Source organism: Tasmannia lanceolata, unplaced genomic scaffold (genome assembly GCF_043159265.1).
Source record: "Tasmannia lanceolata isolate RefF3 unplaced genomic scaffold, GAP_Taslan_0.1 ptg000079l, whole genome shotgun sequence".
Taxonomy (NCBI): domain Eukaryota; kingdom Viridiplantae; phylum Streptophyta; class Magnoliopsida; order Canellales; family Winteraceae; genus Tasmannia; species Tasmannia lanceolata.
In genome coordinates, this window is record NW_027518756.1 from 480246 (window position 1) to 552334 (window position 72089).

Below are 72089 nucleotides of genomic sequence, written 5' to 3' on the forward strand. Positions count from 1 at the left end.
AACAACTGACTTCCAGACGAAGGTCTGCACGTTTTGCTCCGTGATCTGGGCTAGAGGTTCAGCCTCCACCAACTTGGTAAAATAGTCAATAGCCACCACGACGAACTCACGTCTTCGGAGGCTGGTGGAAAAGGGCCCAAGATGTCCATCCCCCATACTGCGAAAGGGAGTGGACTGATGATCGGGGCCATGGATACAGCCGGTTGATGGATGGTGGGAGAGAACTTTTGGCATCTCTTGTACCTTTTGACCAGGTCCAGAGCGTCTTGCCTTAAGGTTGTCCAGTACAGGCCTCTCAGTAGTACTTTGATGGCCAGGGCCTTGCCCCCAGGTGTTCTCCGCAAATTTATCCGTGCGTCTCTTGCAGAGTGTATGCGGCGTTGCTTGGCCGGAGGCATTTTAGGTATGGAAGGGTGTACGACCTTTTGTACAGGCTCTCACCATCTGGGGAAGATCGGGCTGCTCTCTGTATCACTTTGCGGGCTTCCTTCTTTGCTTCGGGAAGCTTCCCGTTACGCAGGTACTCAATGATTTCGTCCATCCAGCACGGCTCGTGCTCGACCTGCATTACTTCTACTGCCTCATTTTCGATACTGTATTTCTTCAAAAATTCAATACATATACTCCCAAGAGTGGTGTAACCGGATGCTGCCAGCTTAGACATCACATCCGCTTTTGCATTTTCCATTATAGGGATTCTGATGACCTCGAAGTTTTTAAAATTGCTGGTCAACTGGCGGACCTTGGAGAGATACTTAATCATGCGCTTATCGCGGGCCTCAGACTCATTGGATCTGGTTTGCGACCAGCTGGGAGTCGCAATACGCCTTCAGCCTTTGGGCGCTGGTCTGGACTGCTAGGTTCATTTCGGCGATGAGAGCCTCATATTCTACCTCATTGTTGGACGCACGGAATCCGAACCTTAGCGCGTAATCCAGAACAAAGTTATCGGTTAAACCGGCTCCACAACCAACCTTGTTTGAAGATCCGTCCACATATACTTCCCGGAGCGGTTTGTCGGACGATGGATTCTGTTCTGCCGGTATAGGGATGTCTTCTGTTCTTACTGGTTCAGTCTCAGCTTCTGTTCGTTCCCCAGTTATAGTTACCTTCTCTACAACTGGGGTTTGGACAATTTCAGACTTGATGCTTTGCTGGTGGACGGTGCACTCGGCCGCGAAGTCTGCCAGCACTTGGGCTTTTATCACCAGCCTAGGCAGGTACTGAATATCAAATTTGCTCAGCTCCACGGCCCATCTCACAAGTCGCCCTGAGTTGTCTGGTCTGTGGAGAACCTGTCTGAGCGGCTGATCGGTTAGGTCTTTATTGTGTGAGTTTGAAAATACGGCCTTAGTTTTCTGGCTGCCATGATCAGAGCGTATGCCAATTTCTCAACCCGCTGGTACCTGATCTCAGCATCGTGTAGAACCTTGCTGACATAGTAGATCAGTTTCTGCTGGTTGTGCTCTTCTCGGATTAGCACAGCTGCCAGTGCCATGGGGCTTACGGATAGGTACAAAAGCAGCTCCTCGCCCAGCTCTGTCTTTGTCAATAGCGGTGGAGAGGACAAGTACTGCTTCAACTCCTCAAATACGACTTGACACTCCTGTGTCCAGGGTGCTGTTTTGATTCCTTTGACAGCGTTGAAGAAAGGTAGGCATCTCTCTGCAGATTTTGAGATGAAGCGCCCCAGTGCGGCCACCATCCCGGTTAGCCGCTGTACTTCTCTAATGGTCTTTGGTGGAGTGAGCTCCACCACGGCCTTGATCTTTTCCGAATTGGCTTCTATCCCTCTTCGGTTTACCATAAATCCCAAGAATTTTCCCGAGCTGACACCGAATGTTCACTTGTTGGGGTTGAGCTTCATGTTATGCTCCCTTAGGACTTGGAATGTCTCTTTCAGGTTGGAGACATGATCTTGTGCGCTCTGGCTTTTGACCAACATGTCACTATATAGACCTCCTCCATGTTGCGGCCGCTTTGTTTTTCGAAGAGCTTGTTTACGAGCCTCTGATATGTTGCCCCGGCATTCTTTAGGCCGAAAGGCATGACACGGTAACAATATGTCCCCTGATCTGTTATGAAGGAAGTCTTTGGTATATCCGACTCATACATTCTGATCGTCTCGGAGAAGGCATCCATGAAGCTCAGCTGTTCGTGACCTGCGGTGGCATCTATCAGCTGGTCGATTTTTTGGAGCGGGTAGCTGTCCATGGGACAAGCTTTGTTCAGATCGGTGAAATCAACGCAAATCCTCCGCTTCCCAATTGGCTTTCTTTACCAGGACCACGTTCGCCAGTCAGTCCGGATATTGGATTTCTCGAATGAAGTCAGCCCTCAAGAGCCTCTCCACTTCTTCCTTGATCGCCTGCTGCCTTTCCAGGGCAAAATGTCTCCTTTTTTGTTTCACCGGCCTGCAGGTGGGATCGACAGCAAGTCTGTGCGTGCTGACCTCCGGATCTATGCCGAGCATATCTGGGGGAGCCCATGCGAAGACGTCTGCATTGTCTTAAAGAAACTGGGTGAGGTTCTGCCGGGTGCTACTGTCCAGAGAGGAGCCGATTTGGATGACCTTCTCGCCATCGTCTTCAAACAGAGGAATGGGGATGAGGTCTTCAGCAGATTCATTCACTTGGGCTTCATCTCTTAGATCAAGTAGCTCAATCGGCAGCGATTCCGATGCATTTTTTCCTCTGAGTGCCATGAAATAGCACTCCCTGGATTGAGGTTGATCTCCTCTGACTTCTCCCATACCATTTGGAGTTATGAACTTCATTTTCTGATGATAAGCGGAGGCAACAGCACGGATGAGATTCTAGCCGGGTCGTCCTAAGATAGCGTTGTAGACTGATGTGACCCTCACTACCAGGAAGTTGACCATCGCGAAGGCTTGACAGGGCGGCTCCCCGACGAGGACTGGGAGTTCAATCTGTCCTTCTACTTTCACGATCTCTCCCGAGAAACCGAACAGATCGGAGTTCGCCGGCCTCAAGCGGTCGTCTCCTATCATTATTTGCTTAAAAGCATGATAGTACAAGATGTCGGCCGAACTCTCATTATCGACAAGGATTTTCTTTAACTCCCAGTTCGCAACGAGAATGGTTAGGACCAGGGCGTTGTCATGAGGTAGTATCAAGTTGTCGAGATCTGCATCTGAGAAGGAGATCTCATTCTCTGTCTTCATCTTTTTGCTGCAAGTGTGCACGGCATTGACTCGGCGTGTGTAGGCCTTTCGAGCAGCAGATGATGTACCCCCGGCGGCCGGTCCGCCCATAATTGTGTTGATGACCCCATTAGGCTGAGATCGGCGCATCTCCAGCTGTGGGCTTGCTGGTGGGGGAGATTGATTCCGCACAGGGGCGGCTGTGACAGTCGAGGGCTCTGGCCCTGAAGGCTCTTCTCCCTGTGTTCTTTCCTGTGGCCGTCATCTTTGACATACTTTTTCAAGTATCCCCGATTGATCTACAACTCGATTTCTTCCTTGAGCTGCCAGCACTCGTCTGTGTCGTGCCCGTGGTCCCTGTGGAACCGACACTACTTCGACTTGTCTCTCTTGTTTCATTTGGAGATCATCCTGGTCGGCCACCTCACGAATTCTTCTCCTTTGATCGCAGCCAGTATGTGTCTTCGGGAGGTGTTGAGAGGGGTATAGTTCTCTTCCCTCCTCTGGGGGGGACCTTTCTCTTCTGGAGGCCTTATCATCCCTACGCTGCGTGGTAGAGTTCTTTTCTTCAGAGGCCCTCCTTCGGTTTGAATCTAAGGCTGCCAGAGTCTCCTCCATGGCTATGTACTCCTCGGCTCCAGCCATCAGATCCGCCAGTGAGTGCGGGTTTTGGCGAGCTACTGATCGGCGGAAATCATTGGATTTGGCGCCTGCGAGGAGTGCATTCATGGCGGCTGAAGGATCCAAATTTGGCACTTGGAGGGCCTCCCTATTGAAACGACTGACGAATGTTTTCAGAGGTTCATTATCCTCCTGCCGCAAGGCCATTAGGGATACTGTTGTTTTTCTTGGCCTCCGGCTGCTCATGAAATGACGGACCAGATTGTCCCCGAAGTCCTCAAAGTTGCTGATGGAGTTCAGTTTGATCCATGAGTACCAGTCCCGGGCTGCACCGGTCAGTGTGGTCGGGAACGCTCTGTAGAGGAACCCGTCAGAGGTGCCGTGAAGGAGCATCATAGTCCTGAACGTCTACAGGGTTGGTGGTTCCGTCATATTGCGGAACGGTCGGCATTTTGAACCCTCTGGGCGCTGGCGCGTTCATAACATTGTCGGTGAACGGTGGTCTGCTTGAGAACGTCTTTGCAGTAGGCCGGCCTTGATCCTTTGCCAGCTCTTCTATACAATGGTCTATCTCTTCTATCCTCCGTAGCATTGGATCATCCCTCTGGTCTGCTCGGCCCACTGATCTGTTTCTCTCCGCAGAGGGACTCGCTGTGGGGCCGGAGTGACTCTCCGAGCTTTTTCGACAATGTCTGGGCTTCTCTCGTGGTGCACGGTCCTCCTGGGCTCGGTGCCTTTACACTGAGCGAGAATGTGACCTGCGACGATAGTGAGGTTCCGTATGGGCATGCCTGGTCTTGGAATGATGAACTCTCCTTGTAGAGTGGTGGGTCCAGTCTCTACTAGGATGTGCCGGCTCCCCCCTGTGGGCACTCGACCTTTCTTGTACAGGTCGCGGAGCCTCTGGGGGATGCTGGGGAGGCGCTTGGATTAGATTTTGGTATTGACCAACAAGAGTAGTCATCTGTTGAAAGAGAGCTTGGACTTGTTCGGGAGTAGGAGCAGGGTTCAGGTGTTCCGAATAGGCCGGGCTCTGTTCCGCTATTGCTGAAGGAGCCATTATCTGTGAGGCCACTCATTCGCTTCGAGTCTTGCGAGGCGCTTCAGCTCGGGTTGTCCAAGCAGTTGGTACCCGGGCACTCCTCCGTCCTGCCATTTTATAAAGGGGAGTTGAACAGCTTTTAGTTCGGGGTCCCACGGATAACGCCAATCTGTTAGGCCTAAAATTGGTAACAGATACGGCAGTGACGTAAGTGCTGATCTGGCGCGCCCAAGGAACTGAACTGAAGGAACTAAGCCCTGCACAAGAGCGCACGAGGTCAGAAGACCAACCCGGAGCTGTTGCTCCGGACGGGCCCTTCGACACTCAAGTCAGTATGAGCAGAAGTGCAGAGCCAAAACTTTAAAGGTGGTAGCTTAGAAGTTATTATCCTTTGCTTTGAGCCTTGAGAGGCCATTTATAGAGGGAGACCTGGGGTGGTTGGATTACCTACCCCAGGACAGGTGTCGGCCCTTTTGTGGGTTTAGGTTCACCTGCTCTCTGGTAATTACCTGATTACCCCTGGGCAGATGCTGGATTTGTGGTGGGCCCTTTTGGGGCCACGTGTCGACAACTAATTAGTTGTTTTCATACCCCATCAGGAAATACCTCAATAGCTAGGTCCTTGTTTGGTCGAAGCTTGGACTCTTCGTATGGAATTTGAGTTTTGGTAATGAAATTTTAACTTTTAGGATCTTAAAACATCAAGAAGCAGCATGTGCATAAGATGAAGTAGAAATGTTGTTAAGGGAGGTGGAATACTTTTTCCCATAATAAAGTGATTCTTATGACGCATCATGCAACAATTGACAGTCACAGGCCAAGACAAATATATGGCCAGACAATATATTATATTAATAGTTAGAAAAGTTTCCTTTTTTTTATAACCTAACACTATTAAGTATTGTAAGCCCAATGGTTTCCACCTTGGCATTCTCATCTTATTTTGATGATTCCAATACACAAGTGATTAATGATCACTAATGTGTTTGATTGTCTAAGTTGTAGATCACATTGGTGCTAAGACAACATTGCTTGGATTGAGGCCAAGAAACACTCTTTGGACTACATCATGAAGGCCAAAGACAACGAAGTCCAAGACAAAATGAAGACTTGAAGAATCCATTGAAGATCAAGTTATATTAGATTGTATTAAGATCCAATCCTAGTTTAGGATTTTGAAAGGCATAATTAAGGAAATAAACACACACCCTAAATTTATATGTGATTGTCTTTGTGGTGTTCCAACACCTTGGAACCCTCATAGAAATCCCAACTTGGTGTTAAGTTGGAAGCCCAAAAACATGAAGTGAAAAACTGCTCTTCATAGGCTTCTCGGAACTCCGAGAGAAATTCTCGGAACTCCGATAATTCTCGGAACTCCGAGAATTCTCGGAACTCCGAGAATTCTCGGAACTCCGAGAAATATTCTCGGAACTCCGAGAAATGGTCCAGTAGACTTTTTTTCATCTTCTGTTTGTATTCCCGGAACTCCGAGAACACTGTAACGGTCATATTTTGAGCCAGTGGGAATTTTGCTAGAATTACCACAATGCCATTGAACGGTCATATTTTGGTTTTTCTATAAATATGGGCATTCTAATCTTCCAAACTATCAATCCTAACACTTTAAAAACCTTCTTGAACATCCATAGAGTGAATCAAACTTGTTTATGCCTCTCATCATCTAAAGATTAGGATTTGGATCATAGGCTCAATTTGTACATCTTCTACCATCTTGTAAACCCTTGTGAGGGATTGTTTTTGTTCTTTCTTTCTTTTCAAGAGCTTGTATTGGGCGAGTGTTCGGAGAAGCGTAGCCCACTCTCCGTGGTGAAGATCGCCACCAAGGTTAAAGGCGGTTGGAATTTGTAATCGGCACCGATCTTCGCCGAAGTTAAGAAGATCACATAGTGAAGCCATCAACGGGTTTGGTTGGTGGAGTGGAGTAGGCCTCACGTCTGGAGGACCGAACCACTTTAAATCTCGGGTGCAATCTCTCTTACTCTTGCTCTTTATTTTTGCATTTGCACTTTAGATTTAACTTGCGTACTTGAATTTAATTGTTGATCTCTTAATTTCTAAAATTGGGTTTGAGTTTTCAAAAGAATTAAAACTTGTTATCAACCTAATTTCGTACTCCTCATAAGTTGCCGTACTCGGGACCACCCTTGGATTTTCACTTGGTATCAGAGCAAAGGCTCTTAAAAGATTTTCTTTTCTATAAATCTTTGGAAAATTTTTCTTTATAAAATTTCAACAAGGGAAAGATCATAAGATCTTTGGCAACTTTCTAATTGTGAAATGGCGGATAGAAATGGAACCGGACTTCCGGAGGGCCATTCCACAACTAGACCTCCCTTCTTTAATGGGTCCAACTATGGACATTGGAAGACAAGGATGCGCATCTATCTTCTTTCGATAGATGTGGAACTTTGGCATATTGTTGAAAATGGATACATTTTGCCTTCCACACCATTTGAAGAATGGAATACGGTAGAAAAAAGGCATGCAAATTTAAATTACAAAGCTATAAATTCTTTGTTTTGCCCCTTATCTACGGAGGAGTTTAATAGAGTTGCTCTTTTTTATTCCTCCAAGATTATTTGGGATACACTTGCCGTTACCCATGAGGGAACATCACAAGTCAAGGATTCCAAAATAAACTTGTTAAAGAGCAAATATGAAATGTTTAGAATGGATCAAAACGAAAGCATTTCCGAAATGTATACCCGTTTTTCTAAAATTTCTAATGAATTAGCAAATCTTGGTAAATCTTATCCTACTGATGAGCTTATGAGTAAGTTGCTTAGGTCTCTTCCTCCACATTGGAATCCAAAGGTAACCGCCATACAAGAATCAAAGAATCTCAAGACGCTAACCATGGAGGAGCTTGTAGGATCTGTCATCACCCATGAGATGCTCCTCACTAGCCGACAAGAGGAGAAGAAGCCGAAAGAGAAAAAGAAAGAGAGTCGTTCTCTAGCTCTAAAAGCCTTCAAAGCAAACTCATCATCCTCTAGCGAGGCGGATAGCGATGAAGAAGAAGCTTTGAGAAAATTTAAAAGCCTATGGAGAAAGAAGCATAAAAAGGAGAAAACGAAGAAGAAAGAAGAAAGTGAAGTAGAAGGAGGAATAAGGTGCTACAATTGCAAGAAGACCGGACACAAAAGACCGGATTGTCCTCTTCTCAAGACATCTTCCTCTAAATACAAGGGAAAGAAGGATTGGAAGAAACATAAAGCTCTTGCCACCGGATGGGATGCTACTAGCACCTCGGGAAAGAGTTCAAGCGAAGGGGAAGAAAAGAAAGACGATCTTTGCTTCATGGCACTCACCCATGAAGACGAGGTAAACTCTAATCCTTCATGTTATTTATCTAGTAGTGATAGTGAAAAAATTTCATATGATGAATTGTGCTCAACCTTGCACTCTCAAATTTCTAAAAATAAAGTTCAAAAGAAATCCATTTCAAAATTAGAAAATGAACTTAATTTTTTGACAAAATGAATTTTCTTCCAAATCTCAAGCACAATTTGAAAATTTTAAACTTGAGATTAAAACCCTTAAGGGTTGTTTGGATGAGAAAACTTGCCAAATTCAAAATATGGCAAGCTCTTCCAAATCTTATAAAGATGAATTTAATGATTCCTTAAATCAAATAACACATCTTCAAAATGAAAATGAAAGATTAAGACTATGTCTCCATGGTTTCCTAAATGGTGATAAAATTATTGACATAATCTTGAGGAAGACTAGTCAAAGACCTAAACATGCATATGATAGGACTAGCTTGTCTAACCCTCATGTTAGATGCCATTTTTGTGGAATAAATGGTCATTACCAATTCCAATGTGCATCTAAGATTAGGGATTATGGTGGAACCAAGAAATCTTGGGTTCCTAAAGCCCCCATATGATCATCTTCATATGTGCTTAGATTAGGGGTTTTTGCTTAAAATTGAATATCCTTTTATAGTTATCCCCTCTTGTATTGAAATTGTTTTTTCAATAGGGGGAGTTCTAGGTTTGTCTTTTTCCTTAAAAAAAAAGGGGGGAGCTTTTAAATTGAATATTTCATCCCTTTGTTTCTCTTTTACCCCAATCTTTTTTATTGATGCCAAAGGGGGAGAGAATTCTAGTGTAAGGAAAATATGATTGCTTTTATTGGAAAATCTCTTGTGCTTGTCATCATAAAAAAGGGGGAGATTGTAAGCCCAATGGTTTCCACCTTGGCATTCCCATCTTATTTTGATGATTCCAATACACAAGTGATTAATGATCACTAATGTGTTTGATTGTCTAAGTTGTAGATCACATTGGTGCTAAGACAACATTGCTTGGATTGAGGCCAAGAAACACTCATTGGACCACATCATGAAGGCCAAAGACAACGAAGTCCAAGACAAAATGAAGACTTGAAGAATCCATTGAAGATCAAGTTATATTAGATTGTATTAAGATCCAATCCCAGTTTAGGATTTTGAAAGGCATAATTAAGGAAATAAACACACACCCTAAATTTATATGTGATTGTCTTTGTGGTGTTCCAACACCTTGGAACCCTCATAGAAATCCCAACTTGGTGTTAAGTTGGAAGCCGAAAAACATGAAGTGAAAAACTGCTCTTCATAGGCTTCTCGGAACTCCGAGAGAAATTCTCGGAACTCCGAGAAATGGTCCAGTAGACTTTTTTTTCATCTTCTGTTTGTATTTCCGGAACTCCGAGATTTTTTCTCGGAACTCCGAGAACACTGTAACGGTCCTATTTTGAGCCGTTGGGAATTTTGCTGGAATTACCACAATGCCATTGAACGGTCATATTTTGGTTTTCCTATATATATGGACATTCTAATCTTCCAAACTATCAATCCTAACACTTTCAAAACATTCTTGAACATCCATAGAGTGAATCAAACTTGTTTATGCCTCTCATCATCTAAAGATTAGGATTTGGATCATAGGCTCAATTTGTACATCTTCTACCATCTTGTAAACCCTTGTGAGGGATTGTTTTTGTTCTTTCTTTCTTTTCAAGAGCTTGTATTGGGCGAGTGTTCGGAGAAGCATAGCCCACTCTCCGTGGTGAAGATCGCCACCAAGGTTAAAGGCGGTTGGAATTTGTAATCGGCACCGATCTTCGCCGAAGTTAAGAAGATAACATAGTGAAGCCATCAACGGGTTTGGTTGGTGGAGTGGAGTAGGCCTCACGTCTGGAGGACCGAACCACTTTAAATCTCGGGTGCAATCTCTCTTCCTCTTGCTCTATATTTTGCATTTGCACTTTAGATTTAACTTGCGTACTTGAATTTAATTGTTGATCTCTTAATTTCTAAAATTGGGTTTGAGTTTTCAAAAGAATTAAAACTTGTTATCAACCTAATTTCGCACTCCTCATAAGTTGCCGTACTCGGGACCACCCTTGGATTTTCAAGTATTAAGGGGATAAATAATGCCATCAAGCGTTTCCAATTTCCCACGCAATCACCCTTAGAATTCTTCAGAATTTTTTCCAACCACTTGCTAGACTTTGTTTCTCAAAGCATCTCCTAACTCCAGCATGTTTTCTCTATGCACATCCCATTTTTCACAAAATATTATTTTTTAGTTGGATATTTCCGTTCATTTACGCAACTTGAAATTAGTTGTGCAAACCATAGATATATTCTAAATGAGAGAAATGGTGAAAATTGTTTATACCAATGTACACATTGATATTTAAGAAAAAAATATCAAGTCTTATTTTGATAATCGCACGCGTTGCTTTATGGGATTTGCTAGGGACCATCACAGAAGGCATTTCACAGATGAGCTATTGCATGTGAGAGCAGCCACCTCAGACGAATTAAATGAATAAGACAAATTCTAAGCTTGTGTGGCTGATCTCACATGCAACAGCCCATCCACGAAATGCCTTTTGCCATGGTCCCTAGCAAATATGTTTTTATTTTTCTCGATGTAAAATGCCATTTAACCCCTGTGATCGCGTAGCCACACTAGTAATAGATAGATAGATATGCAAACAATTTTTATAAGTATAAAAAGAAGCCATTATTTTTTAAACGATCTGCCAAATAAATTTAGGATTGAGAAGTATGTGTGGGACAATTCTCTCCCTCATCCACTCCCTCTACCGCTCTCTCACCACCTGGTGAAGTAGTAGTCCATGAAGACAAATTTCATGGCATCCAAACATGGCCCAAGGGACTGTTGGAAGGAAACTAGCAATTAAAACTATTGGAAGCAAGTTGTTAACCAAGAATACCCATGCAATTAAATAAGATGGATTCACAAAGATACCTTGCCCTATAAAGTTTCAGTTCCAAATCGAAGAGCCAAAACCCATTTCTAGTGATTGATAAGCGCCAAATTACAGACAACAAAACCTAGAAAAGACCAATACACGTATCACCTAACGACCAAAAAACATACTTCTTCTATCCAAATTGATCAAAAAAAGAGAGAGATGAGAAATCAATATGTTATGAAAGATGATATCTCCTATGCTTGGACGTTGCAAATTGGCAAAGATGAAATATGGCCAAGCATGCTACTAACCTATTCATTACAGAGATAAGAGGGAGATGATGAACAGCGAGGAGCCGCCTCCTCGCAAAGTCCCTAATGTTGGTTCTCCTTCTGATCCACTAAACTCTGATGAGTTTCCGTCACTTCCCAGACTCGCCGGAGCCACCTACAGGGTTCCACCGCCTCCGGTGGCCAAAGTGGCAACCCTTGCGGGAAGGAACTATGCTTCTGCGGCTTCCAAAAATCTGTTTCTCCCCAAAATTTCTCTGGGTGTCAAAGCTCCATCCAAGACTGCTTCAGGTGAGCCTGCTCTCTTCCTCACAGAAAATGAGATTCAACAAGGAGCAGAACCATTCAGACTGGCCTTGGTTGCTAAATGTTCCTATGGAAGGCCTTCTTTATATGTGGTGAAAGAAGCTCTGAAGTTGAAGCTTCACCTTGCCGAAGATCCCATGATTACTGTTTTGGATAAAAGACACCTTCTCATTCGATTTGGTAATGAGAGGGATTTCTTAGCTGTTTGGTTGGAGGATAATTTTAAAGTTTAGGGTTTCCTCTTCCGGTTCCTAAGATGGTCCCCTGATTTTGTCCCTGGTCTAGAACCTCCTATTGCGGCGGTGTGGATCACTCTTCCCGGCCTCCCTCTTTTCTACTTCAATGAAGACTATCTCTTCTCTGTTGGAAGTCTGGTGGGGCGGGTGCTGAAGATCGACGCTCCGACCATTCAAGGTACTAGAACCGAGGTTGCAAGGCTCTGTATCGAGGTGGATATTAGAGAAAAATTTCATGAGAGGGTGTGGTTAAGTATGCCAGGGGGCAAAGGAAAATGGCAAAAGGTGATTTTCAAAAAATTACCAAAATATTGTTTTTCATGTGGTAAGTTTGGTCACCTTGGGGCTGACTGCAAAGCCAAAACTCTTTTGGTTCATGGAAAACAGCATGGAGGGTCCATTGGTGAGGGCCTGGCTGACGGGAAGCCAGAATCATCCATTGAAACCGGGATCGACAGATCATTGGGGGAAGGGCTTTCAGTGAAGGCTCCCTCCCAAGCGACCAAAGTTTGGGTCGATGCTGCTTTTCCTAAAGGCAAAAGAAGGAGTTCGGGCCCGGTTCCAGAAAGACTTCCAGGTTTGGTTCCTCTGCAGCCTCCAGCTTCAGATGATGATTGCTCTCAATTGTCCGTCGTCTCCTAACTGAAAGAGAGGAAGAGGAAATGCAGCTTGAATTGATGGCTGACCATCTGTCCTTCATTATCTCCAACAAGGAAAGGGGTATGATGGAGCGATCTAAGGATGCTTCTTCGGTATCCAATTCCGATCTTGCACAGGTCCCTCCATTATCTCCCATCGTCGCACAGCCGGCTGCAAGCCTTGTTGAATTAATACCTGTTGATGCAATCGAAGACTCACCCCAGCTTTTAGCCATTTCGGGTGTTGATCCAAATATTGAATCTGAGACATTAACGGACTTAGTCTTGGATCCGATTTCATCTCTGCTAGATGTCCAAGTAGATTCTGTGGATCTAGCTGATCTTTCGGGCTCCTTGTTGCTGCACAGAGTTTCGATTGAGGGTGGCATTAGTCCACCTAGCCGAGCATTGGAGAAGGTCACCTCGGTTCCTCCTCTAGTGTTTGAAGGTCTACTGGCCTCTCCTCCCCATAATGTTGCCTCTCTGGTGGAAATCCATATCTCAGATAAGAGTTCACTATCTGCAAGGAAATTGAAATCTAAAAGTCCCCGACAAAAAGTGGTATCTTTTGGCCAAGTAGAAATCAACTACCCCAGGCCAGCTCATGATCAAAGGACCAATTCAGTGCAGTCGCTAGAAGGAAAAAATAGTGGAAATGTCTTACCTCGGAGGGTTGCCCTGTTGGAGGCCAACTCCCAAATGTTCTCAGATAAGGGCAGAGAAGAGAATCTCAGCAATTCCTTGTTGTTGGACAAAGGTGCTGCTGGCAATTTAATTGGTGACCTTGAAATTGTCCCTAAGAAAACTACTGCTAAAGCTAAAGGCAAGGGGAAAAAATCAACTGGTATTAATACCCGGTCAGAGAAAGTTTTGGGTTTCCAATCTTCTTGATGAATGGGATAATATGGAATATTAGAGGGGTGAGATGCAGGACCACTCGAATGAGGCTGAACAGTATTAGAAAAATGTACAATCCTAACTTTATAGTTCTATTGGAACCTATGATAAGTGAGTCTGAAATCAGTGAAGTGGCTTTGATGTTGAATCTAAGCAATCATATGACTAACCTAGATGGAAAATCTAGGATCTGGCTTCTATGGAATAACTCCCTTCAACTAGAGTTTATCTCTTCTTCCTCTCAACCTCTAACTGTTGAGGCTCGTCATTCGATGTCTGGAAAGGAAGCTTTCTTGACCTTCGTATATGCAAGCTGTTCGTTGATAGAAAGAAGGAATCTATGGAAGTATCTCTGCGACTGTAGTAAGGATTTTCATAAAGCTTGGCTAGTAGGGGGAGACTTCAACGCTGTTCTGAGTGTGACCGAAAAGCTTGGAAGGATTCCCCCCAGTAGCTCTTCCACATCTGACTTCCAGGATGCCGTGGATGGGGCAGGTTTGATTGACGTGGGGTTTTTTGGCAGCAGATTTACGTGGTGCAATAATCAAAGTGGTATCTCAAGTGTTCGGGCGAGATTGGATCGAGTCTTAGTAAACTCGATCTGGATGGGTGATTTTCTCTCCACCAAAGTCACTCATCTCTCCCGCTCTTGCTCGGACCATTGTCCTCTCCTTCTGAGTTTTGAATCTTTTCAGGCTCCATCAATAAAACCTTTCAAGTTTCAAAGTATGTGGAGTAGACACAACCAGTTTCAGCAGGTTGTCTTGGATGCCTGGAAGCTCCCTGTGTTTGGCAACCCTCTTGAAGCTTTTGCAAATAAACTCAAGACCACAAAACATTGTCTGAAAGCGTGGAACCTTGTAACTTTTGGAAATGTTTTTCAGAATGTGAAGATAGAGGAGGATGAAGTCATTCAAGCGGAAGCCGTTCACCTATCTGATCCTAGCCAACCCAATGCTGATCTTCTTGAAGCTGCCAATAATAAGTTGAATGAAGCTATTCTACGGGAGGAGATTTTCTTAAGACAAAAATCCAGAGAAAAGTGGCTAAAGGAGGGGGACAAAAACTCAAAGTTTTTTCACGCCTCTCTTCAAAACCAAAGGAAGTATGGGTTGATCAAGAAGATTAAGCAAGGATCCACTTGGGTAGAAGACCCAAAAGTTATAAGGAATCTGGCCGCTGAATTTTTCCAAAAATCTCTTACAGAAGAAGGGGTGGAAGAAGATGTTGAACTGTTGGAGGTAATTCCCAACTTGGTTTCGGTTGAGGATAATATTGCCCTTGTCGCCATCCCATCCGAAGATGAGGTCAAAGATGCTATCTGGGATAGCCCTTCGGAAAGTGCCCCGGGTCCAGATGGCTTCGATAGGGTGTTCTATATTTCATGTTGGGGCATTATTAAGGAGGATCTGGTTGCAGCGACCGTTACATTCTTCAAAGGAGGTAAACTCTCAAGAAAATATTCTTCTACCTTCATTTCTCTTATTCCCAAAGTTGAACAGCCCAAGGACTTCTCTGATTTTAGGCCTATTAGCTTGTGTAACTTTTGCTATAAAGTCTTTGCTAAAATTATTGTAACAAGACTTGCAAAAGCCTTGCCTAATCTTATTTCTCCTGAGCAAGGAGCTTTTGTGAAAGGCAGATGTATAACTGACAACATAGTCATTGCCCAAGAGATGATGGCTGGCCTGGGAAGAAAAGTCAGAGGTGGAAATGTCATGCTCAAAATCGATATGGCCAAAGCATATGATCGATTAAACTGGGGCTTCCTCCAAGTCGTTTTATCCAGATTTGGCTTTTCAGAAAGATGGAGGAACCTCATAAAGGAAGCTACCGAAGGGGTGTGGTTTTCAGTGGTTTGCAACGGTGAACCTTATGGGTACTTCAAATCGACAAGAGGTCTGAGACAAGGGGACCCTCTTTCTCCATGCCTCTTTATTTTAGCCGAGGAAGTTCTAAGCAGAGGGATCACTAGGCTATTCCAAGAAGGAAAAGCTTCCTATTTCATGAGAGGACGATCCTGTATTCCGATTACTCACTGTCTTTATGCCGACGATACAGTCATTTTCTCTAATGGGTGCAAGAGTAGTATAAGTCAGATTATGAGGTTTCTTGGGAGATACGAGAAGGCTTCTGGGCAACAAATTAACAAAGGTAAGAGTTGTTTCTCAGTTGACGAGAAAATGTCATCAAGCAGAAAGAATATAATCAAAGTCAATACAGGTTTTCTACTCAAATCCTTCCCAATTCAGTATCTTGGGGTACCATTGTTCTCGGGTAGGATGAAAATTTCCTATTTCGACTTGATGGTTGAGAAAGTGAGGCGTAAGATTGAAGGGTGGAAGGGAAAATTCTTAACTTCAGGAGGGAAACTTGTTCTAATAAATCATGTTCTGGGAAGTATTCCAATTTATACCCTTTCGGCCCTAAGTCCCCCAAAGAGGGTAATTCAGAGAATAGAGAGTCTAATAGCTAATTTTTGGTGGGGAAGCTCCGAATTTGGACTTAAAACTCATTGGGTGGGGTGGAAGCGGATTTGCAAACCTAAGGACGAAGGAGGGCTGGGGTCTAAATCTATGGTGGATCTCAACAAGGCCTTTCGTATGAAGACCCTACACAAGCTTCATCTTAGGAATTCTCTTTGCAGTGAGTTTCTAATATCCTGTTATGGTCGTGGTCAACATCTCAATATTGTGGAAAGTAATGCCAGTAGCTCTAGACTATGGAAAGAAATCTTGGAAGTGAGGGAAATTTGGAAGGAGCATGCTAGATGGGTCGTTGGGAAGGGTTCAATTGGATTTTGGACTGACCTTTGGCTAGGAAAAAGACCATTGGTTGATTTCGTCGATGATCATGCTGATATAAATATCAATGCTAGCATAGCATCTCTTCAATGCCCAGAAAGAGGATGGAACCTAGAAATTATTCTGAGACATCTCCCAAATCAGTGGGAAGTTGTTTTTGCGAATTTAAAGCTTCCCATTTCAGGCAGTGCTGACCTATTGATATGGAGCAGAACTGACTCCGGCCTTTTTACCATTAAAACGGCTTGGGAAGAATGCCGTATAAAATCGGAGAAGGTGGCCTGGTCTGCAGGGTTGTGGGATTCAATTCCGGCAAGGATCACAAGCTTTGGATGGAAGGTTTTTCAAAACGCAGTGCCAGTTGATGTACGTATCAAGGATCGAGGAATTCAGTTGGCTTCCAAGTGTGTTTGCTGCCTCCGAAGTAAAGAAGAATCGTCGGATCACCTATTCGTTTATGGTGAGCTTGCTAAAGCGATTTGGTCTGTTTTTGCCAGAATATGGGGGATAGAGCTCATTCCTTTACAGCCTCTTAAAAGCAGGATGAAGGTTTGGTATGAATGGGGAAAGAAAAAGAAATCCTTAGCTGGAATTCTCATGGGCAGCACCCCTCTCTTTATTGCATGGGAAATTTGGAAAGAAAGGTGTGCTAGGAGGATGGAAGGGCGTTTTAACTCAATCCGCTGGGTTCAGTCTAAGATAGTAGAGTATTTAAGAATATTGAGCGCTTCTATAGAGATTCCTCGAGCTCCGACTATGGAGGAAATTCTAGCGCTAGATCTGTTGAAAATCCAGAATCTGGCCCCAAAGCCCCAAAAAGACTCTTGGGTTTGGTGGAAAAGGCCAGAAAAAGGCTTCTTGAAGTTAAACATTGACGGGGCTGCCAAAGGAAATCCGGGTGAGGCTGGAGGGGGTGGGGTTCTTAGGGATGAGAAGGCTTCAGTGATTTTCGCATTCTCCTCCTACTATGGTTCAACTTCGAACATGGTTGCCGAAGCAAGAGCTTTACTAGATGGGCTCCGTTTATGTTTGGCTTTCAAGGTACGTAACCTCATCATCGAATCTGATAGCAAGGTTCTTGTGGATTTTACCCGCAAGAAAGACTCGTGCCTGTGGTCGATCACCTACTTTTGGAAGGAAATCCTTGCTCATATTGACTATATGCGTCCGGATGTCCTTCATCAGTTCAGAGAAGGCAATTCAGTTGCCGATGCGTTGGCGAACGCTGCTTGTGCTTCCAAAGATTTTTCCTTATTTGGCTCTTGGTCAGAAATGCCTTGCAAAGCTCAAGGAGCCGCTCGCTACGATGCTTTGGGTCTTCCCAATATTCGGTCCGCAAAGCTATAAGGTGGAGTGTGGGTAGGATCTGCTCTTGTTAGATCTAAGTAATTAGGGTCTGTCCCCTTCTCTCTGTAGAGGCATGGTTTATGTCCCCCTTTTTCTTATTCAATATATTAAGAAGGTGCTTTCTGGAAAAAAAAAAAAAATAAAAATAAAAAAAAAAAAAAAAAAAAAAAAAAACCTATTCATTTACCAGAAACGTGTAAAATAGAGTGGGATCATCTAAAGAAGGGAGTGTCGAAATCAATTCCTTTGATGTCTATACATATGGTCTCTGCCATGATCACTTTACCCCATAACCAAAGATTGTCTGAAACTTCAGAGTTAGAAGCAGAGAGAAGTAAATGAAAAGATGCCCACAACAAATTAGATAGAGGGAAAAAGAAGAAAAGAAATCCCATGGGTAGAGATAATGAACCAATAGAAATGTAGGCAAGCAATCCAGCAAAAACATGAAGTCAGTCTCAATAAATTTGGAAGGCAAAAGCGATTTATAAAAACATAACAGTGATGACAAATTCACACCCCCTATAGGATGATTCACACCCCTTGGAAAGTGAAGTGTGGCAGACTTCAACGCTTTTTGATGTGTAAAAGGGGTGCGAATCACTGACAGGGGGCGCGAATTTATCATCTCCGAAACAAAAATACAGAAGATATTTTTGAAATAAAAATAGAAATACAGAAGTCCTAAAGTGCGAAACAGTTAGAAGTATCAATAGATTAGTGAAAGAAGCACTCTCATTCAACTCTCTTGCACTTGCAGTGACTCATGAAAATTAAAAATAATGTTACATTTTGCAGATTTTTTTTAATGGTAATTTGCAGATTCATGCATCCGATTTATGGTGTTTCAGCATTATATTTTGAATTCAAATTGAGTTGCTTATCCAATTCCCAACATGCATGAAAGTAGCATATCCTATCGAGAATAAGCAGAAATAGGATGGGTTCATTTTTCTATCGTTGTCATCTTTTATCCGAAATCCTGATACTGGAAGTTTTCTTTTACTGTTGACCTGAAAATGGGTGTGGCAATTACATACCCCAAGGACGTAAACACATGAAATTCAGTACGATTACTTGAACCCCTGCTGGTGTAATGTTTGAAGATAGCTTATTTTTGCTGCAATTTAAATCCAAGTTTAGAATCTTATCCAATTTGTTCTCCTTACTAATGACTAAGTTGTTCCTGACAAAATTAAATAGACAATACCAATGAAATGGGGAAAAAAACTGAAGGAAAAAATAGTGGACAGTTGAGAGATTCCAGCTCCTATCTGCATAATGGAAAATGGCTATTTTCTATCATCAAAGAGGGATACATGTATGGGATTTTATTCAGAAAACATGAAAAACCTCAGCATAATACAACAAATAAAATGGAACAAATTAAAATATAACAAAAAATCATAATAAAAAACAAATAGAAACTTTAGAAGCAGTTATTCGCAAGCATTCAGACCTGAAACTTTTAGACAAAATTGTTGCGGGTCGCCCATGTGCCTGAGAAATATAACAGCACCTGTGAGCGCCTATGCAAATTGAGTGTTAGGATCACCAGAGGAGTACATGTCAGTAAATAAAATACAAAAGTGACAATCATTTCTTCAACCAAGCGAATTTGGAGAACCCAAAACGCACCAATAGAAGGAGGTCAACCAGAAAAATGGTTAAACACTTGAATTGCGAATCACCAATTCAAGAGCAAAAGAGAAGAAACCATCAACAATAGAATGCAAACAGAGACAACTCACAATTCAAGGTTTTTTGGTGTCTCAGCATATCCTAATCTTCTTGCTGAAATAAAAACTTAAATATTTTACATGTTGTAGAGTACTTCCATAATCAGATCCTTCACAAATCTCTGCTGTGTTGACCGTTTGAAGGGTTAGGATGATCCCATGGAGCTGATTTTTTGGGCACACCCTATCTATATGAGGGCCTATCAAATGAATGCTTTGGATCATCCAAATAATGTGACACCCCTATGTTTGTGAGCTCTGCTCAGATAAGCTTATCTGAGCAGCTGCTCACAAACCATTTCCTCTAATTCAAAAGAATATTGAGAAACATCATAAAATTAAGCACACAAAAATGGTAGAAAAAATTATTTCTGAAGCCCAAAGTGGTTGGGGCACTGCTGCACTGGGTAAGGTAAACGCTTCATTGTACCTATACTCACTAATGTTTATGGCAATAAAATCAAGCTCCTCCCTTTAGCAACTCCAAGTATCCCAAGACTTGTAACTTCTTTGTGACTCTCATAGAAAAACACATAAACATGAAGGGACCAAGTTAAATTCATTAGAAAATTACCTAAATTTTGTGGTATTAGAAGAACATCTTAATTGAACCAATTATACATGAAGAATGTTTCAATAAATCAAATCTTTTGAGAGTTTAATAGAAAAACCATAAAGGAACGTATGTAAACATTTTGTGAAATGGCATGAGTCTGAAACACCAAAATATATACAAATCACTACCATGCGAGTTTTTTTACCTATTGGAAACTTATAAAAAAAAAACAGAAATCAATTTAGAAAATGTGAAAAAAAAAATCTGGAAAAACTGTAAAAACATACACAAAATGAAAAAAGTTGCTTATAACAACCACCAAATAGATTTAAATGAAAATAAAATGCGTGCAAATATTTATAAATACAGAATCCAATTGAACTAACCAATCTCCATTTAGTGGGAAACGAATGGTTAATAAAAATGTGAGGAATAGGCCCACCCATAGGGCATTAGCATCGTGCTGACCCTGTTAGGATAGCATCTGTATTTAAAAGAAATGTATCCCAAAGCTTCCCAAGGAGGACTATCCAATCACATTAGCATCGTGCTGACCCTGTTAGGATAGCATCTGTATTTAAAAGAAATGTATAGCAAAGCTTCCCAAGGAGGACTATCCAATCAAAATTCTGTCAGGATACATGTTGCTAAATTCTTCCAAAAGGATTTGATAATCATAAAAAGGATTTAGCAACATGTTTCCTATCCAGAAGAAGTAACAGCTACACAAAATAAAATACACCAATAAGAAATCCACATTCTTAGTTTATCAAAATATAAAACCCAAAAAGTTTAGCTAGACAAGTATTACAAAAAATCTTTCATTACCGCATCAAAAATCAACCCTTTACTGAATGGATTGTTGGGCTTGCAAAATGTCATTTTCATTTTTTTTTTTCAAAAAAGTTTACTAAGTGGAGGTTTTACTTTTAGTGCTTCACAGATGAGATTGGCCTGATCACTGACCAATTTGAGCTGCTTTGTATACACTTGCATATTCATCATATCAAATTCCTTCCACTGATCCTCCCACTCTTTGAGCTTTGAATCCTCGATCAAATTCAACCCTTGTTTAATCTGACTCTCATCCAAACGTGACATATCCATAATCTTAGTGAGACGTAAGTAGAGATATTCACGAGGCATGATGGCTATGGAAGGACTGCTCTTGCTCGGCATAGACACATCCTTTTTTGGCCTTAGAAGAGGAGCAATATTCTCTCGAGAAACATTACCTTGCCCATTATCATCTTTCTCGGCCCCCCATATAATTTTCCATAGCTTATAAACCTTTTGATCATGGGGTGTTGCAAAGAATGGGTCTTCCCCCTTATTTGCATCTCTCAACGTCTCATACTTGGTGTTGGTCTTGCGAATCTTATCATATAACTTCCTCTGGGTAAATTCAAATGGAATAGATTTCTTCATGAATTGATAAAAAGCCTCGATGTTACCTGACAATGGATGTTTTGAGCCATTCTCAGTGAATTTGATAATGCCTTCCAAGATGGCAATCTCATCTTCATAGCTCCAAAAACGTTTAGACTTCACAGTTTTGGACTTCTTCATCTTTTCTACCTTGTCAGCATTTTCCTTTGAAGCTTTGGTATCTTCCTTGTCATCCTCTTGGTCTGAAGCTTTGGTATCTTCCTTGTTTGGTTGGGACTGCTTATGCTTGGGTGTGGAATGCAACTTTTTTTTCTCCCCCTTGGAATGCTTTTGGGGGTCAGCAGGACGTTTTAATGGAGTTAATTTTGGATTTGGTGAGTTGGAATCAAGCTTCTGTGTTTGTTGTTTGTTGGGTTCCATTGGGAGTTCAGTTTCAAAAGGAGAGGTAGTGGTAGGTGGGGGCGACTTTTCAGAGGAAGATGAAGACTTAGAGGTAGACATGTTGCTTGGTCTGGTTCAGGAAAGGAAAAGGCAATGGAGAATTTGTTGAAAATGAAAGGGAGATATAAGAACCTATTCTCTGTTTTTTAACCCCAATAGAACCTCTTCCATGAAACCCCAAACTAAAGGTTGAAAGAACCCCAGAGTCTTCTTCTTCCTTGAGCTCTTCCTTACCAAAACCCTAAAGTTTCCAAACCCTTATCTCTTTGCTTCTCTCTCCTTTTTTATGCAAACCCTAATCTAGAGTGAGGAAGAGGAGAAATCCAGTGCTGGTGGTAGAGGTAGGAGGTGGCTATTGGTGGTTGGGGTGAATTTGGAAAGAAGGCTGATGGAGCTAGGGCATAATGTCTGAGATGGTAGTGTTGATGAAGCTCGGATTTAATGGAGTTGAAGGGGGGTCGAGGATCGGATTCGGCGGGTGGCCCGAGGGTGGAACCCCACACCCTCTCTGCAATTTCGCTTCCTCTCTTCCTATTCCTGTTGGGGAAAAATTTAAGAAGCCCCATTTTTTGCATTCGATCCCTTTTATGGAGAGCTGGGTCAATTTTTTTTTTGAACGACTTTCTACTTTTTTTTTTTTTTTGTTCGGTAATTTCGGGTTAGGCAGACCCCCACCAGCTATTAGGGGTGGCCAGAACCGAACTGGAACCGAAGAATCGAACCGGAACCGAACTGTAAAAAAATATTTTTGGTCCGGTTCGGTTCCACTGATGAAGAACCGAACTTATTCGGTTTGGTTCCGGGTCTAATGTTCTCGGTTCGGTTCCGAAACCGAAGAACCGAACTTTGAATATATATATATAATATTTTTATATTTCTATTATACATATACTTAATAATATAAATTACTTATAATATTAATAAGTAATAGTTAATACTATTCTTATAATAAGAAAGTAACTTATATTATAACTTTAATTAAAAGTTTTTATAAATTATAATTAATAATTAATAATTAGCAATTAGAACCGAAGAACCGGACTGGACCGAACCGATTATGTTCGGTCCGGTTCGGTTCGGTCCTACTGTGCACTATGGTTCGGTTCGGTTCTTACAGTTCATGGAACCGAGAACCGAGAACCGAAAAAAAAGGAACCGAGAACCGAGAACCGAACCGGTTGGCCACCCCTACCAGCTATATTAAAAAGGAAAAAAGATAATTTACAATCTAGGATAAATCATTCGCGATACATCATCAGAAACAATTTTTGCAAGTTCCTCTGGAACCAATTCAAGAGTAATTGAGTCTCCTTTACAGATACAGGTGGGTTTGGATAAGAAGTCAGCTGCTCTATTGCCTTCACGCCAAATGTGGGTCAGCTTCCAGCACTCAAAAGAGTTGAGCATGGATCTAATTGATTCGAGCGTTGAGATTTTCCGCCATGGGCACGGCCAAAGCAGGTTTATGGCCATAACAACGATGAGCGAATCAAATTCTATCCACAGCCTCTTAACTTGGTGCTTCGCGGCTAATTTGATTCCATGATGGATGGCTTCAATTTCTAATTCTTGGATAGGGTGAGGATTGCAGTTAATAGAGAAGAGAGAAAGGATTGTACCCTTGTGGTCTCAGAGAAGGCCTCCAATCGAGGTGGTATCACTAGCCAGGGAGGCGTCCGGATTCAACTTGATCTCATAGGCAGCAGGAGGTTCCCAATGATAGAATTTTGGTTCGGTGGCTTTGCTGAACAAGGGAAGATTAAAGGAGTTGGAAATTCTTTGGTTTTCTTCAGAGTCTTCATCTTCCAGCTTGAGGGCCAAATACGAGATCTCGTTGCACTGATAATTCTACTTAGAAGGAACCTTTTATGGGTTTTTTTTTTTTGAAATAGTCTCGAGTTCCTTTCCTGCCAGATCAAGTAGATTGAAGCACTGAGAAGAGTTCGGACAAGGGTGTAGGTCTGCCCTTTTTTCTTGAATTTGCTCCTAATCCAGTTTTCCTCATCAGATAGGGATTTTTTTTGCTTTCTTCTATCTGAGATGCGACGGAGAATCAATCGCCATATCCATGCCGAGTAAGAGCAGTTGAAGAAGATGTGGTTGACACTTTCGGAGGCAGAATTGCAGAGAAGGCATGAGCGATCATGGTTGGGGCCGAGGAAGTGAAGGTTATCTCTGGTACTCATTTTGTCCTGAAGAGCTTACCAAGCTGTGATACTGAACTTCGGAGTGTGACCGGCGAACCAAACTGATGATACCCAAGGAGGTTTAGGATTAGGAGATCTAACGGCGTTCCAAGCACTACATAGCCTGAAATTCCCATCAGATTCCGGCTTCCAAATCGGGTTAGAATTAGCAGCTTTTGTGTAAAGACCTGTATTGATGATCTGCTTAAGCTCTTGAAGATGAGGAAGCACTTGAATCAAATCCCACCCACCCTGAAATTTAGCCTTAGCAATAGAAGCTTTCTGGGGAATGAAGGATGTCATAATGGAAGACTGGGCAGAGAGGCGACCATTTGGATGCCAAGGATCTGTCCAAAAATGCAGAGGGGTCTGAGTTCCGACAATAAAGCAGACATGCTTGCTGGCCATGTCACGAGATTTTATAATGCTTCTAGCTGCCCAGGATGGGGATGCAGGCATGGGGAGAGTCCATAAACTTCTTCCTCTGTTGTATTTCCGATCAAACCAGGTAACCCAGAGAGAGTTTCTCTTGGTAAGGATGTGCCAAAGTTGTTTGATCTGGGCGGCCGGATTCAAATCTGATACCTTTCTGATCCCGAGGCCTCATCAGATTTGGGGCTACAGATTGTGTTCCAAGACACTGGGTGATGAGATTTCTCAAGATTTGAGCCTGCCCAGATAAAGTTTCGAAGGATTTTCTCAATATTATTGAGAGATGCTTTGGGGATATGAAACGCTGCAGACCAATAAATTTGATAAGTGCTAAGAACGGATTTAACCAAATCCACTCTACCAGCTCTAAAAAGGTGATGGTTTGACCACGAAGAGATCCTTTGTTTGATCTTGTCCATGATAGGTTGGCAATCTCTAGAGGTGGGCCTTGAAGTGATTAGGGGAAGACCCAAGTATTTTATTGGGAGCTTTCCTTCTTCGATCTTAAGAATGTTGCAAATAGCTCTCTTGCTACTGCTTTGGATGCCTGCAAAGAAGACCTCACTTTTGGTAGGATTAAATTCAAGGCCCGAGCAAATCTTGAATGACTCTAAGCATTTTAGGATCCCTGTAGCTGAAGTGATGTTAGGCTCGGCATAGATTATAAGGGATAAGGGATAAGGGATCACCCTGCCTGAGGGGGGATAAGGGATCACCCTGCAGGGGGGATAAGGGATCACCCTGCCTGAGGCCATTTGAAGACCAAAAGAATCCACGGGGAGACCCATTGACTAGGACAGAAAAAGAGGGAGTAGAAATGCATTCATGCACCCACCGGCACCAAATTTCTGGGAAGCCTATTTTTTGCATGAAGAAAATTAGGGTGGATCTGTTGACACTATCAAAAGCTTTTTTGAGGTCTAATTTAATACACATTGCTTTTTTGGGTTTTTTCTGTGGAAATTATGACATAAATCATGAGCTAGGAGAATGTTATCATGGATACTCCTACCTTTAATGAATGCTAACTCGAAAGGGCTAATGAGGCTATCCATAATGGGTTTAAGTCTATTTGCCAGGAGTTTAGTGATGACTTTGTACAAGAAATTGCAGAGATCTATGGGCCTGTATTTCTCTGGGGAGCTAGCATCAGGGGTTTTGGGCAAGAGAGCTAGAAAGGTGGCATTTAGTTGAGGTAAGATTTTACCTCTTTGGAAGAAGAATTGGATTGCTTTAACAATGTCAGGCCCAATTAAGTACCAGAATGCTTGGAAGAAGCACCCATTGAATCCACCAGGGCCTGGAGACTTGTTCCCATCGGAGCTTTTGATGACATCCCAGATTTCGTCAGCAGAAAATTTCCTGGTAAGCCACTGAGAGTCAGCTTCCGAAAGAGATCTGGTAGGTTCGGGAATGCTGTTGGGATGGACTGGCTGGGATGATTCCTCCTTGTTGAGAAGAGAAGAGAAGAACTCAACCATAGTTTCTGCTATCTCGTCGGGATTAGTTGAAATGGACCCTTCAGTAGTAACAGTGCCTTGTATGCAGTTTTGGTTTTTTCGGGCTTTCATGGCCGCATGGAAGAAAGCAGTGTTCGAGTCCCCAAGGTTCAGCCACTGGGATCGAGATTTCTGCCGGTAGAAAGCCTCCTCCTTTCTAGCCGTCCTAATGTATTCATCTTTGATCCAGACTTCTTCATCTCTCAACGCCTGATCCGTAAGGGAAGTTGCAATCTTTTCTTGAGTAGATTCAAGGAGCAGTCTCAACCGAGGAGCTTCAATGTCTATTCTGCCAAAAACCTCACGATTCCAGATTTTTAGACTATCTTTCACTTCTTTGAGCTTTTTGACTACAATGAATAGAGGCGATCCATCGATCTCTATGTTCCATGCTCTCTCCACGACTTCAAACACAGAGAGGTCTTCAAGCCACATGGAGAAGAATTTGAAAGGAGGTTTAGGGATTTGAGGGGATTGGTTTAACTGGATTGTAATAGGGGTGTGATCGGATAGCCCAGGGTGAAGGTAAGAGGTGAAGGAGGAGGGGTATTGGTAAAGCCATTCTTCGCTAACAAGGACTCTATCTAGCCTTCTAAACTTCCAATTATTCTCATTCGATTGGTTATTCCAAGAAAGAGTTTGCCCAAAGGATCGAAGATCAGAGACGGAGCATTCATCAATCCAGGAGTTGAAGTCTTCCATATCACGAGCCGAGGGACCAGTTCCCCCCAAGAATTCAGAGGCGAATCTTATGATATTGAAGTCTCCCATAATGATCCATGGGAGGGAGACACTTCTAGCAATGAGAGATAGATGATTCCACATAACTCTCCTTTCGGTTCCTCTGTTTAGAGCATAGACAGAGGTAACTAGGAGGGTGATATTGGTTTGAAGAAATCTGACCTCACAGTGCATAAACTGATTTGCTTCCTGGAGGATTCTTACCTACACCAAATTTGGGTTCCAAATGATCCATATTCTGCCTCTATCAAAGCTGTTATAATTAGTTGAAATATTCCAACCACTGCACATTTCTGTCATGTATTCAGGGATTTTGTGGATAGGAGCATGAGTTTCAAGGATGCTGAGAAATGGGAGATTTTCTTTACGGATAATATCTCTTATGTCCTTTCTCTTATTTTTGGTACCAAGCCCTCTTATGTTCCAGGTCCCAAGCTTAATCATGAGGATTTTGCAGAGGGGAGTTTTGGGTTGATCTTGTGTGATCAGCATGGGGGGAGGAAGGGAGATCAGAGGATTCGGGGAGGGTGTCCTTCAGATCAAAATCAGAAGGTGGGAGGGAATTTTCGATTGGTTCAGTTAAGGGGCCAGGGGAAGAAAGAAGGTCAGAGGAGTTGGGAATACTGGGACCATCTAGACCCAAGGACCTGTTATTCCCGAGGATTGCACAGGGGCCAGAGGTGGTACTAACATCTTCATCCTCTGAAATGAAATCAGAATTTTTTTCTTCAGTGTCAACTGAATTGAGGATGTCGAATGGGTTCTGGGTTGTTACAATGGAGAGATTAGACTCATTTCTTGGTGGGGATTGGGGTTTAGGGGAAGAGGCAGGAGTAGAAGAATCCTGGATAAGATCAGGATCAGAGGAAGGGGCAGAGGGAGCTTTAGGAGGCTCTTTTCGAGAAATGGGTCTCCATTCTTGGGCAGGTTTGGGATTGAACTTTGCTGAAGCAGGGCATTTATCGGTTGAGTGGTTGAAAATCTTGCAGAGATTGCAAGACTGAGGTTTCCATTCGTATTCAAATAACTGGGTTGCGACCCCAAAGGGAGAATGAATTTCTATAGAATCTGGTAGAGGGTCCCCAGCTTCGATTTCTACGCAAATCCTTGCAAAATTTAACCTGGTTTCATCCGCTGTTTTGGAATCCATGTAGAGGGGATTTCCTATCACGGGTAAAATGATATCATTAAATATATGAGCTATCTCATTAACCATTGAAGGTAATCAATGATGTTACATCCCAGGTCAAGGTTAAGGAAAATATATATATTTTTAGAATCTAAATCACCGTCACATAATGTAGAAAAACTAAACAAGATGGTGAATAAGACACAGGGCGTCACCCTTAGCTCATAAAATAAAAGTGCAAAATTTTACTCAATGAAATTTTATGATTCAAATTATTCAAAACAGACTTTAAGATAAAAAATTCCCATATAGTTCCTATCCGGGAGTCACACTATGAAAGTACCAAATATTTCTAGAAGATAGATATACAAAACAGTAAAAAATTAACTAGATTTGAAGTACCAACTTGTCATAATTTAAAACTAGGGTTATTGAGCTCCAATTGTCTTGAAACTGGATTCATTTGTAAGATAATGAAGTCTGCTTTCTAGAGATATAAATATATTCTCTATACAAAACAACGTGAGGGCCAATCAGAATCCAATTGTCAGAATGATCCTATGGAGTTGATTTTTTGGGCACACTCAATCTATGTGAGGGCCAATCAAATGAATGGTTTGGATCAAACAAAACAATGTGATCCCCATTGTATTTTAAGGTAATGTGTAGATAACTTATCTACACTAGTGTGTAGAAAATGTTCTCTCTCTATATATATATATATATTTATATATATGTGTGTGTATATTATAATATAGCAGGATGGGGGTTTCACTGTTCACGCCCACGTGGACAGTCCCCCATCTGGCTTTCGATCTACGTGGTACCCTCATTCCCAGGACGAAAAAAAATTTGTAAAACACAAAAGGATCCCTTAAATCTCTCTCTCTCTCTCTCTCTCTCTCTCTCTCTCTCATTTCCGCAGAGTTTTTATTAACTGGGCAACTTCCTCTAGCAATCTCCATATCTTTAGAAACACATAATTACAATTTCCTAATGCTACGATTGGTTGCTTGGAGTTGCTCGGAGAGTAGTGGAATAGGAAGTCGAAGGGAGGAGACAAGCATTTTGATTTTCCTAGAATTACCTCGGAAAATTGTGTGGTAGTGTTTGGTTGCACGGCAAATACTCAGAGAGTAGGAGAAAAAGTAGGGGGTGTCATTACCAATATAGGGAGAGAGGAGAGAGAGGGAAGAGAGAGAGAGAGAGAGCATCATTCCCTAAAAAATTCAACCATAGTTCTTTGCTTTTGGAAGAAGGGGATAAGAAAGAGACAAGCAATTATTACATGAGAGAAATCCAAGGGAATCAATGGGAGTCCAACGCATTTTGGCAACCAAACGTGGAATGGCATGCCAAATCCAAATCAAATGCAGATGGCTGCCTAGCTTTTGAGCAACCAAACAAAGCTGGGAATCATATCCCCCCCCTCTGACGGATAAAATCCCCCCCTTTAACATTATTCGTTAAGTTTTAAAGGCAAGGAAAGACATTAAAGGGGGTGAATTTATCCTCAATCAGTGAACTATTCTCACAGAAACCGTTAAAGGGGGGGATTTTATCCGTTTAGGGAGGGGATATCATTTCCCTTTCCTAAACTCATGTAAATAACGCAATTCAAGAATTCTAGGATTTTTTGAAAATTTTGGCATGCACGTATATGAGGCTAAAACATTAAGGGGCCATTTGGATACGAGGATTTTAGAATCCGAGATGTCTTTAAAATTGTAGCTAAGAGACAAGAGAAGAAGAGGACCGGCCGTCGTTTTTAACTTCTCGCCATTCTTTCCGTCAGCCAGAGAGTAGCAGATCCTCCCATATTTCCAAGGTTTAGAAATCTTAGGATGCGGGAGCGATTTTTAAAACCTGAATTTCTCACTTAAAATTCAAGAAACGCTGTCAGGACAACATACAATAGCTTGATCATGCACCCTCTTTTACACTGTTTTCAAACTAAAAACCTGGATTTTAAAATCCGCGTATCCAAATGGCCCCTAAATATTCCATGATTTTTGCTCAGTTCCTTAAAAAACTACTTCTGGCTTTTCGGGAAAGGGTTTCCTATTCCTTCCACCAAAATCGCCAATAGATTTCCTATTGCATGTCTATCGTCTCAATTTAAAGTTATTCACCGAATTGTAAGCCAAAATTAGAAGGATTGATGGAGTTTTGTTTGAGGTTTACTTGTTGAAGGGAATGTCGAGAAGATAGAATCCTGTAGAGTTGCTTCAAGGCGCGTGATTGCTTTCCTTAAGACAAATTTTGCTCCCACCAGTTGTGTGCAACGGGAATCCGTGAATTGCCTCCAAGATACAATGAAGCCTTGTAGGAAGATGCTACAAATGTTTGATGATGCTTTGCACAAGCGTAATCAAACCCAAAACGCCTTTTTTAAGAACTTCAAGCCTTAGAGAAATCACTAAAACTGTTTCTGCAGAAAACAGTATTTAGTGCACTGTTTTTATGAAAACTAAACTTTGAAAAACAAGACAGTAGGAGATTGCATGAGAGGATGAAAAATGCAGCATTAACTCTCTTTGAAAAGACAGATTTATGCTCTTTTTATAGAGCAATTAATGTCTTTTTATTGAGAGAAACATCCCTTCAAGACATCCCTTGGATTGGTTTGAATAATGACCGTTTGATAGGGAAGAAAAATACACCACTAACTCTCTTCGAAAAGCAAGATGTCAGCTCTTTTTATAGAGCAATTGATGTCTTTTCATTGAGAGAAACATCCCTTCAAGACATCCCTCGGATTGGTTTGAATAATGACCGTTTCATCGCAACTCTTTGTGATTCAACCGTTTTGGATCATCCACAAAGTGTCCATTGTGTTTAAAAATCATCCATGACTATTGGGAAGCAAAAGGGCACGAAAAGGTTTGAAAACGGAAGTGAAAAGCCATGTCTATTTTGAATAGCCACAGTCGACAGGGCTACCCCGGTCGCCCGCTGATAGGCTTCTGGACTTTTTTTTCGATCCAAAGAACTGCGGTCGACCGAGCTACACCTTTCTGGAAATTGTTTACATTTTCAGTAACCAATCTGCGGTCGACTGAGAACCCGTGGTCGACCGGCTCTGTTTGAAATTTGTTTTTCTATTTGTGGACCCCGATCCTAAGAACGAAGAGGAAACGAGTCCCTACATCCTCTGGATCATCCACATGAAAGAGAGCTCTACCAAGGAACTCTCGAAACGGTGCCACCCTCATAGCATAGCACGAGTGGCGATACAAACTAGATACCTCTTAATCCAAGGATAAATCCCCAAACCAGGACATACCTAAAATAATTTAGAGTCGTCATCCATGGATAGGCCATGGAATCCCAAAATCAAATCCTCTATGCAATGGATAACCAGAAATATATATGGATCCATGCCTGGTTACGAATTTGGAAGGTCCGAAGAGCACCTCATCCGCTCAAGTGCAAACACCTGGTCTCTTATGCCATTTACTTAATGATTTTGAAGAGTTTTGGGCGAAAGTCATATAAAATGGGAACGAATATCTCCGAGAAGACGTCTATCTAATCATGCATGTCTCGGAGATGATTAATAAGCACACATAAAAGAAATGAAATAAGTGTCACCTGAGAATAACTGGGTTATGAATGTCATACCTAATTGGTGTCTAAGTTCTGGTGTGCAAACACATGCATGCTACAGCTAAAAGTATAGGATCTGTACATGAAAGTAAGAAAACACAGCAAAACATACAACACAATTCGATTATATACACGACTTGACAAGACGAATCCTAAAACTCTAAAGCAATACTTGACTCGGACCAGAATGGCCATCCACCCTGGCTAGTCTACGTATCCCGGCCTCGGGAAGAATCAGAATCAACGTAGTTCGATGACCTATTCTAAACTACGATGCCTAACCATTTAGAACCGTTGTCCTAGGCTCGATCCACTAGACTCAACTGATTTTTAAAGCTTTTTGTATAATTGCTTAAGTTCATGTGAATTGTAATTTTTAGAACTCTCTATATGCCCTAACTAATGCAAGTTGATTAGCCTTAAGCTAATGCAGGTGGGCCCTATATCCTATGTGTATCTAGGCTGTGCAACCTAATGAAAACCATGGGCTGACTATATGCTTCCTAGTCTAGCCATCAGTTCGACTAAATGTCTAACCGATCAACTTGAGGCCTCCAACTCTAGGGACACCCACGCGACAGGACACACCATACAATACAAATCAGGACAGCCTCCTAACTCTAAAACACCCAAAATATCTAGGACAAACTCTTAACTCTAGGGGAAGATCTCTTTGAAAAAGGTTTTGAAATTTTTTTGCATTTTTTGAAGGTTTGAAATGTTTATTTTTAAAGGTTTGGGTGGACCTGGGATGTGGATCCCAAGCTGCACTACGTACCCTGTGGAAAGGGATCAAGCCAACGTAGTTCGGAACGAACTTCCTCACTACGCTCCTAAAAACACTCAACACTTGGATTTTTTAACGTTTTTTATGTTTTCAAATGTTTTTGATATTTTTAAAGTTTTTCAAATATTTTTAATTTTCAAATTTCTAATGTTTTTGGATTTTAAAGCTTTTCCAATGCTCTGGACTTTTAAATGCTTTCAATCTTAAAGGGAACACACAAGCACAACCACAAACTAGGGCAAAGCCCTAAATCCAAAGGGGAAACCCCGAATAAGCAACTAATGCCTCAAAGAGACGATCCACAACAAGTAACTAGCGTCCCAAGAACAATGAAAACAATCTAAGATCCCTAGCACTGAAGGCTTTATATGGCTAAGATAGTCTCTATCAACGGGAAGCAAGAATTAGGGGTTGCTATAAGGATTGAGCAAGTCCCCTAAAGACGGGCTTTGGATGACTCCTTCATTACCCCAGCAATGAACGGGGCTACTAATATCTAAAAGGCGTCTAAAAGACTAGGCAAGTCTACTATACAAAGGAGGGGAACACTACTTGGACTGAGCAAGTCCCCCAATGATGGGCTTTTTCTATAGAGACACAACTTGTCTCTCTAAAGGGGAGGCTCCGACTATCGCCATCATTGCCTTAAACATTTCCTAATCATCTCGATCAAGAAAATAATACCAAGACCTAAATGTTACATTGCATTCTCTTGATAAACATATGCGAAACCCGAAACCAATAAATTTTGAGCTGAAGAAGACAAGAACCAACAAATATAATCTCGGTTTATGACTCAAATTCCTACCCCCAAACAACGCAGAGTATGATCCGAATGAGTAATACTGCATTAAAGCCTAAGGACTCAGGTGAGTTAACAAAGCAGGACCCAAGAATCCCTACATTTTAGCAATTTGATCAACGTAAAGCACAGATTGAGCGAGGGTTATAAGACTAAAATTCACGAGCTGCAAAATCTACGAGAATTTGGAGCATAGCATACACAGAGCTAACGGTCATTCAAGATTTATTAGATATAAAGATTATCAATGGAGTGCTAAAACTAGTATCGATGCTTTAACTTTGAGATACAAATCCCAAGGAATTCCAAGATCTAAATGAGATTCTTAACAGCCTAGAATTCACAGATGACAGATCATCATACATAAGTAACAAAAAGAGTTGGAAAGGGAATCTACTCAAGAAATACCATTACTAAAGTATGGCTGAATTGGCATTATATGCCATACAATCTGATGACAAGGGAAAAGGTAGCTCACAGGGGTTACTAGAATCAACAATAATTAGGATCAACACATGTTATTGCTTCTAAAACCTTTACCATAACAATCATTTGATTTTCTGTACACTTTAAACCATGTGAAATTTCCAATGTTCTTCACCTTATAAATCCAAGGAAAATCTATTTCTAATTGAAATGTAAATTCCTACCAATTAACCTAGATCAAAATCACAATATTAAATGACTACAATTCTCAGAAATTAACATCAGAAATCCAAATTGTAAAGCCAAATAATTTCCAAATGTGAAAAATCAATGCCAAGCTCTTGATCCATATCGAAATCATAACACCAAATAGGCTATAAATTTCAGAGATTAGGCCCAAGAATCCAATCTAAATTCAAACCAGCATGTCAATAAGAGATGCCAGTAATTGAAGAGCCTGATTTGAATCTAAATCACATTCATATTGGATAGAGATTTCAAGATTGAAAGCAGAATCAGGTATATGAAACAAGAAAAGCGATCAGAAAAATTCAATGATTATTACTTGATCCGGTAGTGGAAGAGACCGCTGATTCTAGCAAATATGAAGCTACTAGGGTTGATGGTTGTCGACCGGTGATGATAGAATTTGCCGCAGATCCGCCAAGGAAAATGGAAATAGCTAAAGATCTGAGAAGGAAGGAATTCGCGGAGACAACGAAATTTGTAGATCCGACCGGAGAAGGACGGAATTCGCCAGAGATCCCTTAGATCTATACAAGATCAACGGACCTGAAATGGTGTAGATGATGATAGAATCTAAGATAGGGCCGCCGGATTCCGGCAAGATTTACTAGAGAAGACGACTATTTCTCTCTCTATTTTCAGATCCGAGCTTCCCTCTGCTTAAAACTTGAGTTTTCAAGCGAAAATGAAAGAGATAATGGTGATGGATGATGCAAAAAGGTGGAGAATGATGAAGGTTAGGGTTTTAAAACAAAATGAAGGTGGATATGGCTTTACAAGGCTCGAATCAGTAACAAAGCTGAGACAATTGAAGTAGGAAAGTGAAGAAGAAAGATCCGACCCAAAATTGGCCGGAATCCGGCAAGGGCGTGATCGGAGAAGGAGATTTTGCCGGAAATTGGTCGGACATTCGGCAAGGTGATCGGAGAAAAAGAAGATGAGCTGATAGCGAGAGAAGATGAAGAGGCCGCGAATCGGAGGTGGAGATCAAGCTCTCCTCTGCAATTTCTCTTCCTCTCCCTTCATTCTCCCTCTCTCGGTCTCTGAAATGAGATATCTAGTCCCCCCCTCTTCAGAACCCTAATTTGATAGCTTTTACTAAGGAAGTGATAAATTCACACCCCCTCATTTCAGTGAACAACCCACCCCAATGCATTTTGGCTACAATTTCTTAAACTATAGGGGTTGAAGCAATAACAAGGATAAATGAAAAATACTAGTATATTTGACCCCTTTTCCCTTTTATAGAAAATGATATATAAAGCCCTCCTCCCTTTGTCCTTATTCAGCCCCATCTAGGTTATTATTTGACTATTCTTCCTACAACAAAAGAGGGGTGGCTAAGATGATTTCTCTTTACATTCTTATGAAATGAATGGCCCTAATTCTTCTCAAGTTCATCCCCTTTGATTGTTGTTCTACTCAAATGAATGAGTATCCGCTCATTTTATCTATTACTCTTATATGAAAGCGCGTCCACAAAAATTGATTCTAGACATCCATTTGATCTCTCTTCTTTTGATGGCTAGGATAAAATCATTGACTATTTTCCATGGAATGAGAACCAAACACTAGTTTTTGGAAAATTTTGAGAACTAACACATGATCAGTACAATCATATCCTATGTTGTATTTATACAAACCCGGCTATTTTTCTTCATGAATTGGCTCACTAGTGGGTTTAATTTTAGTACACCTTTGTTTTGATAAGTGCACTCTCTTAACTTGGTAAACCACCCACCTTTTGTAAAATTTAGCCCTCTTTTGCTTCAAGGGATAGCCCCCAACCTAATGTACTTAAGAACCTTTTAAATCTATAAGGGGTGACTCAGGTAAGCAATGGGCCTAATTTTTGCTCTTGATGTTGTTGGCCATAGGTTAGTATTGGCACACCCTCTATTGGATATCTCACAGAATGCTATTTTTGCTCTTAATTCATAATCTAGTTTGAAAAATGAAAAATCCGAAACTGATAGTAAATAGTTTCCAAAATTCATGAAAATCTCATAGAATGCTATTTTTACTTATATATTACTACTGTAGAAATTTCATTGAATTTAGATTTCTATTTCTAGTATTTTCTGTGTTATTCTTGCAATCTGGTCTTATTGTTGTTAAATCAAAATTAAATATGAGCTTAATGTAAAAATCTGCAAAATTCATCCAGTAAGCTACATCTCATCATATCTTGTTGCTGTAGACATTTCAACTCATTTCGAGTTCGTTTGCAACAGTTTCACTTGTAAAATCACTCATATGATTAAAATTGATAAATTCTATTGAAAATTCGAAATTAATTAAAAATCAATTTAAAGCTTCTAAAAGAACCTCAAAATTCTGTCACATGTCCACTCCTCAATTCATTGAAATAGAAATTTTAGGATCCTTAGATTTCCCTGGAGAAATGGCTAGTGCATCCATAATCGTATCTCAATTGCACTCGATCTTTGACAATTTGAATATTTAAGCTATAGCATGTTGTTGGCTCCGAGGTTACTGTCCACGGAAATCCTGAGATATACCAGGCAATAAGATGCTATAACCTAAGTATTGAATTGCGCAAGGAAAGAGCGCACGATTCCCTTCCTTGGATGCTTTTCTGGGCCGAAATTGGTGAACCCTAGAACCATTGGTAATCCTTGAATGTTCAGAAACTGAAAATCCTTGAAATCTGAAATTCATTAACCTCGAGAATTTAAATCGATTTGTCTTGTGTCTTTCGGAACCGTTGGATCACGGTTTCCGTCGTAAGAACCATTAGAGCCCAATTTAGGAACAGTGGTGTCAAGTCGTGTCCTAGGTTTTAGGGAGTCTTAGGTTTTAGGGAGTCCTAGAGTTAGGAGTCCAGCCTCATCACGTACGTTTGCTATGGATAGCAACCGTGCCATAGGTCTAGTCACACTAGTCACCCAATCTTTCCCTAGGACAAGCCTAGTTACCTAGGATGTAGGTTAACCTACATTAGTCTAAGGGACAACTTGCATTTAGATGAGAATCATATAGCATCTTAGATGAAATCTTAAGATAATAAAATCCTCAACTTGAATTAAATAACTTCTTTTAAAACTGTTGAAACAGTCACTCCAGTCTAGATCGGTGTCTTAGTTGAGTTAGGCATAAATAGCTTAGCTTAGGTGCACCGAACTACGTCGACTCTGATCCCAGTGAGGCTTGGGTACGTAGGCAGGTTGGATGCTTGATGGCATACCAATCACGAGTCAGCTCCACAACAAATTGTGGGGTTTTGTATATTAATTTTCTTGTAAATTCTTAATTAAATCACTTAGGACTTTCCATGAAATTAGAATTTTAGGAGAACATTCACTTAGATTGAATTCAAACAAATTAAGAAATCAAAATACACATTTAGGATCTACATTGAAATTTGATCATAGGATGCATGTCACATAGTTAGCACACTAACATAGAGTTAAATGAGCCATTTAAAAGAAATTCAAAAGAGTTAACTTTTGGAATTGAAGACCGATTATCGGGCAGGAATGGTGCATGTGGTGGATAACTCCCCATACCTTCCATTCTTGTAACCACGTAACGAGTCTAGATTTCTGGTTAATTTCGGGTCCTAGATCCCATATCTAGGTGGCGACTCTGTCACTCTCTTTTGTGTGGAATTCAGATTGCCTTAGTGATCCCAAGTTCACATAAAAGATGAATTAAAATCAATAATAAAAATGCACACGCCAATCGCGTGGGTACGAGAGACCAAGAGAGAGCGTGGCGGCTCGCGCCCCACCCCTCTCGCGGGATCGGATCCCACAGGTGTCTTGAGCTCCCTTTCTTTCTTTTGTAATGGTCCTTGGAGACCCTACTTTTTGTAATGGCTCTTCGAAGTCCTATTTTTTGTAATAGCCCTTCGAGGCCCCACTTTTTCATGAATGGAAATTACATTTTGTTGTCCGTTATCCACTTATGTTTGCATCTGGCTAATACTGTTTGATTCTATACTGTGGGCCAAAAATATTCCGGGCAGACGTTTGAGCTTCGGTTGACCCGGGTCCTTACGGGGGTGAACCGAGGTGAGCTATCCAACGAGTACCCAAGTTTTAGTGAACTGGGTTTCCAAGTAGCTTTGGTTTTTGCTGTCCGGACTTGTTCCTGACCGGGAGAGCGCTCCCGGTCTTTGCGGAGACGAGCCGAGGGGAACCAAACAGTGAGTACCCTAGTTTTAGTGAACTGGGTTTCCAAGTAGCTTTGGTTTTTGCTGTCCGAACTTGTTCCTGACAAGGAGTGTGCTCCCGGTCTTTGCGGAGACGAGCCGAGGCGAACCAAGCAGCGAGTACCCTACTTTTAGTGAACTGGGTTTCCAAGTAGCTTTGGTTTTTGCTGTCCGGACTTGTTCCTGACCAGGAGTGCGCTCCCGGTCTTTGCGGAGACGAGCCGAGGTGACCGAAGCAGTGAGTACCTTAGTTTTAGTGAAGTGGATTTCCAAGTAGCTTTGGTTTTTGGTGTCCGGACTTGTTCCTGACCAGGAGTGCGCTCCCGGTTTTTGCGGAGACGAGCCGAGGCGAACCAAGCAGCGAGTACCCTAGTTTTAGTGAACTGGGTTTCCAAGTAGCTTTGGTTTTTGCTGTCCGGACTTGATCCTAACCAGGAGTGCGCTCCCGGTCTTTGCGGAGACGAGCCGAGGCGAACCAAGCAGTGAGTACCCTAGTTTTAGTGAACTGGGTTTCCATGTAGCTTTGGTTTTTGTTGTCCGGACTTGTTCCTGACTAGGAGTGCGCTCCCGGTCTTTACGGAGACGAGCCAAGACGAACCAAGAAGCGAGTACCCTAGTTTTAGTGAACTGGGTTTCCAAGTGGCTTTGGCTTTTGCTGTTCGGACTTGTTCCTGACCAAGAGTACGCTCCCGGTCTTTGCGGAGACGAGCCAAGGCGAACCAAGCAGTGAGTACCCTAGTTTTAGTGAACTGGGTTTCCAAGTTGCTTTGGTTTTTGCTGTCCGGACTTGTTCCTGACCTGGAGTGCGCTCCCGGTCGTTGCGGAGACGAGCCGAGGCAAACCAAGCAGTGACTACCCTAGTTTTAGTGAACTGGGTTTCCATGTAGCTTTGGTTTTAGCTGTCCGGACTTTATCCTAACCAGGAGTGCGCTCTCGGTCTTTGCGGAGACGAGCCGAGGCGAACCAAGCAGTGAGTACCCTAGTTTTAGTGAACTGGGTTTCCAAGTAGCTTTGGTTTTTGCTGTCCGGGCTTGTTCCTAACCAGGAGTGCGCTCCTGGTCTTTGCGGAGACGAGCCGAGGCGAACCAAGCAGTGAGTACCCTAGTTTTAGTGAACTGAGTTTCCAAGGAGTGCGAGGAGATTTGTAAAAGAGCCTCTATCATTCACATTCAATACATACATTTACAATCACTTTTACGCCGGGTGGTCTACTACTGATAGTATTTTCAGAGGTTTTTCTAGTTCCAGGCATGGGGTAGTAGGTGCTCCCCAAGCGTCTCCAGCTTATAACTTCCTGGGCGAATCACCTCTTTTACTCGGTACGGCCCCTCCCAGGTCGGGGAGAGTTTTCCGATCTTCTTCGGTTGGGAGATAGCAGCTTTCCTCAGGACTAGATCCCCTGCTCAGAATTCTCTGGGGCGTTTCTTCAAATCATGATAGTTGGACACTTTCTGCTTGTAGGCGGCGACCCTGATTCAGGACTCTTCTCGGGCTTCTTCCAGTAAGTCGAGATTTCCGCGGAGCCCGTCTCCATTGAGCTGTTCGTTGAAGTTGGTGACTCTGGGAGACGGGGCGTCCACATCAACGGGTATTACGGCCTCCGTCCCGAAGGACAAGTTGAATGGTGACTCCCCCGTTGGTGTGCGCGGGGTGGTGCGATACGCCCATAGGACATGATAAAGTTCATCTACCCATCGGCTAGCCTTTTCGTCCATCCTCTTTTTAATCCCCTGAAGCAAGATTATGTTCGTTACTTCGGTCTGCCCATTCGTTTGAGGGTGCGCTACTGAAGTGAATCTCTGTTCGATCTTCAAGTCGGAGCAGAACTTTTGAAAGTTTCGGCAGTCGAATTGTCTACCGTTGTCCGTTATTAAGACGCGTGGGATCCCGAACCTGCAAACCACCGACTTCCAAAAGAAGTTCTGCATGTTTTGCTCTGTGATCTGGGCTAGAGGTTCGGCCTCCACCCACTTGGTGAAATAGTCAATGGCCACTACTACAAACGTGCGCCTTCCGGAGGCTGGTGGAAAGGGGCCGAAGATGTCCATCCCCCATACTGCGAAGGGGAGTGGGCTGATGATCGGTGCCATAGAAACAGCAGGTTGGTGGATAGTGGGAGAGAACTTTTGGCATCTCTCGCACTTCTTGACCAGGTCCAGTGCGTCTTGCCTTAAGGTTGGCCAGTACAGGCCTCTCAGCAGCACTTTGATTGCCAGGGCCTTGCCCCTAGGTGTTTCCTACAAATTCCTTCGTGCGTCTCTTGTAAGGCGTATGCGGCGTTGGTATGGGAGGGTGTACGACCTTTTGTACAAGCTCTCACCATCAAGGGAAAACCGGGCTGCTCTCTGTATCACTTTGCGGGCCTCCTTCTTGGCTTCGGGAAGCTTCCCTCTACGTAGGTATTCAATGATTTCGTTCATCCAACAGGACTCGTGCTCCACCTGCATTACTTCGGCGGCCTCATTTTCGATACTGGATTGATACTAGATTTCTGTAGAAACTCCATACATATACTCCCAAGGGTGGTGTATCCGGTGGTGTATCCGGATGCAGCCAGTTTAGACAGCACATCCACTTTTGCATTTTCTGTTATAGGGATTCTGATGACCTCAAAATCTTTGAGCTTGCTGGCTAACTGGAGGACCATCTAGAGGTATTTGATCATACGTTCGTCGCGGGCCTCATAGACCCCTTGAATCTGGTTTGCAACCAGCTGAGAGTCACAGTACGCTTTCAGCCTTTGGGTGCCGGTCTGGACTGCTAGGTTCATTCCGGCGAGGAGGGCCTCATATTCTGCCTCATTGTTGGACGCGCGGAATCCGAACCTTAGGGCGTAATCTAAAGTGAAGCTGTCAGGCCCGGTGAGAACCAAACCAGCTCCACAGCCACCCTTGTTCGAAGATCCGTCCACGTACACTTCCCAGAGTGGTTCGATGGTCGATGGATCCTGCTCTGCCGGTACGGAGACGATTTCTGCTCTTATTGGTTCAGTCCCAGCTTCTGTTCGCTCCTCCGTTGTGGTTTCTTTCTCCACAGCCAGGGTTTGGACAATTTCAGATTCAGTGCTCTACTGGGGGATGGTGCATTCAGCGACGAAGTCTGCCAGCAGTTGAGCCTTTATCGCTGGTCTAGGCATGTACTGGATATCGAATTCACTCAGCCCCACGGCCCATTTCACGAGTCGTCCTGAGGTGTCCGGCCTATGGAGAACCTGCCGGAGCGGCTGATCTGTCAGGACTTTTATCGTGTAGGCTTGAAAATACGGCCTCAATTTTCTCGCTGCCATGATCAAGGCGTAGGCCAATTTCCCAACCCGCGGGTCCCCTGGGCTTCGTCCCTCAGATCGAGTAGCTCAATCGGCAGCGATTCCACCGCATTTTTGCCTTTGAGTGCCATGGCATAGCACTCCCTGGACTGTGGTTGGTCTCCCCAGACTTCTCCCACGCCGTTTGGCGTTATGAATTTCATTTTCTAGTGATACACTGAAGCGACTGCACGGATTAGGTTCTGGCCGGGTCGTCCCAAGATAGCGTTGTAGACCGAAGTGGCCCTCACTACCAGGAAGTTGACCATCGCGAAGGCTTGACAGGGCGGCTCTCCGACGATGACTGGGAGTTCAGTCTATCCTTCCACTTTCACGACCTCCCCTGAAAAACCGATTAGATCGGAGTTTGCCGGCCTCAAACGATCGTCACCTATCATCATTTTCTGGAAAGCATGATAGTAGAGGATATCTGCCGAACTCCCGTTGTCGACAAGGATTTTCTTCACTTCCCAGTTCGCGACGGGCATAGTCAGGACCAGGGCGTCGTCGTGTGGCAGTATCAAGTTTTCGAGATCCGCATCTGAAAAGGAGATCTCATTCTCCATCTTCATCTTTATGCTGCATGTGTGCACGGCGTTGACTCGGCGTGCGTATGCTTTTCGAGCAGCCGATGATGTGCCCCCAGCGGCATGTCCGCCCTAATCGTGCTGATGACCCCCTTTGGCTGGGATCGGCGTGCCTCTTGTCGTGGACTGGATGGCAGGGGAGATTGATTCCGGGCAGGGGCGGCTGTGACCGTCGAGGGCTCTGGCCCTGGGGACTCTTTTCTCGGCGCTCTCTTCTGTGGCCGTCACCTCGGACGTACTTTTTCAAGTATCCCCGACAAATCAGCAGCTCGATTTCTTCCTTAATCTGCCAACACTCGTCTGTGTCGTGACCGTGGTCCTTGTGGAACCGACAGTACTTCGATTTGTCTCTTGTTAGAGAAATTAAATAACCGCAAGTGCACGGATCGTGTAAATACGGTCGAACTCAGGGAAGAAAAATCTAGTTGTCAATCCTATTCTTCTACCGATTAGAATACTAGCTATGATATAATGTTGCCTGGAATGGACTCAGGATTTTCGTGGACTTAGACCTCGGAGCCAACACTATATATAAGCATATATCCTATTCAATCTAAGAATCAAATTCAACTAAGATCTTTTTGATTTAAAATCCCAATTTAGGCAAAGTGTACCAAATTTTAATGATCTCTATTAACTACTTATCTAATTTAATTAGAAAACTAAATTCTAAGGGCTTAAGTAAATTGGAAAATTGCAAAAGTAATTTGGAATAGTGTAAAAACCTTAATTCAATATAAAAGAACTTAGGGTTAGAATCCACCATGGGTTTGGATTAGATTGATTAATTAAAACAACTCTTGAATTGGGTTGAAAATTCGATTAACTAGTCAATAAGGAATAAGATCAAAGGGATGTCATTCATTATAAGTAATTAATCAAATCCACTCTCCAATTTATATTAATTATATAGAACTTTATATTTGTTAATCAACAATCATTCATACGAAAGGGGAAAGCCAATGGCATGAATGATTGGAATTTTCCAAACACAAAATTCTACACAATTTTTCAATTGAGTAGATTGATTTAATTATAAATATTTCTCCTTCCCCATGGTTTCAACTAAACCCTAAGTAATTAGGATTTAGTTGTTCATGGAAAAGTGAAGAAAAATAAAAATAAAGGAGATAGAAAAGAGAAGAGATGTCATATAAGAACTTAAACAAGCAAAATAACACAAGAACTCTCTTTAATATTGAACTTCAAAACAAAAGTACATCGAATTATAACTTGGAATTGAACTTGAAAATAAAGAACAAAAGTAAAGTAAACTTAGTCTTTTTCTCTTCTTCTCAAGTTTTGGTTGACTCCTTGTTCGCCTTAGATTGATGTTGAACGGTTGGATCGACCTCCTTGAAAAAAAGAATGAAAAATAAAACAAGAGAATAAGAGGAGATTAATGGGCAAAATTTTGAGAAGAACAAGAAGAGGTGGAAAATTATTAGAAAAGAACAAACGAAAAATAAAGAGATGATAGCAAAAAGAGAGGGTTCGGCCAACTTAGTGGTGAGAAAACCAAAAAAGTGTGTAGAGAGAGGAGAGGGTGTACAGAGAAAAAAAAATAGCCAGGAGAGGGAAAGAGAGCCCTTCAATATTTAAAGAAACCTCTTTTCTTTGAAAATTAGATATATGGCCAATTTGGCAACTCTTTCTTTCTTCCTTGGTTGTGATAGGTCCCACCGTGTACAACGCTATGGTTGCTTTGGTTTCAAACAAAGCTACTGGAAAGTGCATGCTTCAAGTATCAAGGTGGGCTCCACTTTCCTATTATATATATATATATATATATATATATATATATATATATATATATGCAAAGAAATTTTAGAAACAAGAAACATGGGCAGCTCTCTATGAAGAAACGTTGCATGGTTTTTTAAGCATTCCAGTGGGTCCCACATGCATAGAACATTGCTATTTTTTTTATAAAATGTGACTGCCCTTTACTCCAAAATGTGAACTGCTAGATCGGAATGTATGGGTGTACACCTCCAAATTGCAAGTGGGTCATACAAAATTAGAAATTGGGTTGAATTTTTAGAAGGAAACAAGGTGGATAGAAATTGAACGGTTAAGATCATCCTACAACACATGGCAAGCACAAGGTGGGCCCACATGATTGAATGATCTCGATCGTCCAATTGATTGCCATCATGTAAATTAGTCGTTTTCCAAAAATCCTCCACCGAAATAGCAAGGATAGAGAGAGAGAGAATGGCAACCCAACCATGTGATGTGTAAAAAAAAAACTTGCCCAAAAAATCTGACTGCCTTTAATAGCCCTTTTTTCGTAGGTGATTCCAACACTACTCAAAGTGATATTGGCACCTCCCTCTTCCAACAACAACTTCTAACAAAAAATGGAATTGCATGATGTTATATATGCCCAACTTGCATGAAAATTGCTAATTCCAATAACCACTAAAGTAGTAATTGCTTTATACCAAGATGATCCTTTAATCAACCGACTCCCTCTCCAAGTAATTTATCCACCATGTAGGGTCCACATGTGATGCAAACATAGAAAGTGGTTGGTCAAGTTGCCTCTTTTTCCACTCCCACAAGTTGATCTAAACCGTCCACTTAAATGGACCATGGTGTACTTTGGTTGCGCCCAAAATTAAAATGATCTAGACCACACAATGATAGATCTAAACCGTTCACTTGATTAGGCCTCGATGTAAATCCTCTATGCGTAATCCAAGCTGTCCGTTGTGTGGGCTGTTCCAAATTCATCCCCAAAATTGATCTTGACAGTTCACTTATCAAACCACAATGTAGGAGGGTCATATCCTAAATGATGATCCGAACCATCTATGAGGTGGGTCTACATAAATGGGGACAGACAATCCCACTTGTGCTCACACAGTGTGGTGCGCGCAAAAATCATTTCTATGGGATGAACCTAACTGTCCATTTAGTGGGTTATAATTTCTTAAAGGGATGATCTTGGCCATTGATGCTATTTCCTTGGAATTTCATTGTTTTAGCTCCATTTTTCTTGAAAAATCCGAAATAATCCTGAAACATCAAAAACAAGGAAAACACATCAAATAGCACTGCTCTAAAAGTAAGAAGATAATCATTCCTACCTACAATTAACACATAAATGTGCTCATTAGATTCCCCCATACTTGAGCTTTGCTTATCCTCAAGCAAACAAGAAGAAAATAAAGAAAAATAGGAACAAAATAAAATCCTAACTCACTTTCGTAGGAATAACGATTGCACTTAGCACGTGCAACAAGCCTTTAAATCCCAAGGTTACCCTAGTGGACGAGTTGTGTCTCGTGAGTGTTTGCAGTGAATATACACACAAAATTCTAAAAACAAACTTTTCTTCCAAATCTCACTATAGAATAAAGCCAAAAATTTCTAATCATCTGTCTTTGATAAATTACTCAAAATAGAAGAACAAGAATACCCATATACTTAAACTTTGCATCCTATCCCAAGTTGAAAAAATTAGAAAAATATTTTAAGTAAGGAAACTTCTTTTGAATTTTTTATACTCTTCTCCCTTAAATTTGCTTCTAATGTAATCGTACCGTAAAAGGAATTTGATTCGGAAACTTCGTAGAAAACTTACAAATTTATATGGTCCACCTTACTTTCCAATTTTTCCATAATTTCTAAGAATAGAACTCACTTTTTGTAATGCTCTACTGCTTTTGGCATGAATGACATGCAGGGCATGCACCAGACACCCAGGCTACTAAGCAGTGTCCGACTAATCTTTGATTTGCATATATCATAGACATTGATGCATATGAGTTCAAGTTTTACCTTTGATTATGTGCAATGCTTTGATTTATTAAGCTTTCTAATTGACCCATGTATGGAGTTTTCAGTCAGTTGCTCTCAAGCCAGTTGGCTTTAAGGAACTAGGCATAAAAACCCTTCAGACTTAATAGCTCAAGTCAAAAAGGCTACAAATCAGAACTATAATCAAAAGGTAAACTTTCTAAAAATAAATTTTTTTTTTAACCTTGCTTTCCTTTTTCACTATACCATATAAAAAGCAAGTTTCTATTTCTATTTCTTATTCAAATCCTTTTAAAAGAAAGATTCCAAAAGAAAAACAAAACTAAGGAAAGTATTCTTTCTAATATTTCAAATTCCAAAATTAAAATATCCACTAACTTTCTTTCTTAAAATAGGAAAACAACTTTCCTTTTAAGAATACCAAGTTCTTTCTAATTTGAGAAAAATACCAAAAACAAAAGGAAAAGAAAATTTCTAACTTTAACTATAGAAAAGATTAGAAAATAAAGTTTCCAAAAGCTACCCCCCATACTTGATTTATGCATTGTCCTCAAGGCATTAAAAATAGAAAGAAAAATATGAGGACTAAAAATAGAAAGGAGGGTACGTACCGTATTTGTTTAGGCATGATTCGAATAGGAAGGTTCATAGAGATCCATGACCTCTTCCATATCCGGCTTTGACAACTCAATAAATGGCTTTAATCTTTGACCATTAACTTTAAAAATCTCACCATTGTTTGGATTTAGAACCTCGACCGCACCATGGGAGAAAACTTTATTAACCACATATGGTCCATCCCAACGGGATCTTAACTTACTTGGAAAGATATGCAATCTTGAATTGTAGAGAAGCACTTGTTCACCCTCTTGAAACGATTTTCTCAAAATATGTTTGTCATGAAAAGCTTTTGTCTTCTCTTTATAGATTTTTGCATTCTCGTAGGCATCATTCCGCAACTCTTCCAACTCAGAAAGTTGTAATCGCCTTTGAACACCTGCAGAAGACAAATCAAAGTTTAGTTTCTTAATAGCCCAAAAAGCTTTATGTTCCAATTCAACCGGGAGGTGACAAGCTTTGCCATACACAAGGCGGTAAGGAGACTGGCCAAGATCAGTCTTGAATGCCGTCCTATGAGCCCACAAGGCATCCACTAATCTAATGGACCAATCTTTGCGGTTTGGATTCACAGTCTTCTCCAAAATTTGCTTAATTTGCCTATTTGAAACCTCCACTTGGCCACTCGTTTGAGGATGATAAGGCGTGGCTAACTTATGAGTAATACCATATTTCTTCATAAGAGCTTCAAACGGTCTATTACAAAAGTGTTTACCTCTATCACTAATGATGGCACGAGGTGTACCGAAGCGCAAAAAAATGTTTTCTTGAAGAAACTTGACCACCACCTTGTGGTCATTGGATTTGCAAGCAATGGCTTCAATCCATTTTGACACATAATCTACACCTAACAAAATATACAAGTTTCCAAAAGAGTTGGGAAATTGTCTCATAAAATCAATACTCCACACATCGAAGATTTCTACCACTAAGATCGGGTTGAGGGGCATCATATTTCGCTTTGTAACTCTTCCTAACGACTGGCAAGATCTACATGCCTTACAAAAATCAAAAGCATCCCTAAAAAGACTTGGCCAATAGAAACCACATTGTAAAACTTTGTGCGCGGTTTTGTTTGCACTAAAGTGGCCACCACAGGCTTGATCATGGCAAAAAGATAAAATCGATTGGTACTTATGATCGGGCACACATCGTCGGACAATCTGATTCGAACAAGTTTTGAACAAATAGGGGTAATCCCAAAAGAAATACTTTACCTGTGAGTGAAATCGGTATTTGTCTTGGTTGGACCAATGATCCGGTGTAGTACCTGTAACCAAGTAATTCACAATATCCGCATACCATGGCTCACTAGAAATAGCAAACAATTGCTCATCAGGGAAGTTTTCATTAATTGGACCTTCGTCATTCTTTGCATTAGGAAGTCTAGATAAGTGATCGGCAACCAAGTTTTCCGTACCATTTTTATCTCTAATCTCCAAATCAAACTCTTGAAGAAGTAAAACCCACCTAATGAGACGAGCTTTAGCATCCTTCTTTCCAACAAGATACTTGATTGCCGAATGGTCGGTATAAATTATCACATGCGATCCAATCAAGTAGGACCGAAACTTCTCTAATGCAAACACAACCGCTAAGAATTCTTTTTCCGTAGTGGTGTAGTTGAGTTGTGCATCATTGAGAGTTCTACTTGCGTAATAGATTACATGTGGTAATTTATTGAATCTTTGATCTAACACGGCTCCTATTGCAAAGTCGGAAGCATCACACATAATTTCAAACGGTTCGGTCCAATTAGGTGCTTGAATGATGGGAGCCCTAGTTAGCTCATTTTTCAAACACTCAAAAGAATCGAAGCATTCTTTGGAAAACTCAAATTTTTGATCTTTTGCTAACAAGTTGGTTAGAGGCCTAGCATTTTTAGAAAAATCTTTTATAAAACGCCGGTAAAAGCCCGCATGGCCCAAAAATGATCGAATATCCTTCACACTTTTGGTTGGTGGAAGATGGACAATGAGGTCCACCTTGGCTTTATCAACCTTAATTCCTTCTTTAGAAATCACATGACCTAAAACTATGCCCTCTTTTACCATAAAATGACACTTTTTCCAATTGAGGACAAGGTTCTTTTCTCTACTCCTTTCTAAGACCAATTTTAAGTGATGTAAATATTCGGCATAGGCGGAGCCATGAATAGAAAAATCATCCATAAAAACCTCTAAGAAGGTCTCCACCATGTCAGAAAAGATACTCATCATGCATCTTTGAAAAGTTGCCGGTGCATTCCATAACCCAAAAGGCATGCGTCTATAAGCAAACGTTCCGAAGGGGCATGTGAATGTCGTTTTCTCTTGATCTTCAGGAGCTATAGGAATTTGGTTATAACCAGAATATCCATCAAGAAAGTAATAATACTCATGACCCGCTAACCTTTCTAACATTTGATCAATAAAAGGCAAAGGAAAGTGATCCTTCCAAATAGCGGCATTAAGCTTTCGGTAGTCAATACAAACCCGCCACCTTGTTTGAATACGAGTAGGAATAAGTTCATTGGTGGCGGATTGTATAACGGTAACTCCCGACTTCTTAGGCACTACTTGGACGGGACTCACCCATTGGCTATCCGAGATGGGATAAATGATCTCATTATCTAACCATTTTAAAATCTCTTTTTTGGATTGCTTCCTTCATCACAGGATTAGCCCTTCTTTGATGTTCCCTTGAAGGTTTGGCACCCTCAACGAGATGGATGTGATGTTGCACAATCGAAGGGCTAATTCCTTTGATGTCGGCCATTGTCCAACCTATGGCTTCCTTGTTATCTTTTAGCAATTTAATGAGTTCCTCCTCTTGAGGGGAGGTTAGGTCCGCAGCAATTATTACAGGCAAAGTACAATTATCACCCAAAAATGCATAACGTAAATGAGAAGGCAAGGGCTTCAACTCCAACTGTGGCGCTTCTTCGATTGATGTCTTTGGAAGAGATGTTGCGAGTGGTCCAACAGGCTCCACGTTTTGGATGGCAAAAGCTTTGGAAAAAAAATCATCTCCATCATTTCCTAGTTCGTCCAAGCATTCTTGGAATCCTGCATCAAAATAAATTTCAAAATTAGAAATAATATCGTCAGGAAAGGAATGCAACATATTGATTTCTTCATGAAAATTTGGTTGCTTACCCAATCTAAAGACATTAAAATCAACCGATGTGTTTCCAAAAGACAATTTCATTAATCCATTTCTACAATTAATTAGAGCGTTGCTAGTGGCAAGGAACGGCCTACCAAGGATGATAGGAATTTGATCCTTGATATTAGCAACAGGCTCGGTATCTAACACAACAAAATCTACGGGAAATAAAAAATCACCTACTTTAACTAACACATCCTCAACCATTCCTTTGGGTGTTTAAATTGATCTATCCGCCAATTGAAGAGTGATGGTGGTTGGTTTGAGGTTTCCTAATCCTAGTTGCTTAAATACAACACTTGCACCCAAATCCAAAAGAGCATGTTCAATATTTGTGTTACCAATAGTGCAAGAAATAGTAGGACATCCTGGATCCTTATACTTAGCCACCATTTGTTGAGACAAGATGGAACTTATATTTGCGGCCAAGAAAGCTTTTTTGGGCACATTAGTTGTGTGCTTTTGTGTGCACAAATCTTTCAACACTTTGGCATAAGTAGGAACCTGAGAAATTGCATCTAATAAAGGAATGTTAATTTGCACTTGTTTAAACACATTTAAAATTTTATCCATGGCATCCACCTTCTTCTTATTAGCAAGTCTCCTTGGAAAAGGAGTTTTATGTACATACTCATTTTCAGGTGGAGAAACAACCTGCTCTTCACTTACCTGTTTGGGTTCTGCAATCGAGCCTGTTGGAGGGGAGTCTTTTCTTACCTCTTTGGATGTATCTTGTATATCTATAGAAGGTTCAGATCTGACCTCCTCCTTGTGGTAATCTCTACCACTCCTTAAAGTATATACGGTATTACATTCGTTGGAGGGCTCTTGCGGCGGCAAAATTGGTTGAATGGCGTTCAACTGATTTGGCGGTACCTGTTGATTCATATTCATATTCACGTTCCTTGGATTAGGAACGGGTTGACTTGGCATCTTCCCATTTTCCCTCTCATACAACGTCATGGCAAGTTGGGAGATTTGCTTCTCCATGTTGTGTTGGCTTGTCATGAAAGTGCTAGTGAGAAGTTCTATGCTTTTTTTCTAAGGAAGCTATGCGTGCCGACTCTCCTTGTTTTTGAAAACCCGGCTGTTGCTGATTTGAAACATTATTAATCATGGGGTTTTGAAACGTAGGAGGGGAAGGGGATGGCCGAACAAAAGTGGGAGGGAAGGTGGGCCTAGGTTGGCCGAATTGGCCTTGGCCTTGGAAATTAGATGGCCCACTTTGACTCCATGAAAAGTTGGGATGATTTTTCCATCCCTGATTATAAGTGCTAGAATAAGGATTATTAGCATAAAGAGCACTCACATTCTCATTAGAATTACCAAATTTAGCAAGAGTCGGACACTCTTCCATGACATGGTCCGTGGTTTGACACCAATTACACATGGAAACACTATGTGCAATTTGATTGACTTGTGAAGGTCCTTTAACAACTATTGCTTCTAGCCTTTTGATTAAGCTATCAAGATGAGCCTCTTTTGCCACGGCACCCTCTGTTAGAAATCCCTTACTTGAAGTGGCTCTCTCACCGTCTTGAGTGGATTCCCACTCTCTTGTTTTTTCCGCCAAATCAAGTAAGAAGTTCCATGCCGCGGCCTCATCCGTGAAAGATGTAAAACCGTTAGGACACATGGATTCAAGAAGTTGCTTTGTTTGGTAATCTATGCCCTCATAAATAATTTGGCATAAGTGCCACAAATCAATTCCATGATGAGGACACTCTTGGAGTAGGTCTTTGAACCTCTCCATAAACTTAGAAAATGACTCTAATGGCTTTTGTTTGAATTGTAAAATATCGTTCCTAAGCTTATTAGTTTTATGTAATGGAAAAAACTTTTTTAGGAAAGCGACGGCGAACTCCTCCCAAGTGGTGATGGAGTTCGTTGGTAAGCCATAGAGCCACTTTTTGGCTCCATCCTTGAGTGAAAATGTAATAAACCGCAACTTTACCGCATCATCAGTAAGTTGTTGCAACTTAATCAAAGCACATACATCTTCAAACTCACGCAAAAATAAATAAGCATCCTCCGAAGGGAGGCCATGAAAATGAGGAAGCAAAGAGATAAATTGCGATTTTAGCTCAAAATTATTGCCCTGTGCAATCGGCAATCTAATGCAAGAAGGTTGCGCGGTTCGGGCCGGATAGAAGCGATCGCGCAAACTCTTGGGCGGCTCTTGTTCTTCCGCCATGACTACTTGATTTGGATTTGGTGCGATGTATTCCGCCGTCTCTAACCGGTTTGCTCTTTCTAGTCGATTGACCGAGTTCCGCACCCAACCTGCACTCATAGACACAAGAAAACCAAGTAAGATAGATGGATAGGCAAGAAACCAAAATTATAACTAAACTAAAAATAACTACTAATCTAACACTTCGAATAATTAAGATTCTAATGCAATTCTTTTCCCCGGCAACGGCGCCAAAAACTTGTTAGAGAAATTAAATAACCGCAAGTGCACGGATCGCGTAAATACGGGTCGAACTCAGGGAAGAGAAATCTAGTTGTCAATCCTATTCTTGTACCGATTAGAATACTAGCTATGATATAATGTTGCCTGTAATGGACTCAGGATTTTCGTGGATTTAGACTTCGGAGCCAACACTATATAAAAACGTATATTCTATTCAATCTAAGAATCAAATTCAACTAAGATCTTTTTTATTTAAAATCCTAATTTAGGCAAAGTGTACCAAATTTTAATGATCTCTATTAACTACTTATCTAATTTAATTAGAAAACTAAATTCTAAGGGCTTAAGTAAATTGGAAAATTGAAAAAGTAATTTGGAATAGTGTAAAAACCTTAATTCAATATAAAAGATTACTTAGGGTTAGAATCCACCATGAGTTTGGATTAGATTGATTAATTAAAACAACTCTTGAATTGGGTTGAAAATTCGATTAACTAGTCAATAAGGAATAAGATCAAAGGGATGCCATTCATTATAAGTAATTAATCAAATCCACTCTCCAATTTATATTAATTATATAGAACTTTATATTTGTTAATCAACAATCATTCATACGAAAGGGTAAAGCCAATGGCATGAATGATTGGAAGTTTTCAAACACAAAATTCTACACATTTTTTCAATTGAGTAGATTGATTTAATTATAAATATTTCTCCTTCCCTATGGTTTCAACTAAACCCTAAGTAATTAGGATTTAGTTGTTCATGGAAAAGTGAAGAAAAATAAAAATAAAGGAGATAGAAAAGAGAAGAGATGTCATATAAGAACTTAAACAAGCAAAATAACACAAGTACTCTCTTTAATATTGAACTTCAAAACAAAAGTACATCGAATTATAACTTGGAATTGAACTTGAAAATAACGAATAAAAGTAAAGTAAACTTAGTCGTTTTCTCTTCTTCTCAAGTTTTTGTTGACTCATTGTTCGCCTTCCTTCAAGCCTTGATCGCCTTAGATTGATGTTGAACAGTTGGATCGATCCCCTTGAAAAAAAAGAATGAAAAATAAAACAAGAGAATAAGAGGGGATTAATGGGCAAAAATTTGAGAAGAACAAGAAGAGGTGGAAAATTATTAGAAAAGAACAAACGAAAAATAAAGAGATGATAGCAAAAAGAGAGGGTACGGCCAACTTAGTGGTGAGAAAACATAAAAAGAGTGTAGAGAGAGGAGAGGTTGTACAGAGAAAAAAAATAGCCAGGAGAGGGAAAGAGAGCCCTTCAATATTTAAAGAAACCTCTTTTCTTTGAAAATTAGATATATGGCCAATTTGGAAACTCTTTCTTTCTTCCTTGGTTGTGATAGGTTCCACCGTGTACAACGCTATGGTTGCTTTGGTTTCAAACAAAGCTACTGGAAAGTGCATGCTTCAAGTATCAAGGTGGGCTCCACTTTCCTATTATATATATATATATATATATATATATGCAAAGAAATTTTAGAAACAAGAAACATGGGCAGCTCTCTATGAAGAAACGTTGCATGGTTTTTTAAGCATTCCAGTGGGTCCCACATGCATAGAACATTGCTATTTTTTTTTATAAAACGTGACTTCCCTTTACTCCAAAATGTGAACTGCTAGATCAGAATGTATGGGTGTACACCTCCAAATTGCAAGTGGGTCATACAAAATTAGAAAGTGGGTTGAATTTTTAGAAGGAAACAAGGTGGATAGAAATTGAACGGTTAAGATCATCCTACAACACATGGCAAGCACAAGGTGGGCCCACATGATTGAATGATCTCGACCGTCCAATTGATTGCCATCATGTAAATTGGTTGTTTTCCAAAAATCCTCCACCGACATAGCAAGGAGAGAGAGAGAGAGAGAGAATGGCAACCCAACCATGTGATGTGTAAAAAAAAACTTGCCTAAAAAATCTGACTGCCTTTAATAGCCCTTTTTTCGTATGTGATTCCAACACTACTCAAAGTGATATTGGCACCTCCCTCTTCCAACAACAGCTTCTAACAAAAAATGGAATTGCATGATGTCATATATGCCCAACTTGCATGCAAATTGCTAATTCCAATAACCACTAAAGTAGTAATTGCTTTATACCAAGATGATCCTTTAATCAACCGACTCCCTCTCCAAGTAATTTATCCACCATGTAGGGTCCACATGTGATGCAAACATAGAAAGTGGTTGGTCAAGTTGCCTCTTTTTCCACTCCCACAAGTTGATCTAAACCGTCCACTTCAATGGGCCATGGTGTACTTTGGTTGCACCCAAAATTAAAATGATCTAGACCACACCATGATATATCTAAACCGTTCACTTGATTAGGCCTCGATGTAAATCCTCTATGCGTAATCCAAGCTATCCGTTGTGTGGGTTGTTCCAAATTCATCCCCAAAATTGATCTTGACAGTTCACTTATCAAACCACAATGTAGGAGGGTCATATCCTAAATGATGATCCGAACCATCTATGAGTTGGGTCTACATAAATGGGGATAGACAATCCCACTTGTGCTCACACAGTGTGGTGCACGCAAAAATCATTTCTATGGGATGAACCTAACTGTCCATTTAGTGGGTTATAATTTCTCAAAGGGATGATCTTGGCCATTGATGCTATTTCCTTGGAATTTCATTGTTTTAGCTCCATTTTTCTTGAAAAATCTGAAATAACCCTGAAATATCAAAAACAAGGAAAACACATCAAATAGCACTGCTCTAAAAGTAAAAAGATAATCATTTCCTACCTACAATTCACACATAAATGTGCTCATTATCTCTCTTACTTCCCTTGGAGGTCATTCTAGTCGGCCACCTTACGAACTCTTCTCCTCTAATTGCGGCCAGTATGTGTCTCCGGGAGGTGTTGAGAGGAGTAAAGTTCTCTTCCCTCCTCTGGGGGGACTTCTCTCTTCTAGGGGCCTTATCATCCCTACGCTGCTTGGTAGGGTTCTTGTCTTCAGAGGTTCTCCTCCGATTGGAGTCCAGGGCCGCTAGCGTCTCGTCCACTGCTATATATTTCTCCGCTCCGGCCATCAGATCCGCTAGTGAGTGTGGGTTTTGGCGAGCCACTGACCGGCAAAAATCGTTGGATCTAGCGCCTGCGAGGAGCGCGTTCATGGCGGCTGAGGGATCCAAATTCGGCACTTGGAGTGCCTCCCTGTTGAAGCGGGTGACGAACACCTTCAGAGGTTCGTTGTCCTCCTGTCGCAAGGCCATCAAGGATGCTGTGGTTTTCCTTGGCCTACGGCTGCTCATGAAATGGCGGACCAGATCGTCCCCAAAGTCTTCAAAGTTGGTGATGGAGTTCGGTTTGATCCTTGAGTACCAGTCACGGGCCGCACCAGTCAGTGTGGTCGGGAATGCTCTGCAGAGGAAGCCATCGGACGTGCCGTGGAGGAGCATCATCCTTCTAAACATTTCCAAATGGTCCACAGGGTCAGTGGTCCCGTCATATTGCGAGACGGTTGGCATTTTAAACCCCCTGTGCGCCGGGGCGTTCATAACATTGTCGGTTAACGGCATTTTACTTGAGAATGCCCTCGCAGCAGGCCGACTCTGATCCTTTGCCAGCTCTTCTATTCTGTGGTCTATTTCTTCTATCCTCTGTAGCATCGGATCAGCTCTTCTGTCTGCTCGGTCCAACGATTTGTTTTTCTCAATCGACGGGCTCGCGGCGGAGCCAGAATGACTTTCCGGACTCCTTCGACGAGGTCGAGATTTTTCTTGCGACGCGCGGCCTTCTTGGGCCAGGTGCTTTTGCGCGGAACGGGACCGTGACCTCCGGCGGTGGTGAGGTTCCGTATGGGCATGCCGGTTCTAGAGTGATGGACTTGCCTTGAGTGGTGAGTCCGGTCTTCATCGTGGTGCACTGAATCTCTCCTGTGGGCATTCGACCTTTCCTGTATAGGTCGTGGAGCTTCTGGAGGATGTTGGGGAGGCGCTTGGATTAGTTGTTGGTATTGACCGACAAGGGCCGTCATCTGTTGAAAGAGAGCTTGAACTTGATCCGGAGTGGGCGTGGGATTGAGGTGTTCTGAACGAGCTGGGCTCTGTTCTGCTGTAGCAGAAGTAGCCACCACCTGTGAGGCGATTCGCTCGCTTCGGGTTCTGCGAGGTAGCATGGCTCTGGTAGTTCGTGCGGTTGGTACCCGGGCACTCCTCCGTCCTGCAATTTTATAAGGGGATTTGAACAGCTTTTAGTTCGCGGTCCCACGGATGGCGCCAATCTGTTAGGCCTAAAATCGGTAACATATACGGCAGTGACGTAAGAGCTGAGCTGGAGGACCCGAGGAGCCGAAGTGAAGGAGCTGAGTTCTGCGGAACCGAAGCAAAGGAGTTGAGTCCCTGCACAAGAGCAAACGATGTCAGAATGACCAACCCGGAGTCGTTGCTCTGGACAGGCCCTTCGACACTCAAGTCAGTATGAGCAGGAGTGCAGAGCGAGTTTTAAGAGTGGTGGTTGAGAAGTTATTACCCTTTGGTCTGAGCCCTGAAAGGCCATCTATAGTGGGAAACCTGAGGTGGTTGGATTACCTACCCCAGGACAGGTGTCGGCCTCTTACGGGTTTAAGTTTACCTACTCTTAGGTAATTACAAGGCTACCCCTGGGCCGACACTGGATTTGTTGTGGGCCATCCTGGGGCCACGTGTCGACAGCTAATTGGCTGCTGTTTTTCATACCCCATCAAAAAGTGCCCATCAATGGAAAACTAATTATCTCAATGCAGTGCATTCATTCATACATTGACAGAGAAAGTGAGAGGAAGATAGAAGGGACTTGTCTGCCGGTTGTCAGATTCAGAAGCATGCATATAACCAAGACCCTCCAAGGATCGTGGGCACGATAGGATTTTCTCAACTTTACAACTATCTGATGTGATTTCTCCTCTCTATTTACCCTCTTCAGCAATTCACCTTCTCTTTTGTCTTCAGTTTCAAGGTGAAAGTAGTAGGAAACAATCCTTACATAATCTATGTTCTTCCTCTTGGATGATGCCTTTAATTTGGGCCTCTCGTTTTGTTCTTGGGCAGTGGTGGCAGCAGTGATGGAAGAGAAGGCCACCACCAATTGAGTGCTGCCCTTTTTGTTTCTCTTCTTCGTCTTGGGGCTAATTTCATTTAGAACACCTTTCTTCCTCATCTCTTTCTCTACATCTACTGGTTCGTCCTCACTGTTCAACATATACTTGTCCAGCTTCTTAGGGGTGTTTCTCAGCATGTGAGAGCAGCCACACATGCTTACTTCTCAGCAGATTTTGTCTTATTCATTGACAAAGACATTCCGCTTGCATCCATTAAATATCTTACTCACGTTGTCATCCATACACTTAAGCTACTTCCACTTGTTATTCTTTTTGGCTTTGTCAGCCAATCTTCTGATAATAACACTGCTCGATTTGTCTTAGGCTTCTTTAATTAAGTTGAAAAGTAAAGATTGTTGGAACTGTTGGAACGGTAGAGAAGAAAACCTGGTTGTGCTTGAAGCATTGCTAACAAGCCGTCTGGTGTGGAATGGAATGCCAGCTGCTCCCAGCCCCTATTTAATCAAGTTAAATATTAAAGGGTTTTAAAAGGCTAATGGGCTCCAGCCCATATGGGCCCACTACACCTAGTCCACTATCTATTGGGCTTTTACTTAGAACATATCCAACAATCTCCTCCTATGTTCTACATATAGCACCATCGAATAGATAGATAGTGTGATGTTCAAACAAAATATTGAATCATCCACATCACATTATCATAAAGATATGTTTTCAGTTGAAAAACACGAATACTTTTATGAACAACCAAGAGTTTCATATACAATAAACTCGACCAAAAGGTAGTTTCATATATACATGAACCCCACTGCTCTTAAGAAGAATTCATTCATGGGGTATGATTCTCATCAAGATCCAAAATAAAGTTTCACATATAAGTGAACTCTATACACATACTGAAAGAAGGCACTCAGTCTTTACAACTTTAGAAGATTTACTCATCAAGTAAGTCATCTTCATCAAAGTCAAAATCAAGATGCGCTCCTCTTTTTTCGCCAATCCCTGTGAATTACCAAAATATGAATTTCATAAGAATGAATATAACAATTTGTGTAAAACATAAATTACATACATGAATGGCTGAAAAAGTATCAGTATCACTCTCACCATAAGCATCATTGTCAAGTTTCAATAAAGAACAAGACCAAAATAGCTTGTTTTGCAAAGAACCATTCAATATAATTTTCAAGTTTCAATAAAGAACAAGACCAAAAAATTGGTTTCTTTTGCAAACAACCATTTCTTATTTCCATAAAATGTTAAGTCATCTTATCCATATTTGAGTCAAGTTGAAAGATCAAGTGTGGAAAGTCCAACCCTTCCCAAACAGGATAACAAAGTTTGAGTTAAATTGTATCATCAAATATGGAATGTACAACCTATCTCAAAAGAGGGTATATCATCAAGTGCTTATCTAGGGCCATACAAGGAATATTTGAAAATTCAAAAGAACATGGAGAATGTAGATTAAGTCCATAACCTGGATAATATAAGTTAAGTCTTTTCTATAAAGGCTTTAACTTAATTTTCCTCTATCATTACAGATTTTAATCCCATTTCCTTTACAATTTTGAATGTTCGAGCTTTATTCAATCCTTTTGTGAGAGCATCGGCCATATTATCCTTCGATCTCACATCAATCAAAGTGATAATCCCGTGTTTAATGAGATAATTCAGCATGGCATGTTTCAGCCTAAGATGTCTCCTCTTACCACTAAAGAGTGAGTTCTTCACAATCGTAATTGTAGCTTGATTATCACAGAAGACACTTAAGGAATGAATCCTTAACCTAGTAAGTGGAATGTCCATAATCAGATTCTTTTTCCACTCTGCTTCATCTGCAGCTGAAGCTAGAGCAAAAAGTTCTGATTCCATAGACGACAAGGCAATGCAAGTCTGTCTCTTAGACTTTCACGCAACAACAGCTCCACCTAGGGTAAACATATAACCACTGGTAGACTTACTGTCTCTTAATTCTGAGCCCCATGATGGATCAGAATATCCTTCCAAAACAGGAGGATGGCCACTATAACAAAGAGCATAATTTTGAGTACCTTTAAGGTATCTCATTAGCCTCATAAGGGCATCCCAATGGTCATGGCCAGGATTACTAGTAAAATGACTCAGCATGCCAACTGTAAAGGCTATGTCTGGCCTAGTGCAACTCATAGCATACATGAGACTACCAATCAGTCTAGAATAATCTAACTGATTCACACTGTCTCCTTCATTAGAGATCAGCTTCTTGGTATAATCAAATGGTGTCTCAATCCGTTTGTACTCACTGCATCCCCATATAGAAAGTAGTTTTTCAATATAATGGGCTTGGCTAAGGTAAATTCCTTACCTCTCAAAACTTACTTTCATACCAAGAATGGTGTCAACAACACCCAGGTCTTTCATGTCGAATTCTTTACCCAAGGTTAGTTTCACGTCACTCACTACAGAGAGATCGGAACCAAGAATCAACATGTCATCTACATACAAGCAAATAATTGCGACCTTATTCGACACAAAACGATAATAAAGGCATTTATCGGAGTAACTTGATAGAAACCCAAAGCTCTTTACTACTACTTTGTCAAATTTCTGATACCACAATTTAGGTGCTTGTTTAAGACCATATAAAGATTTGTTTAATTTACAAACTTTATTCTCAAAACCTTTCATGACAAACCCTTCAGGTTGATTCATGTAGATTTCCTCTGACAGTTCTCCATTGAGAAAAGTTGTCTTTACATCCATTTGATGCACAACAAAATGCTCAATAGATGTCAAAGCAAGAAGAATTCTTATCGTGGCCAAATGACAGACCGGTGAGTAGACATCAAAGTAGTCTATCCCACTCACTTGAGTATAGCCCTTAGCTACTAAACGTGCTTTATATCGAGCTATAGATCCGTCAGGATTAAGTTTCTTCTTCAATATCCATCTACAGCCAACAGTCTTGGCCCCTTTTGGCAAATCGACTAGTTGCCAAGTTAGATTTTGTAACTGAGAGCTCATTTCATCATCAATGGCTTCTGCCCACAACAAAGAGTCCCTAGATCTCATCGCTTCCTTATAAGATGATGGATCATTCTCTAAATGGTAGGTCACAAAGTCCTCACCAAAATTTTTGGGTACTCTATCTCTTGTAGAAACTCTTACAGGAACTGACTCAGATATCAATTTGGGACAAGTGTCAGAAGTAACTGGTTCAGACTCAACCGGCAATTCTGTAACAGCCTATATCGTCTGGTATGGTCAAACCCTGATCTCTGACAAATTTATTCTCAAAGAAAACTGCATCTCGAGATTCTATAACCATATTGGTTGATAGATCCAAAAACCGATCAGCAGCACTATCTTCTGCACCTCCTAAGTAAATACAAGTGTTTGTTTTAGGTCCCACTTTAGGTCTCCTAGGATCTGGTATCCTTACATAAGCAATACAACCCCAAGTCTTAAGAGTATCATATCTACAAGGATGTCCATGCCATAACTCATAAGGAGTGGAGGAACATTTTGAGTGTGGCAATCTATTCAGGATGTGATTTGCAGTCAAAGCTGCTTCTCCCCAATAGCAATTAGGCATGCCGGCTGTCAATAACATGGAGTTTAACATTTCTGTTAACGTCCTGTTCTTACGCTCAGCTACACCATTAGATTGAGGCGAGTAAGGAGCAGTAGTTTCAAGTATTATGCCCTGAGAGGCACAGAATTCCTTGAACTCTATCGAAGTGTATTCTCCTCCTCTATCACTCCTAACTCTCTTAATTTTCAGGTTCAGTTGCAATTCAACTCGATTCTTGAAAACTTTAAACTTAGCAAAAGCTTAATCCTTTGATTTTAACAAATAAATATGACAATATCTGGACATATCGTCTATAAATGTGATCAAATACTTCCGACCACCTCTAGTAGTAAAACTTTTAAAGTCACAGAGGTCAGAATGTATTAATTAAAGAAGCTGTGTGCTCCTAGAAACCTGACGAAAAGATTTTCTAGTGATCTTAGTTTGAGCACAAACCTCACACTTGTCAAAATCATTTGACATATCTAAAGGTATATCATAAGTTTTAGCAAGTTGGACCATTTTCTTATAGTTCACATGTCCCAGTCTGTTATGTAACAACTTACGAGCAATCAAAGGTGAACTCACTTGACTAACAGTCTCATTTGCTAAACTCAATCTATATATACCATCTATCAAGAAAGCACATCCAAAATAATAAGAGTTAACTGTTAAAGTTACTCTACCACCCAAGAAAGATGTACACATGCCAGCATTGTCAAGCAAACCAATGGAAATCAAATTCTTTTGGATAGTAGGAACTACTTTAACAGCTTTTAAAGTTAGTATTTTACCTGAAGAAAGGGCCACGTTCGCAGTACCAGTGTGAGTGACCTCTACATCTGCTCCACTAGCCACTGTAACAGTCTCCTTTACTTAGGTAATATCAGTGAGAAGTTTCTTTGAGTTGCAAATATGACAAGTGGCACCTGTATCTAACCACCACTCAGAAGAAGTACTGGCCTTCCCTTTGTCCAACATGGCAACAAAACTTTTAGGCTCAGCCTTATCTACCATCATAGTAGCTTTCTTCTATGGTGTGTCAGATTTAACCCTTTTTGGTTGCCTACAATCTGCAGCAAAGTGACCCCACTTCCCACAGTTGTGGCACTTGCCCTTCTTCTTCTTAAAGATAGGCTTTTTGGTCTCCAACTTAGGGGTATCACTTTTGGTTGACTTGGATGACTTAGGAAATTTCTTGGAATATATCACAGTGTTAGCAGCTGACTGTTGCTGTCTAACAATTTCTAAGTTATTCCTAGCTTTATTCTCATCTTCGATTCGAATGAATCGTTTGAGATTATCCAGTCCCACTTGCACTTTCTTTCTGTACATTTCTGTTTTGAAAGAGTACCATGCAGATGGTAACTTATATATAATTGCACCCACCAGAAAAGCATCAGGTAAAGGAATGTTCTCATTGGCCAATTTAGATCTCAAAATTTCTAAATCAGATACTTAAGGAGTAATTTCCAGGTTCTCTTGGAACTTGAAATCCATGAATTTGTCCACAAGGTGAGTCTTGGACAATTCCTCCTCTTTTTTGAATTGAGCATCTAAATGATCCCAGATTTCTTTACCATTGCCAAATTTGCTGTAGGTTTCTGCAAGACGATCTGATAAACAATTCAATAAGAAGTCTTTGCAGAAATCTTCATCCTTTTTCCATTGAGATTCATCAACATCTTCTCCCATATCAGCAAAGATACTCAGAACAGTATAGAAAGCATTCACATATTTCAAACCGAACTGAGTCTTTTGCCTCCAGGAACTGAACTCAGATCCTCCAAAGGATTGAAGTTTGACCATCTCAAAGGGAATAGCAGTCTTTTCCATTTTATAATCACAAAAACATAAATTGGAAAGAGTGCACCTGAGCTGAAGAACCAAATTGCGAAAGCCGAATCGCGAGAATCGAACCGAACCGCGAAACCGAACGTGAAAAAACGTTTGCTAACTCGGCGGCAAGAGGAACCCAAAACGATTACCAAAATAATCACTCAACCCGAGAGCCAGCCACAATAAACAACCACAACCCACGGCCAGATTTGGGAGAAGAGAAACCCACGTTCAAACAACACAATAATTAGCCACAAGAGGGTTCGGCCAACAAAGATGGACCAACAACGATGGCCACGATCAAGAGCCAACCACAAGCACTCAGGCAAAAGACAAAATCCTCCTCCAAAACGTTCAACCCAACAAACCCCTTTTTATTGCCAAGAGTCTCACACCTCTCTGTGTGTGAATGCAACACAAAGGAGTAAGAATTGGATGAGGGACCGTCCACAAGAACCGAATATCAATCTTGAAATTCGCACCCTTCTTCCTTTGTTGCTAGGGCAAGAAATTCCCATAACTGGTTTTAGGGTTGCTCAAAACCACGAAAAATAAACTCACGTTACAGTTAGAGTCATCCCAATCGACCCTAGTTTCAATTCAAAGGATGGGTTTCAGCCACAAAGAAAACAACGTAACTTACTGGTTCTTGTGAGAGTAAAAAAAAAAAAAAACAATGCTTCAAGAAATGTTGGAACTGTTGGAACGGTAGAGAAGAAAACCTGGTTGTGCTTGAAGCATTGCTAACAAGCCATCTGGTGTGGAATGGAATGCCAGCTGCTCCCAGCCCCTATTTAATCAAGTTAAATATTAAAGGGTTTTAAAAGGCTAATGGGCTCTAGCCCATATGGGCCCACTACACCTAGTCCACTATCTATTGGGCTTTTACTTAGAACATATCCAACAAAGATAAAATACCAAGACATGTTTGGATTTGGTTCTAGGACCTCTTCCTTGAGACATATGCCCCTTACATAGCTTTGTTTGGGTAGCCGTTCCTCATTACCCCACGTTCTCCCGGAGCGAACTATTTTGATAACAACACATGTTAGGCTCCCTTATTCTCACGCCCTCCATCTTCTAGATGGCTGCTATCTACCTTCCCACAATTGGCAGTTGTGTTGCCGCATCTTTGACTTAGCCCAATCGAGCAATACTTTAGTGACTCAGTCCCACTTAACTGATTAGCCTAGGGATAAATATATTCTGGGGCAAACCTTCCAATAACTGCCCAACTTTCTTGGTCCAATCTACGTACATTACTCCACACACCCATCACTTGCCATCGTGGCATACAACTTCATTGACCCAATCCAAATGATTCAACACTTGACAACTTGGTCTTGTATGACTGACTAAACCCATTAATGGGTGTAAATAGTTGATAATCTGAAACGAACAACGCCTAAAGGATCTTGGAGGAGGCACAGAATGATCTTCCTACCCTTGGTTGTCGTTTTGATCGTCTGGAGTTTCCAAACATTTTGAAGCTACGTGGTGGGCTTCCATTGGTTGTTGGATTTTTACCCTAACAATGTGGACATTGGAATTATGGTTCCACCTTTGTCAGGAACTAAGATTCACATACAGAGTGTGATTGCAAACGATCTACATGACTTATTCTCACGCCCCAACCAAAATTCGTAAATATTGTCTGGTTCTGGGGTTTCTCACCCTCTCCGGTTTTGTTTTCCAGCAGCACTACCCCGTGCCTGACCCACTCCGCGGGCCCCGTCCTCCCACCCCTTTGGAGATGCTGAAAACGCATCTACACGGGGGAAGGAGAGTTTACTTATATAGCCCAAGAACTTTATCTTCCTTTCTGATGTGGGATCTTACACTTATTGTTTGAGTTAGCATGTTAACATATCCAATGCCCGTAACACCAAAGGGATGAAGTTAAACCTAAAACATCGTGATCTTTCCTCGCTAAAACATCGTGATCTTTCCTTGCTAAAACATCGTGATCTTTCCTCGCATCAGATGTATAGAACAATGAGATTAGAGACAGAGGGTAAAGTCACAACCTCCCTTTATCGGCCGTGAAACCAGAAACCATACAACACAAGTACATTACATAATAGTTGTGCTGGTCTCTCCCTATATGAACCCTTGGTGGGGCTAACGACTAAATTATTTAGATCTTTGAACAGCTTCGGCCTCACCTATGCTTATTATCACAACTAGTACTCTCTCGCTCCCTCCCTCCCTCTCTCTCTCTCTCTCTCTCTCTCTCTCTCTCTCTCTCTCTCTCTCCTCTCTTTGAATAAATATCCTTCGCGCAGCTCAACAATGAATGGTTTAGATCTTTAGGGAGGTGGACACCATAAAAAGTGTATTTAAAAAACAATCAATTGGCTCAATTTGTTCGAAGAAACGCTCATTTGTTGTGATCCAATGTACATAGACCTTGCACGAAAAATCATCTCCCTAAGATGATTCTGACTCTTCAAACGATAGATATTTTATGAGGTGCCATTATATTAGATTGGAGGTTTAGGATAACTTGATAGAGATGAATTTTGGGGCACAACAGATGCAAATCGAGGCTCGATAAATAAACGGCATGGATCTTCCAATAAAGTGTCCCAATGAAATTTACTAAAGAATATGTGTTATATGATGCATGTAGTGCCATGCGATAGGTGGGCCTAGTCTGTATTACGTTCGTAGGTGACCCTTTATTTAAAAAAAATGAAGCCCACCTTATTCAAAGATCCAAACCATTCAATTATTGGACCAATGTTTCTAGACCGTGACCCAAAAATCATCTCCATTGGATGATCCTAACCCTCCAATATGTAGATAGATTGTACCACGTAGAAATCTCTACGGATCAGAGTGTTAGGATCATCAAGGGAGGTAGCCATATTGCTGGGAGATCCGTTCTAGAGGGGTGATTGTACCTACCTGTCAGAGTTTGCACAAACGCTTATTCTCAGTGTCATGCTAAGATTTTGAAGTTTTTTTATATTGATTCCCGTGGACATAACCAATATGTTTCTACTGAAATTCGAACGACACTGAGATGGCTCCTGGGATGAAGAACTGCAACCTCCAGGCAAGTAAGAGGTGTGTTTGGACTCCTGGGAGGCTCCCCCATGCCTAAGTTAGCAAGGGTAAGAGATGAAGGTTGAGCTCATGGGAGGCTCAATAAAAACAAGATAATGGTTTCCAAAGTTGTACCTTTGAGCCTTGGTCACCTTTATATAGGGTGAGAGTCTTCAGCCAATTAGGAAAGTTGCATCTGCTAAACTCTCTCATTATTGGCTGGCTTTCCTAGAATTTTGGTTTCCAAGATTATCCTGTGCCGGTTGTGGTTTGAAGTTGTGGCTTTAATGTTTAGAGGGCTTCCACAAGAGCTGAAAAATTACATATTTGTCCCTGTCAAGTTTGGGTCCACACGAGCCACGTGTCCACTTCTAATTGGGCACTGGTATTATTACCAGTAACACTTCCAAATAATCGTACTCACGTTTCAATCCAAAATAATATTCTTCCCCTGCATTGCATGCATAGTCGTGCTAATAAATGATTAGTAGCGGAAAAAAAACATAGTAAATTATGGACTATAAAATCTGTTAGATACAACGAATGATAAAAAAATAACAGAAATAAAGACAACTATACTTGTTGATTGTGAGAGCATGGTTTTAAATTTCGACCGAAATCCGAAATTTCGAGTTTCGGTCAAAATCGGGTATACCCGAAACGTTACAAAATTTCAACTGAAATTTCGTTTTTCCCAAAATTTCGTCTGAAATTTAAGGAATTTCACCCAAAAATCTCGATTTTGTTCGTTATTTAATATTATCCCGAAATTTCGGTAATTTCGGCCTTGGTAATTGTAGTCGAAATTTTGTATGAGATAAAATATTATTTTAATTGATTTCGGCGGATTTCGGCTGAAATTTCGATTTCGGTGAGGACCGAAGGGCATTCCGAAACCAAAATTTGAAACCATGTGCAAGAGTACCTTATCTCTGTGTCGAACAAGCCCATTGAGGTCTAATTATAGGACTTGCAATTAATCCTAGTATGGATTGCTGGGTCGAAGTTAGAATCAGAAACACAGATAGAAACACAGATCACATTTGTTACAAAAACCAACGGCTTAATGACTTTTTAAAGGCTCTAGATTCATTCAATGAAGACAAGACCAAGGGCAATAATCGAGACTTGTAATCATGGTTTTAAATTTCGACCGAAATCCAGAATTTCGGGTTTCGGTGGAAACCGAAATTGGGTATACCCGAAACATTACAAAATTTCGGCCGAAATTTAAGGAATTTCACCCAAAAATCTCAATTTTATTTATTATTTAATATTATCCCGAAATTCTGCCCGAAATTTGGTAGGAGATAAAATATTATTTTATTTGATTTCATTAGATAGAATTCGACATAAATTTCAAAATTTTGGCCAAAATTTCAGTTTCGATTAGGTCCGAAACGCATTCCGAAACCGAAATTTGAAACCATGCTTGTAATTACCCTTAACTAATCACTGTATGCGTCATAGTGGGTCAAAATATTTTTCTGCAAGAGCACCCCTCAGTTTAACATAGGGGTGGACATGGTTCTGGTTTAACCCGTCGAACCGAACCAAACGGTTCGGTTCGGTTCCGGTTCCCAAAATTGGGAACCATTTTGTTTCTGATTCGGTTCTGGGTTTGGGTCTTGGAACCGAGAATTGAAGCAGAATTGAACCTTTTAAGAGAGTAAGTTTTAAATTTTTATAATTTTTCTTTTGACTTGAGAACCGAACCATCTGGAAGAGTGTAGATAATGAAATAAGGGTCTGCTGCCTTGTATCATTTATTCAAGGGATCAATCATAGCCGTTCATAGTTAAATGTCTACATATTCTTGTATAGAACATTAGTGCATAACTAGCATGGTTCTGGCTCCGGTTCGTTTCCTTAAACAAGTAATTTAACAAAAAAATGAAAAAAAATAAATTTGGGTAAACTCATAACCAAACCAAACCGAACCAAACTGATCAAGTTCGGTTTTGGTTCGGTTCTATGGTTCAATGGTTCGGTTTTCGTTCCTTGGGAACCGACTGGTATTAACCGAACCGAACCATGTCCACTCCTGGTTTAACATTCCTCTCGGTGAAAGGTCGTTAAAAAGAAATATTTCTTGTTCACTTGCCAGACGGGAATGAATGGCCCACCAGTATACGGTGTAGATCACGTGAACCAACTGGACGGCAAGATCTTCTTAGAATAAAAAAATGTTTTCTTTTGGGAGATGATAAATTCGCACCCCTCTATGATGATTCGCACCACTGTTACACATCAAAAAGCGTTAAATTCTGATAGAGTTCATGTTAAATGGGGTGCAAATCATCCCTCAGGGGGTGCGAATATATCACTGCCCCTTCTTTTTTTAGCCCATTTTTCCCGCCTTTCTGCCTTTCCGCCTTCCCGAGGGCCGTACAAAAGTTATTCGGAGAAGGATTTTTGGGGTTAGTAGTGAAGAAGAGTACTGTGTATAACTCCTCTTCTCCTCACGTTTTTACCCTACCACCTCCATGAGCAGGACAAGGTTTTTTTTTTCTTGTCTTTTTTGCTCTGATAAAACTGGTTGTTGGTGAGATATTGTAGTGGATCTGGTTTCATTGATGAGGGATTTCTTTTGATGGGTATTGCTTTATTCTGGAAGCTTGCTTGCTTTTGGGGTTGAGAAACTTGCGTTTAGATATCTGGTTTCTATTTTCAGTTTTATTTTAATATGATCCTTGCATTGAGATATTTTGTTTTCTGTTTTCATATGAATATTGCATTCGCATATTTAGTTTCTGTTGCATGTTGGTTTTCTTGGATTTTTCTTGTTCATATGTTATAAACCATTTTATTGGTTGTTGTATTTTGACATCGATTGTTTATGTATGCCTGGAATTTGATTTTTCAGACCATATAGGATCTAATGTAAATCTCTTTGGGTGTTAATTTTTTTCATCGAAATGCATTTATTATTAGAGGAATTAGGTCAAGCAAGAGGTTGCTTGAAGCATTACACCCAAGGTATCTAATTTGGAATACCAAGTTTGTTGCCTCCAGCCCCTATATATATTAGATACACTAGGGTTTTAATAGGTTAGTGGGCTCTAGCCCAAATAGGCCCACTACACCAGTCCATTATCTTATTGGGCTTATATTAGAACATAATAGGGTTATATTATATACCCAACAATCTCCTCCTATGTTCTACATATAGCACAATCTAATAGATAGATAGTGTAATGATCAAAACAAATTATTGAATCATCCACATCACCATATGGTCTATATCATAAAAGATCTGTAATCCAACTGAAAATACAAATCCTTTTATGACAAACCAAGAGTTTTAGATATACAACAAGCTAAACTCAACCAAAAGGTAGTTTCACATATAAGTGAATCCCATTGATCTTAGAGGAATTCATTCATAGGGTATGATTCTCATCGAGATCCAAAATAAAGTTCCACAAAAAAGTGAACTCTATACATACTGAAATAAAAGCATAGTCTTTATGACTTTAGAAGATTTAAGTAAGTCATCTTCATCAAAGTCCAAATCAAGACAAGCTTCTCCTTTTTCGCCAATTCCTGTGAATTACCAAATATGGATTGCATGAAAATGAATCCAACCAATAGTGTAAACATGAAAGTATCTAGTTCTACCTAAAGAAGAACTTAGTACAATTCCATAATTCACGAAAGTATCTAGTTCTACCTGAAGAAGAACTTAATACAATTCCAAAATGGCTGAAAAAGTATCAATATCACTCTTACCTTAAGCATCATTGTCAAGTTTCAATAAAGAACAAGACCTAAATAGCTTCTTTTGCAAAGAACCATTCCTAATTGTCAAGTTTCAATAAAGAACAAGACCAAATAGTTTCTTTTGCAAAGAACCATTTCATGTTTCTTTTTGGAATGTTACAGTCATCTTATCCATATTTGAGTTAAGCTGTATCATCAAGTTTGGAATGCACAACCTTTCTCAAAAAGGACATATCATCAAATGTGGAATGACACACAACAACTGTAAACATCATTGAAACATATCAAGTGCCTATCTTGGCCAAAAGGGAGATTCGAAGATTCAAAATAACATAGATGTAGGTTAAGTCCTGTCTATACAGACTTTAGCCCCATCTCCCCCACAGTTTTGAATATTCGATCTTTGGTCAGTCCCTTTGTGAGAGCATTGGCCATATTATCCTTCGATCTCACATCAATCAAAGTGATAATCCTGTGTTCAATGAGATAATTCAGCATGGCATGTTTCAGCCTAAGATGCCTCCTCTTACCATTAAAGAGTGAGTTCTTCACAATTATAATTGTAGCTTGATTATCACATAACACACTTAAGGAATTAATCCTTAACCGAGTTGGTGGAATGTCCATAATCAGGTTCTTTATCCACTCTGCTTCATCTCCTGCAGAAGCTAGAGCATAAAGTTCTGATTCCATAGATGATAGAACAATGTAAGTCTGTCTCTTCGACTTCCACGCAACAGCAGCTCCACCCAGGGTAAACACATAACCACTGGTAGACTTACTGTCTTTTAATTATGAGCCCTATGATGCATCAGAATATCCTTCCAATACAGGAGGATGGACACCATAACAGAGAGCATAATTATGAGTACCCTTAAGGTATCTCATCAGCCTCATAAAGGCATCCCAGTGCTCATGGACAGGTTACTAGTGAAACGACTCAGCATGCCAACTTTAAAGGCTATGTCTGGCCTAGTACAACTCATAGCATACATGAGACTACTGTGGACCCCGATCCGAAGAGGACGAGTGCGGAGGACATGAGATCCCCGGCAATCCTCAAAGATCTCCAAAATACGAAGGAGAGCTCTACCAAGGAACTCTCGAAATGATGCCACCCTCATAGCATAGCACAAGTGGCGATACAAAATGAATGAGATACTTCGATTCAGAACCAAGGTTCAAAACCAAGACGTACCTAAAAAAAACTCAGAGTCGCCATCCGTGGATACACCATGGAACAAAAAACAAATGCTCTGTTGCGGATAACCAGAGATACAAAAGGTTCGTGCCTAGTGACGAATGGAGAAGGTCCGAAGAGCGCCCCCAATTCGCCCAAGTGCGAACACTTGGTCTCTTATGCCATTTATTTATTAACCTTGAAGAGTTTTGGGCAAAAATCATGTGAAATGGGAACAAATATCCCTGAGTAGACGTCTACCTAAACATGCATGACCCGGGGATAAAATAATAAGCATGTACAAAATAAATGAAAGAAGTGTCACCTAAGAATAGCTAAGTTATGAATGTCATACCTAATTGGTGTCTAGGTTCTGATGTGCAAACACATGCATGCTACAGCTATAGGAATAAGGTCTGCACAAGATATATCAAATACAATAAACAGGATAAATGATATGCAACTAAACAAATGATCAAAGTAAACAAATAGGTAAATATTTCAGCTAAACATGTAAGTAATAAAAGAAATGAATGCACACTATCAAGATCCTATGCAAAAATCATCATCAAAATACAAACACAAATCCTAAAGTGCTAACAACAGACCCTAAGACTCTAATGCTTAAGCCCGAGTCTTTAGATGATCTGATGTTCATCCAAAGAAGCCTACGTATCCCCGCCTCCACGAGAATCAAGGCAACGTAGTTCTTCGCACCTATTCTAAGCTATGATGCCTAAGACATTTAAACCTCTATCCTAGACTCGACTTAAAAGACCGGACTAGTTATTAAAGCTTCTTGTGCGATTATTTAAATTCCAATGGATTGTGAATTTTAGGACACCCTATATGCCCTAACTAAATGTAGGTTAGCCCTAGGCTAATCCAGGTGGTTCCTACAACCTATGTGTAACTAGGATATGCATCCTAAGAAAAATAATGGGATCACTAACGCATCATAGACCTAGTCATCAGTAGGCGATGTGAATATCCAACTGATCGGACGGAGGCGTAACAAACTCCTAACTCTAACACAAACACAAAACAAACACACAACAAAACAAGGACAAACTCCTAACTCTAAAAAACTTCTATCTAGATCAAACTCCTAACTCTAGAGGAAGAGCTTTTTGAAAACAAGGTTTTAAAGTTTTTTATTGCTTTTTTAAATAATTCAAATGATTTATTTACAAAGTTTGGCTTGACTTGGGATAAAGATCCCAAGCTACACTACGTACCTGGAGAAAGAGGATCAAGCCAACGTAGTTCGGAATAAGAATTTCCTGAACTACTCTTAAATAAAAAACTCAACACATTAGATGAGTTAAGGTTTTTGATGTTTACAAATGTTTTTGATGTTTTAAATTTCTAATGTTTTTTGGATTTTTAAAATTCTTCAATGCTTTAGGACCTATCAGCTGCCTCTACCTTCCCATTTTCGGTTTGAAATTAGAAAGGAGAGTAGCTGAGAGCATCGAGAGAGAGGTTTTCATTTGGGGGTTTCTTGTAGAGAGATTCACAGAGAGATCAAGAGAGAGTAAGGAGATAGCTAAGCTCGGTCTTATTTTCTCCGGCACAACTCCCCTCGGATCTATGGCTTAAATTACATCGTTGATTCTTTCTCCTTGGATTTCCATCGTCGGTTTACCACCATCACTTTCATAGACGTAGTCTGTCTGATTCACTTCCACGGCCATCATGCTTGCTTCCTATTACCGCGCGATCTATTGAGCACAAAGAATCAGGTATAATTTCTCATTAATGTCCATCACTTAAATCGGTGTTGTGATGATTCTGTGTGGTTTGAGGATCTATTGCATGCCATAAAAATTCCATGGAATTATTTTGCTAGTTCAAGATGAATGATCTTGGTAGTTTGGGACATTTGTTTTGTCCTATTACTACGATTTAGATATGGGAATTGGTATATCTGTTTGATTTTTGTTAGTGTGAATTTTGTGTCTGATCCCGGTCACATTTCATGGATCATGGCTCTTCATTTATCTATTCCTTGCTCTCCTTTTCTCTGCTATTTTGTTCTCTATTTTTCTTGCCTACTATCTAATTCATATAGTCATGATGCTA

The 72089-nt window shown here is 41.0% G+C and overlaps 1 protein-coding gene, 1 non-coding gene and 1 pseudogene across 2 annotated transcripts; 1 reads left to right on the forward strand and 2 right to left on the reverse strand.

The window, feature by feature from the left end:
- Window positions 1-23913: 23913 nt before the first annotated feature.
- Window positions 23914-26600, reverse strand: LOC143865431 (uncharacterized). Its single transcript, XM_077375811.1, has 3 exons — window positions 25343-26600; window positions 24484-24877; window positions 23914-24382 (listed from the first exon to the last, which is right to left on the reverse strand). The coding sequence occupies exons 1-3, from the start codon at window positions 26598-26600 to the stop codon at window positions 23914-23916; spliced, it is 2121 nt and encodes a 706-aa protein (XP_077231926.1).
- A 13383-nt stretch (window positions 26601-39983) lies between these two features.
- Window positions 39984-56849, reverse strand: LOC143865432 (uncharacterized; annotated as a pseudogene).
- On the forward strand, window positions 50877-50983 carry LOC143865446 (small nucleolar RNA R71). The gene has a single exon (XR_013241848.1). It is a non-coding gene; the product is annotated as a small nucleolar RNA R71 (small nucleolar RNA).
- Window positions 56850-72089: the final 15240 nt, after the last annotated feature.

Excerpts from the sequence above, each read along its gene's own strand:
- LOC143865431 (XM_077375811.1), bottom strand. The coding sequence starts at position 26,600 with ATGGGAGACTTCAATATCATAAGATTCGCCTCTGAATTCTTGGGGGGA. Across the intron at positions 24,878-25,342 it reads CGAGTTAGCATTCATTAAAG|GCATCCAAAGCAGTAGCAAG; the intron begins GTAGGAGTATCC and ends TCTTCTTTGCAG. Across the intron at positions 24,383-24,483 it reads GAGGCCTCGGGATCAGAAAG|AGGAAGAAGTTTATGGACTC; the intron begins GTATCAGATTTG and ends GAAATACAACAG.